The sequence below is a fragment of the Brachycentrus maculatus genome, unplaced genomic scaffold (genome assembly GCF_059751285.1).
Source record: "Brachycentrus maculatus isolate JH-2025_06_01 unplaced genomic scaffold, ASM5975128v1 h1tg000081l, whole genome shotgun sequence".
NCBI classification, from domain to species: Eukaryota; Metazoa; Arthropoda; class Insecta; order Trichoptera; family Brachycentridae; genus Brachycentrus; species Brachycentrus maculatus.
In genome coordinates, this window is record NW_028280835.1 from 579,212 (window position 1) to 651,300 (window position 72,089).

Consider the following 72,089-nt stretch of genomic DNA (forward strand, 5'->3'; position numbering starts at 1 on the left):
AGACAAATATCTTGAGGGAATTTGGAGACACTTATCCACATACTCCGAGTTCATCAAATAATTCATGGCTGGTTTGTTTGTTAAAAATTGTGATAGTATTATCGATGTAAATGCTACACAGAAGATTCCTAAATGTCCGACAATTTCGGTAAATATAAAACTAACCCTTTGGTTGGTCGTTGTGTAAAAATGAATTCGTTTAATATAACCGTGGATAAAGAATCCTGTCAAAGTAGTTATGAAAATGACAGAGTAAACATTACAATACTTTGATCTTATTTGTACTTGTTTATTAGAAAACGTATATTTTTGAATTCCAAATAAAAAATATATAAAACTGAGCGGATAAAGACCATAATTTAAATTAACGTTTTCCATTTTGGTACTACGTGGAGTAATGAAATGATTGATGTTTTTTTGATCCAGGAAAACAAGCTTAACGTCGAAATAGCAAAATTAAAATAAATGATCAAGAATCAAACGATAATTCTTTGATACACATTTCATCGCATTCATGCATAAATTATTATATCTAACCTTTTATCACATTAGCAGTCAATCAAATATACTTTGGAAATTATGAAATAAATTTGGATGTCATCTTTACTCATTAATCATTTAAATTTAATTTTCTTACTTGACAAATGAATTATTTAAGTGAACAAAATAAACAAAATCCGGTTAATTTGTATTCCCAAACATATTATTCAATAAATATTATTAAATAATAATAAATAACTGTTTTCTTACGAAAAACGAAAATATATCGTTATCTTTGCTTTTAATATTGATCATAAAACGGAACTTTTTTATTTGTTTTTATTTATTTTAGAATATTTCATTTCCTGGTATATTGCTAAGAAGCAATATCATTCAACTAACCAAAAACAGACGAGTAAACTGGTCAAAGTTTGAACCTTTTACAGTCGTTTATTAAGTAACTATTTTTGACAATCGAGGACTAAAAGTTCTTGTACCTCAGTATGTATGAAAAAAAACATAAATTACAATTTATCACTGATTGGATATACAAATGATAAATAAAAAAAATCAGAAATTCAACTGTAAATTGATGAAGCAAGGAAGACAAAGGATGAAAAGCCAAGTGAAGAGTTGAGGGAAAGAGGTAGAGGAAACTAAGGAAGAATAAGGTAGAATAAGAATAAGGAAGAAGAATTAGAATAGAAGAATAAGGTAGAAGAATTAGGATTCCAAGGATGGATAATAATGTTTCATGCCTTTCGTAAAAGTAATCAGAGATGGTGATTCGTCATCAAAAAGATTCTGTCCTAAGAAGAACCATTTAGTAAATGAATATGAATACTTGGATTTTGCAAAGCTTTCCTGTCATGGGCTGTTAAAATGATTTTATGAACTGTTTAAAATTGACCATCTTTGTAAATACTGAAATTGACCCCGAAAGAATTCACAGTGGATGCCAAGTTCCAACCCTGATGTATGGAAGTGAAGCACGGAGTTGACAAAAGAAGGTTGAAAGTCTTCCTTTAACCGCCCTACGCATACGAACGTACGTGATACGCGCGGGTTTTCTTCACCATTCGGCGATAACCCGTATGGCCTACGCTCACGAGAAAAGATATCTGTTCCAAAAATATTTAATGCGTACCGGATACCCTGAATTTTTTTTGTCAGGTTTCATAACTGACAATAGTTTGTGACAACAAACGTTGTGATTTTTTTGGATTTTTTTTAAAATACCCCTGAAAAAAACCCGAAGGAAGGGTAGTTAAACCTCTACAGACTTTCTAAACGTTTTCGAATATACTTATTTAATCTTTGAATTCTTAAAATTTCTAACCTTTCCCTTAGTATATATCATAATTTTGTAATAATTTCCTCAATCACATTTTTTACAACCATTCAACCAATTTCATTAATTGATTAATAAACATTAAACGAAGTATGACAGTTTGATCTAATTTATTAGAATATGTAAATGATAAATGTGAAGTAAAACATTTTATAATTAAAAATATTTTATACTATGTAGTATGTTATTCAAGAGAATGTAAATATAATGACACGTGTATGACATATGAGAAATATATTTACGTTATACCATCGATGATATGCATTCGATTACAATATTAGATAAGGTCCAAATGAAAAATCTAAAAAGCCAAAATCAAAAATGCACTGTAAAATGCAATATTATCTACTCGCTCATACCAATTTACACCGCGTGTATGGCTTTCGGACTGAATAAATTTTCGTGGAAAAATTACGAAGTTGTGACATTAGCCAATACGACAAAATGTTACAGCCTTTTGATCATGTTTTGTGTAGTAGTTGCGTCAATATACGGTGAAATTTGTGGAAATTTTAGAGAGTTTACTTTAAATAAAACGTCCGTTCTTACAACCTCACAATTGATTCTTTCACTGTTGTTATCAAATTACATATCATTTGTTTTGTTATCCTCGTTCAAAAATAATGAGAACAACTTGATTTTTATAACTAACTTACAATTTGTTGATGACAATTTAGATATACCGATGACTTGGTACAAAACAACTAGGTCATTTGCAATAAAAATAACTTCGGTAGCATGTATGATTTTCGCAGCTCTGGGGCTTGGTGATATTAGTATGTGGAACGATTCTAACAATTTTTTGCGGATAAACACATATATTCTTTTCGTTGTAATTATTCTAATCGTTATTGAATATTCCCTTGAAACGTGGACCATCATTTACCGAATGCAAACCATTTCGGCACAGACGATCATCTTGGTGACGTCGTCGTCACTAAACCATGATTATGCCAAGCAAATTGATTTTCTGTTCCCAAGTCTATTACTCGATGCCAACTGGAAAAAAATATTTGAAGATACAAAAAATAAAAATATCGAAGATTTTGAAGTTGAAATCATCAAATTGATTTTAGTGTATGATAAACTCGCCGATTGCAGCCGGATTATTAATTGTTCTTATGGTATTCAGGTAAATTATTTATTTATTTAAACTTCATGTACAGAAAATAAATAAGTACATTGGCGGGCTTATAGCTAAAAAGCAATATCTTCCAACCAACCAAAAACAGACTAGTGGTATTGATCAAAATGTATTGATACCATATATGTTTAGCTGTTTGCAATCAGATGGTAGATAGTACTTGAAAAAAAACATAAATTACAAGTTAACATTAAAAAACATAAATTACAAATGATGATAATAAGGAGGGCAAAGGAAAAAGGGAGTTTAAGGAAGGGGGTAGAGGGAAAAAACTAAGGGAGGAGGTTTGATGGACAGTTAGGATTCTAATGATAAATAGTAATGTCTCAGACGTTTCTTAAAAGTTATTAGAGAAGGTGCATTTTTTACAAGGAGAGGTAATTCATTCCAGTCTGGCCGTTTGGACAGAGAAGGATAATTAAAATCTTTTCATTTATTAATTGAGTACTAATGTCACTTTTTGGTAATATGTATCCATTTTTAATTTGTATTTTACTTAGTAAATTCCCGGTAGTAATTTTTTTAAGGCATAATTTATAGGAATTAAATGACCAAATACAGATTTGTGAATTTTGACTTAGCTTCACATACTTCTAACCCTTATCCGCACCCAATGGTGCATAGGGCATTGCATCCTATTGGCGCAGTGTAATCTTGATCGTTACTTACACGAAGGCAAGGTGCTCACTCTTGCGCTTCAGAGACCAGTACAGGGTGTAAAAACACTTATATTTATTTTCACCCCCCTGGGAATCGAAGGTGGAACCTTTAACACGGTAGTTAAACACGCTAACCATTACTCCACGGTAGCGGAAGCTTCACATATAGCTTTGAAAATGATACGGAATGCATCGAAATACGCGTCACAATAGATTTGAAGAAATAGTGGTATACACCAAGTGAAACTTATAACATTTTGAGTGTATTCAAATACTTAAGTATGTATAAATCTGGATTATCTCCAATTACAGGATTTATTTATCATGTTATGGGTAGAATCGGTGAATGTAACACGTGTGTAAAGTGATCTCTTAAACCAGCCTATGACGGTCGTAAGCCCCGTAAATGTCCAGACTTCCATCTTCTTCTTCATCTATGTTGAAATGTCAACAAATAATTACAAAATATAAAAAATAAATTCGTAAGTAAATACTTATGCCTAGTAGGATTTTATATATTTTTTTTTCAGATATTATTGATAACTGCGTGTATTGTGGTGACCTCGTTAGGTTCAGTTAATTTGGTAATCCTTTCCGATGTAATAAATGCCGTAAGTTCTTAAAACTAACGTTACATTTCTTTGGCACATTTTTCATTTTCAAATTTGTCTATTAATTTTCTTCTTATTTCAGAATTTATTATTCTCGATACTTTTTCTTGGATGGTTTGTGTACTGGTCCTTAGTTTTAATAATCTATTCGCTTATTGGAGATCTCCTCGCATTTGAAAATGAGAGGCTGAAGGTCGTTATAAATAAATTGAAAATACATTCCTTGAAAGGTGAGATTTTTGCAATGTTATCTAAAATAGAGCACAATTCTTCTTCTCCGTCTTAATCCTCATTGCTGAGGGTTGTGACCCTTGCAGAAGCAATGACTCTTCTCCAGTTATCCCTTGACTGCGCTGCACGTAGCGCTCCAACCACTGAGGTGCCTGCTGCTGCCTTAATTTGATCGGTCCATCGTGTGGGGATACAGCACAATACACTCTTTAAAGGGTTTATTTGATCCCCTTGGGAATCGAACTCTAGACGTCTTGGGACGTCTAGAACAGAAGCCAAACGTATTGAATATTACACCACCTAGACAAGCAAGATTTTTACTGTAGTACGTTAATAAATGTGACTCTGGGGTAATTTTTTGTATGTAATCATTCAAAAATAAAACTTTTATGGTAAAATACAAAGTAGCGAAGTCCTGTAAGTTAGAAGATTTTTATCTTGTTTTTATCGCAATAAAATGGCTACTTGATATAGACATAGCGCTTTTAATGTGTCTCTTGAAAAATCTCGAATTTCGATTTTACATGCATACTTAACATTCAGGATAGATAGGTAACGAAATTTCATCAAACTTTATAGTATGTTACAAGCATCGTTTTTAAACGAATGCTAGATTTATAGATTTAAGAGGACATTTTTAGAATGATCTTAACATTTGTATAAAAGTTAAATGCATCTAAAAAAGTTCGATTGCTTGATTTTGAAAAGATATTTCTGCACTGTTATCTAAATCATATTTTAATGCAATCTTTTAAAGGCGAGATTTCTTCACATTTATCAAAAATGTATTACGATACATTATTTCAAAGTACGATTTTTGCACAGTAATCTAAAATACATCACAATACATTCTTTAAAGGTGAGAATTCTGCAGTGTTATTTAAAATATATTACAATACATTATTTTAAAGTGCGATTTTCGCAGAGTAATCTAAAATACATTCCTCAAATGTGAGATTTCTGCACTGTTATTACAATCATGTACTATAATCAAAATCCAGATTTGAGGTAGAAATGAATATGAAAATAACGTGATATTTGGAAAAATACATTTTTATCCCCAAATACAAAGTTTTTTTAAATGTCATAATACCAGCTTATGCATTTCGAAAGTACACTTTATATTTGTTTACAAGTCGAGTTATGATTCTGAAATTGTTCGAAAAAATCTAAACGCCTTATAATATTTGTTAAACCCATAATATATATTTGAATTTTTTTATTATTTTCAGACGAAGTAAAGCGTTCTCGACTTTGTGCCTTTGAAGATGTGGTGAAGTCCGGGGATATGAAACTAACAGCTTGTGGGTTGTTCCCAATAGATGCGTCCCTAATATTCAGCTTTATCGGTACAATAGCCACATACACCATCATTTTGTACCAGTTTAAAGGCTGATTGATTCAAAACTTTCATTATTTTTCTCCTTTATTTACGGCTGTAGCCAAAATAATATATGTACATAATATGTGGTATGACATGTTGTATACTTAATGATAAAACAATAAGTTTTTTTTCTGTTTAAGTATAATATTGGTTCAAAAAGTACTCATCTAAGCAAGGAAAAATATGCAAAACAAGAAATTATTCATAACTTCTTGAATGTTTTTTGACGAGAACCTTGTCATCCTCAGGGTTTATGTACTAATTCTAAAACATTGAAATACTCGTAGTTAGGTTATAGTTAATTGCCCTTCCCTTACGATACCAATACCAAAAACTTCCACGCACTCCGTACACCATATGAAAATGTGATTTAAAAAGACGGGAAATTATAATGTCAAGAATTAGTACATAAACCACGATGATGACAAGGTTCTTGTCGAAACCAGTTGGATAAAGTGTTCCAATAAAAAGTGGTTAAAACAAAGTTGTTTTATTTTGTAAAGTTTATAAAGAGTACCACAAAGTATCTGCGCAAAACATTCAAGAAATATTAATGTTCAATTTATTGAACAATTGATAAATATATGTGTAAAAATCAGATTTATGTGCATGACTTGATATATTCAAAACACTCTGGGCACAATGAATAATCATTCGTTACATCGATTGCAAACGATGTAACGAAAAAAGTTTTTCTCCTACAGCCACTATCGTGGTATAATGATCTCAAAGTGTTAAAGTATTTATTTTATAGTGTATTACACAAAGTAAACGATGAATGATATGGAGAGTGTTTAATTACCAAACCACAAAGTTATAAACAAAATATTTCAAAATTGTGTTCAATAATACAAATTTGTCAATCTTTATCGAAATTTCAATTTATCAATGCTTTTTGATTGGCTCTCTGAGAGAGACAACACTCATTAAAAAAACAATTATTAAAAATTGTTTTCAGTGTCGATCTTTATCGTTTTTGTTGACATTTCAACAAAGATGACGAAAAATATGTAAGTCTGGGCATTTACGGGGCTTACGACCGTCATAGACCGTCTTAGTTCTAGCCTATAAATGCCCAGACTTCTATATTCTTCTTCATTTATGTTGAGATGTCAAAAAAAATTATAAAAATAATTCATAAAATTAAAGATAATCCAGATTTGTGAACAAGTATTTGGACACACTCATAATGTTGCGAATCTTTGTCGCAATTTTAATTCATCAATGCTTTTTGATTGGCTCTTTGATAGAGTATAACTGCATAAGAAGCCGTGGAAGCGATAATGGACTGGACCAAAGAGAAGTCTACAACAAATAGTCCGCAAGCAGATATGGTGCAAGGTCGGGTCTTTAAGTGGTTCTCCAGCTGGACCAACCGCGAGAGCTGAACATCATCTGGAATCACACCAAGAATACAAATTGACATCAATTGTCGACCAAGAGTATTTATTTATTTCATTAAACACTTATTAACAAATAACAATGATGTGCCCTCATTGAGATTTCACTACAATATTTCGTAGGTATACTGGCAAAAAACGTTAACTTGAAAATATGCAAATTTGACTTATTGATGGATATTACAAATTTTTGCGTTTGAAATGTTATATACAAAGTAGTTTGAAATACCATATATATGTGGTTTTTAAAGTAAATTCAACTTAAAGCTTAAAAACTGGTATTTTATTCAGGCTAAGAACTTTAAATAACAGGGATTATTCAAACAGGGATTTTAGAGTTAAAGTTTATTGCCAGTTTACCCACGATTTAATTATAAAATAATATATATAAATATAAATATAAATATATACATATATATATATATATATATGTATATATATATATATATATATATATATATATATATATATATATATATATATATATATATATATATATATATATATATATATATATATATATATATATATATATATATATATATATATATATATATATATATATATATATATATATATATATATATATATATATATATATATATATATAAATATATATATATATATATATATATATATATATATATATATATATATATATATATATATATATATATATATATATATATATATATATATATATATATATATATATATATATATATATATATATATATATATATATATATATATATATATATATATATATATATATATATGTATGTATATAAATTATTAATAAAATAAGAGCTAATCATAATTGCAAAACGGACATACGAAATATCATTTGGCAGTCATCCATGATTGCTCATGATGTTATAAATTATAAAATCATAAAAATTACTAGTCAAATAATTAAATTGTGTTCGGAACGGGAAAACTCAGAAAGTATAAATTTTTGTACGATAACAAATAAAATATGAACATATAATTTACCTACTTTGTATGTGAGGGAATTTTTAATAAAGTCAATTTAAATAAATACACTCACTCAATTTTCGATCCAGCATCAGCTTATTAATGATTGTTATTATTGAATGGAAGTTCCGGGTTTAGATTCCCAAGGGGGGTAAAATAAATATTAGTGATTTTTTCACTATAATATTTATTCAAAATTATCATGGACTGGTACCTGCAGCGGAGGGCTGATCACCTTTCCTTCATGTATAAACGATCAAGATAATACTGCGTTTATATGACAGTGCCCTATGCACCATTTGGGTGCGGATAAGGATTCTATATCTATAATTTCCCAAGTATTTTTAATAAAGTCAATTAAAAACAAATACGCTCACTCAATTTTCGATCCAGCATCAGCTTATTTATGGTTGTTATCCCTCTTTGATTTTCGTACATTAAGGCTTCGCCGAAAAAAGGAAATATTATCATGAGGAATAAGTAGTTGCTATTCCAATTTATATGTGTAAGTGTAGCTAGTCCAGCCTGAAAACGTTGTTTGAATTTAAAAAAATAGTTTCCATATTTGCATAGAATATATGGAGTTATAATTCCCAATGAGTTCAGAATATTGTATTGGATTCTTGTATTGGAATCTTGTATTGGATTGCTAGACATTTTTTTATAATATTTATAAATTACGTAGGAAAACTATCCTTTCCTTTTACGTACAATCTGTATGCCCGTTATGTTCTATTACCTCAACAATTTTTGTCAACTGTATACCTTCTTTCGCACATTTCTTTAAGAACGAAAAAATTATTTTTTTTTAAATTTTAACATATTTACACTAAATGAGGGACATCTTGTGATGACGTCACATCACATTGACAAAAAGAGTTTTGTCTAATTTTAAAATGGATGAGAGGTATTCTCCAAATACTTCATGACCCGTAAAAAAAATATTCGCACGACTGGACGCAAGACACCTTGCCTTCGCGTAATTAATGATCTTAATAACTCCACGTCGATAGAATACAGTGCCCTATGCACCATTGGGTGCATAAGGGTCATACGAAGGTGTAGAATATAATCTAGTATAAATTATGAAAACGGTACTCGTTGTAATACATTACATGATTCAACCAACTTCCGATTTCATCTATAAATATAAATGAATTGATTCCTGTTAAGATTAATCCAAAGCAGCACGTAATTATTGATAAAATCTGCAACAATGAAACAATGAATCTTTAGGAAAAACCTTAAAACATTATAAAATAGGGTCAATCACACGAATACATTGAATACTTACTTGAAGTCCATAACAAGTATTGATAATGTCAATATTGTCAGCAAGTTTGTCGTAAACTTCTATGAGTCTTATAATCCTCTCTTCATATTTTTCGTGAATATTAGTTATTAAAATGAAGTCATCCACTCGCGGCCAGATTTTAGAGAATATGATGTGTCGCTCGTTGAATTCAACACGTGACCCTATAGAGAAAGATGTCGAACTGTTCGGCCATGTTAGTTGTGCGATGAGAACTCGTAGTCTAAACAACACCATCCAAATATCTACGCAGCATTTAAAAGTGGCCATCACCGTGACGAATGCAAGTGAGTAACTAATAACAAAGGTTGATTCAATAAAATCGTACCAAATTATAATGTCGGTTACGTTAATGTATAATATATATGCAATTAAAATCAAAAGTAAAAAAGTGATTTGCCGGCGCATTTTAACAAAGACTTTAGAAGGGATGCTCAGGAGTCTGTCAACATGTTCTAAATTGAACAAAAATCTGAGTATGAAGTCAGATCTTATAATTTGTGAGCGTAAAATGCAAATGATTCCTGCAGAAAATGACAAAGTATTTCCTATTTCATCCGTGAAACCATAAGATCCATAAAAATTGATCAACGCGAAAATTCTTTTCATCGACGAATATATAAATATTAAAATAACAATCACTACAACTAAGACAACAAAAATTCGATACCGTTTAGAGCGAGTTATAGGATTTATTTTGCTGTAGCAGTATGTTTGAATACCTAAGACGTTATATACACAATTCACTGGATATAGGGCAAAGTGTACGTTTTTCGAATTCGCCGTTTCACACATTGATTTAGACATATCTTATGTCTAAAGTAAACTCATAAAGTAAGTGTTTTCACTGTCTCTGAACTATCTAAAAATTACACGTTTAATAAAGTTGATTAATGGTGATGACAATTATTTATTTAATATTTAGTAGAACCTCGGGTTATGAACACCCCAAGTTGCGAACAAAATCCCGGTAAAACATGCGTTCGTCTCAGAACAAAATTTCCACTCATGAACGAAAAAAGACGGTTACGTTTACAAAGAATCTTTACCTACATTTATTAATTAATTATTAATATCTTCCTTCCAACTAAAAACACACTAGCAATATTGATCAAAACGTTTTCTCCTATAGCTGTTTGCAATCAAATGGTAGATAGTACTTAAAAACAAGCAACTCCTTTTTATTTTATTAAATATTTGTGAAAATTGCAAATTGATGATAATAAGGAAGGCAGAGGAAAAAAAGGGTTTAGGGAAGGAGGTAGAGGAAAAAGCTAAGGGATGAGGTTTGATGGACAGTAAGGATTCTAATGATAGATAGTGATGTCTCAGACGTTCCTTAAATGTTATCAGATTTACTACATAAATGAAAAAAGGTCTGGTAGTATTTTCTTTTATTAAAACCATATGTTGATTTTCTTGTAGTTTTCGTCAAATCGCATAAAAAATGAATGCGGAAAGTATTACAGATCAATCAATTCTCCATTGATTCTTATGCGAAAATTGCTACAGATTGTGGTCGGGTTGTGGTCCCGTGGTTAGTGTCGCGGACTCTTAAGAGTCAGAGACTTAAGTCATAGTTTCTCCGTTTGAGCCCACTCTAGCACAAGTTGATACCTATTTCTAATAATGAGCCGCTTAGGCTCAGAGAAATAGTATGAAAATAAAAAATTTGTGTAAATAATAAAAACACAAATATTTCTTTTTTTTAAATAACGAACAATATAACGTAACAAAATCCATTCAAATCTCGAGTGTTATTTTATTCACGAAATTGTATTTATTTATTCTACGTCATCGTTGTATGAATGCAATAAGGGTTAATTGACAACCTACGTGATAGAAGATCTTTATCAAATATCAATTAATCAATTTCTATCATACCTTGATGAAAAAGTTCCTGGAATAATTACCGTGTGGCACTCTCAGCCGCCTGATTTGAGTATTCTTTTATTTTTTTAGGTTGCCACATTTATCATTCACATTCTGTAAAAATTTCAGCTTAATAGCTTGACATTTATAGAAGTGACGCCGTATTGAGTACATCTAAGATTTTGCTTGTTTTCGATTTTCACTATTTTAAAAATGGAATGGAATTTACAACAACGAATTTGTATTAAATTTTGCGTTAAAAATGGTTTAAGTGGTGCGACTTTGGAAATGCCAGAAAAGTGTTTCGGCAAAGATATTCTGAAGAAAACAAACGTTTACCAGTGGCACGAACGTTTCAGAAGTGGCCACGAGTTCATCAACGATGATAAACGCAGTGGCGGGCCATCGACATCGAAAACTGACCAAAACATTAATATAATCAAGGAATGGATGACCGCAAACCACAAACAAACGATTAAAGAGAGATGGCGATACTCAACTGCTTTGACGTTGGGGCGAATGATTCGCCAAAAAAGATCGGATTTGTGGGCAAACAACTCGTGGATCTTGCACTTGATAACGCACCGTCGCAAAATGCCCAGATATCTAAATTCTTCTTCATATCGCTCACTCCTTTCAACAACGTCATATATCAAAAATCATCAATTTTCAGTTGTGCATATTTTCGGAATGTCCAGAAAATGTACTATATCTCAGCAAATTCGGCATATTTTTAACTTAATATTTACCCACTACAGGGCAGAAAGTGTTGCATTAGCATTTTGAAGAAAGGATATTGTTTAATTATTTTTTTGAATATACTAAACTTTTCAAATGCAGAAAAATCTTCGGGTTTTACCAAAAAAAATCTGTTACACAATAAAAAGTTCAATAAGTGGCATGATATTTATTTTTAATACAGTGTATTATATTTTTTTACTTTAAAAACGATATCCTGAAAATCAGATTTTTTTATATATGATATTGTTGAAAGGAGTGAGCGATATGTTGAGATGTCAAATAAATAATGCAAAAAAAAATCACTCTTATAATTGGAGATAATCAAGATTTGTGAACAAATTTTTCCACACACTCAAAGTGTTGTGAAACTTTATCGTAATTTTAATTTATCGATGCTTTTTTATTGGCTCTCTGATAGAGTATAATCGCATAAGAAGCCACGGAAGCGAAAATGGACTGAACTAAGGAGAAGTCTACAGTGAATAGTCCGCAAGCAGATATGGTGCAAGGTCTGATCTTTAATTGGTTCTCCAGCTGGACCAATCGCGAGAGCTGAACATCATCTGGAATCACACATAAAATACGAAATGACATCAATTATCGACCAAGAGTATTTATTTATTTCATCAAACACATAATAACAATAATGTGCCTTCCCTCGAGCATAAATTATTGTTCAATGACAAATAAATAAATAAATATGTACATATAATTTAATAAGTATTTTGTCCGCCTCCGTAGTGTAATGGTCAGCACGCTCGGCTACCGTTCTGGAAGTTCCAGGTTAGATTCCCAAGGGGGGTAAAATAAATATTAGTGATTTTTTCACTATAATATTTATTCAAAATTATCATGGACTGGTACCTGCAGCGGACGGCTGATCACCTTTCCTTCATGTATAAACGATCAAGATAATACTGCGTTTATATGACAGTGCCCTATGCACCATTTGGGTGCGGATAAGGATTCTATATCTATAATTTCCCAAGTATTTTTAATAAAGTCAATTAAAAACAAATACGCTCACTCAATTTTCGATCCAGCATCAGCTTATTTATGGTTGTTATCCCTCTTTGATTTTCGTACATTAAGGCTTCACCGAAAAAAGGAAATATTATCATTAGGAATAAGTAGTTGCTATTCCAATTTATATGTGTAAGTGTAGCTAGTCCAACCTGAAAACATTTAAAAAATAGTTTTCATATTTACATAAAATATAAAAAGAGTTTTGATTCGTAATGAGTTCAAAATATATCACTCACTGAATCGCTGGACTTTTTTATAATATTTATTAGTTGCCTTCAAAAATATCCTTGCCTTTTACGTACAAGGATTTAAAGCAGTTTATAACCATATATTACAAATTAAATTGTATGTAAATAATAAATTTATAAAGTTGATCCCTCAAAGCAACAATAGATAAAATTCAATACAACAAATACAATGGATTTAATATTTTATAAATATTAAAAGTTGTCACAGAGTTCATTTACTTAACTTACTTGTCTTTATTTATTATTTACCCTTAATCTGATAGATCGTTATACCCTATTGCCTTATGAATTTTTATTAAGTATAAACCTTTTTTCCAACATTTCGTTAATGGTTAAAATCTTTATTTTTCAAAAACTTAACATATCCACACTATCCACACTAAATGAGGGACATCTTGCGATGACGTCTCATCATATTGACAAAAAGAGTTTTGTCTAATTTTAAATTGGAAGGGATATTATCAAAATGCTCCATGACCCGTAAAAATTAGAATCGCAGGACTGGACGCAGGACACCTCTCCTTCGCGTAATTAACCATCCTAATGGATGCAGTGCCCTATGCACCATTGGGTGCGGATAAGGGTCATATGAAGGTGTGGAATATTATCTAATATTAATTTTGAAAACGGTTCTCGTTGTAATACATTACATTATTCAACCAACTTCCGATTTCATCTATAAATATAAATGAATTGATTCCTGCCAAGATTAACCCAAAGCAGCACGTAAGTATAACTAATATCTGCAACAAAACAACAATGAATCTTTAGAAAGAAGCTTAAAATATTATAAAATAAAGTCAATCACACGAATACATTGAAAACTTACTTGAAATCCATAACAAGTATTGATAATGTCAATATTGTCAGCAAGTTTGTCGTAAACTTCTGTGAGTCTTAAAATCCTCTCTTCATATTCGTCGTGAATATTGGTTATCATGATGAAATCATCCACTCTCTGCCAGATTTTAGAGAATATGATGTGTCGCTCTTTAAATTCATAACGCGACCGGATAGAGAAAGATGTCGAACTGTTCGGCCACGTTAGTTGTGCGATGAGAACTCGTAGTCTAAACAATACCATCCAAATATCCATGCAACATTTAAAAGTGACCATCTCCATGACGAATGTAAACGAGTAACTAATAACAAAGGTTGATTCAATAAAATCGTACCAAATTATAATGTCGGTTACGCAAATGTATAGTATATACGCAATTGATATCACAAGTGAAGAAGTGATTTGCCGGCGCAATTTTACAAAAACTTTAGAAGGGATGCCCAGGAGTCTGTCAACATGTTCTAAATTAAATAAAAACCTCAGAGTGAATTCAGAATTTATAATCTGTGAGCGTAAAATGCAAATGGCTCCTGCAAAAAATGACAAAGTATATCCTATTTCATCCGTAAAACCGTAAGTTCCATAAAAGTTGATTGACGCGAAAATTATTTTCATGGACAAATATATAAACAGTAAAATAACAATCACTACAAACAAAATTACAAAAATTCGATACCCCTTAGAGCGAGTTACGGGATTTATTTTGCTGTAGCCGTATGTTTGAATACCTAAGACATAATATACACAATTCACAGGATATAGGGCAAAGTGTACGTTTTTTGAATTCACCGTTTCACACATTATTTTAGACATATTTTATGTCTAAAGTAAACTCATAAAGTAAGTGCTCTCACTGTCTCTGAACTATATAAAAACCGAGTAATCGAGTTAATTAATGATAATGACATTTTTGATCGAATATTTACTAAAACCTCGGGTTATGAACACTCCAAGTTACGAACAAACATGTGTTCGTCTGAGAACAAATTTTTGACCCATGACGAAAAAATACGGTTACGTATTAAAATAATATTTATCTATATTTTTTACCTCACGTACAGTTTATAATTGTGTACATTTGCGGGCTTATTGCTAAAAAGTAATATATTCCAACCAACCAAAAACAGACTAGTGATATTGGTCAAAACGTTTGATATCTTACATACCTGTTTGCAATCAGAGAGTAGATAGTCCTTGAACATTATAAAAAACGTAAATTACAAATACTGTTGTATTAATTAAGCAACTACTTTAAATTAAATTTAATATTTACATAATTACAATTGAATGATAATAAGGAATTAAAGGCAAAGGAAAAAGGGAATTTAGGGAAGGAGATAGAGGAAAAAGCTTATAGATGAGGTTTGATGGACAGTTAGGATTCTAATGATAAATAGTAATATCTCAGACGATTCTAAAAAGTTATCAGATTAACTTCATAAACGATAAAAGGGCTGGTAGTTTTTTTTTTATACCATATGTTGATGTTTTTTTGTAACTTTCATAAAATTGCACAAGAAATCAATGAGGAAAGTATTAGGGATCATCAAAACTTCCATTGATTCTTATGGAAAAATTGCTACGGATTACGAGCAATTTTACGGAACAAAATTCATTCAACCCCGGGGGTGCTTTTATTTAGGAAATTATATATATTTATTCTACGTCATTGTTGTACGAGTTTTAATATAAAAAAATGTAATTATATTTAATTGAAAACCTATAGGATAGAAGATATTTATCAAATATCAATTAATCACTTTCTATCATATGATACACTTATACATGCATAATGTTTTTATGTATACACACATTTATACAACCCTTATGTTTGGATGTGAAACATAGGGTTTGCAAAAGAAGGATGAAAGTAGACTAAATGCAGTCGAAATGCGTTTTCTCAGACGAATGTGCGACAAAACGTTCTAAATATGATAAATGTTTGAATGGTGATGTAAGGAATGAATGCAAGGCTGAGATTAAATTATCGCAAGCACTATCCATAAAATTAAGAAACGTGTGTTGAGATGGTTTGGGCTTGTGAATCTAATGAGTGAAGTAAGAATAGTAAAACAAATTTATGAGGCGAATGTGGTCGGTAATAGAAGCAAAGAAAGACCGAGGAAAATTTCACATGATCAAGTATTTCAAATACTTGAATCGGCGAGTATGTATGAGAAGATTTATAAGTATCGAAGAGGGGAAGATTGTGTCCAAAGACAGATTGGTGTAGTGTTCTATTCTCTTTGCATACCCCTGAGAATAAATGATGTGACGGTAAGTTAGTTAGTTAGTCAGTACCTTAATTTCCCTTCGTTTATTTTCTAAAATTGTACGAGTTTTTATAAACTGTTTAATCAATTTAATGGGGAGCATTAAAATAATTATGTTGATCTTATCCAATTGGTAGATATACGAGTATACAGTCTAATGCAAAGTTTATTTTCAAATTAGTTACGTTTATACAAGAATATTGATGGATTAGAGTGAAGGTAGGTTTGAATAATCCAGACCCTTTAGCAAACAGACTGTATTTTACAATGATTAAAGAAAACACTTATTTTTTACCACTTGAGTTTTATTATAGACTACATGTTTCAGAAGTTAAACTTCCATCATTCAGGTCTGTATAATAACTAAAATATAAAATATAAAATTGTTCTACAAATAAGGAGAGGGGAAAGTAAGGAGAAGGGGTTAGTCAAGGGGCGGAGTTTGAAAACAAAGGAAAATTGGAAAGCAAAGGTGAAGAATGTTGAAACAATATATTATTTAATAAATTATTATTAGAATTTAGGTTTTTTTGGATTTCTAAATTTTCAAGATAATTCATAATTTGGCCCTTATATGGAACAAGGTGTAATAATTTTAATTTATGAGAGTGAAATGAGTGATTAGTATCTATTATGTGATTTGCAAATTCCGAAAAAAAAATACTAACAAGACCGCTATGATGTTCTTTGATTCTAATCTTTAAATTTCTCGCAGTTTGGCCAGTATATTTTTTATCACAATCTCCACACGAAATTTCATAAACACCACATTTTTGTAAGTATTTTATCTTGACTGTATTTTAAGTTGGGGTGGTTTTTAAAAAGTGATAAGATGTGGTTTTCGCCTCGACGATTTGTCTTGAGCTAAAGAACGTCTAAGGCAGGAGAAAGTCAAACCTCGAAGATACAGTGCCAACACTTAATGAAAGGAATCGACCTATCTCAAGTTGCAGCCGCTCACAGAAGTACTGCTACTCTCATACGATGACAATCTTACAAGGCGGCTCGTAGAGATTACGTTTCTTCTGGTTGCGTTTAGTTCTTCGAGAACTAACACATGACCCTAGACCACTTCAGACGTATCTTCTTCCTCGTGGTTCCATCCATCCCAACTTATCTTCTTTGTAGTCTGTCCGCCTTATCCACTTTGTATTGTCCTCCTGCGTGGTGTAATAATCAGCGTGTTTAGCTGCCGTGCTGGAAGTCGCGGGCTCGATTCCCAGGGGGGGGGGGTGAAAATAAATATTAGTGATTTTACATTGTAATATCTATTTAATATTACCCTGGACTGGTTCCTGATGCGCAAGAGTGATCACCTTGCCTTCATGTAAGTAATGATCAAGATAACACTACGTCAATTCGATGCAGTGCCCTATGCACCATTGGTTGTGGATAAGGGTTATAAGTAATAAGTAAGTAAGTCTGTTGTAGTCAGCTTTCTTCGTAAATAATTCTCTAAAAGTCTATCTTCAAAATAATGTAAATACGCATAAGTAAAATACTAAAAAAGTGAATACGATAAATTAGTATCGGTCCACAAAATAGCATACGTAACAATTTTTCGCTGTTGCTTTTGTTGATATGGAATTTCAAATAATTTGGAGATATGATCAAATATAGCAACAAGAACTATTATGTATTACGTAAATTGTTTTCAAAAGACACGTTAATTACATGTATATAGATTAAATAAAATGCTGCATTTTATAAATTTACATATTTTCAACAGCAAATAATTAGGTTTTTAATAATAATATATTAAGCAGTTTCTGAAATACTACTAAATGTCAAGTTTAATCATTTAAAAACCAAATTGTAAGGTTTCTATATGCTGTATCAGACAATTAGCACAGTAGTTTAATAGTTTACTGTTGACAGAATTGATAATTGATTAAAAAAAGAATTGAATCGATGTTATCCTAACCCATTCCGGTAATTAAAAACATTCATATGAGTAAAGGTATGTTGATACATTCTCATTAAGGAGGGTAGTACGCTATGTCATTCACACTTTTAAGTATCAAGTATCACTTTAAAGTAAATGCTCATTCCTTTTAAATCATTCAATAAAATGTCTGTTATTGAAAAAACAAATCAACTTTACAACCCTAAATTTGAAGTCAAATATGATATAGTATATGCTCTGATGCCAATTTATAAGATAGCGATACCATTGGGTTTACAAAAAATTTCATTGAGAAATAATGGAGTAGTAAAACTGACCAACATAGCAAAATTGTATTCTGTTTTCTGTGTATTAATTTTGATAGCTACGTTAATGTACGGTGAAATAAGCGGAAATCTTACAGAATTTTCAAAAAATAAAACAACCGTTTCAGCCATGGCACAAATAATCACTGCTTTTTTAATGTCAAACATTGTTTCTTGTGTTTTTTTAAACCTTTTGAAAAATAACGAAATGTACTTGATATTTATAAGAAACGTAAAATTTGTCGATGACAACTTAGATACACCAAAAGCTTGTCATAAAGCAACAAGATCTTTAGGAATAAAAATTCTAACGGTAGGAATCATTATTTTTGGGTCATTGGGCGTTGGAGATTTTTTCGTATGGAATGAGAGCAACAATTTTTTCCGAGTAAATATATATATTTTGTTTGTTGTGATATTTGTTATTATTGTTGAATATTCATTTGAAACCTGGGTCATTATTAGCCGACTGCAAACCATTTCTGCACAAACCATCGCCTTGGTGATATCATCTCTGAACCAAGATGACCCAAAACAAGTGGACTTTCTCTTTCCAAATTTGTTTCTCGACGCCAACTGGGCAAAAATAGTTAAAAATATAAAAAATCAAAGTGTCAAAGAAAATTTCGACGATGGTATGCTGAGATTGATTATAATTTATGATAAACTTTCTGATTGCTGTCGAATAATCAATTCTTGCTATGGTTTTCAGGTAATCAAAAACAAATAATTTGCATTTTATAATATTTTTTAATATCTCATCAAAGATGAAGAAGAATATGTAAGTCTGGGTATTTACGGGGCTGACGACCGGCATAGGCTGATTTAAGAGATCACTCTACACACGTGTAACATTAGCCAATTCTACCCTTTATTGACAACCATACTACTTAAATTCTTAGAAGATCTATAAATATATGAACCAATTAAGAAGCCTTGTTCTTGAATTACTAGAACTTCACTAGAGACATCTATTAGAGTGATGAAAAGAAGCTTTTTATTGAGCTGAAACTCTTATATTATTCATATTTGTGAACAAGTATTTGGACACACTCAAAATGTTGTAAATAATTTGCGTTTATAATCTTTACATTTTATCCTATGAATGCAGTCTAGAGCAATGTTAATATTATTTCAGATATTACAAATCACTGGGTGCATTATGGTGACATTTCTGTCTGCAGCTAATTTGATAATCCTTTCAGATATCATGGATGTTGTAAGTATAGTATGTACAACCTTAATATTTAGAGTATGCGTAAAAGGCGATTGCATAAGTTTGAAACAACATTTTTTTCACAAAAGTGGTCTTATGACCAAATTTGAGTTTATTAATTAAAACACGACCAGTTTCGAGAACTAATGATTTTCTCATAAACAGGTGAAAATTTTTTTTTTTCAAATTGAAAATTATATTTTTGTAAATTTTATCTTATATACATAAATATATATATATATATATATATATATATATATATATATATATATATATATATATATATATATATATATATATATATATATATATATATATATATATATATATATATATATATATATATATATATATATATATATATATATATATATATATACATGTTTTTATTAATTATGATTCTAGAATGCGTTTTTCTCATCAGTATTATTTGGATGGATGACATATTGGTCCTTAATTTTTATGATGTATTCAATTATCGGCGACATTTTGGTATTTGAAAATGACAGACTTAAAGTGGTTTTAAATAAATTGAAAATACTTTTTTACAAAGGTAAGACATTTAACAATTTTTTATTTTTGTTTTTGTTCTACATTATTTTGTATGTCTACAATTATTCGTCTGCTTTTCATGGTATGATTACTTACTTGAATCATGAGTATTTGTAAGAGAGAATTAAAGATTTTAAAAATTATTATTATTGACATCTCAAACGTATTTGAAAAATGATTATGGCAGTCTGGGCATCTACAAGGTTTACAAACTGTCATCGGCTGATTTTAGAGATCGACTATGATCCATGATTAACGACCTATGATTAACGACTACTTTTCTCAAAATTTCAGATATTATGTTTATGCTTTAATTTAAAATAATGAAATTATGCATGAAATCATATTATAGTAATCTTGCTTATCCAACCATAGATGTCAGCAAAAAAGTAGCAGTTATTATTTAATATATTTTTATAAACAAAATGCGTATATATTATTACCTGCCTCCATGGTGGAACAGGGTCAGCACGCTCAACTACCGCACTAGAGGTCTCGGGTTCGATTCCTAGGAAAAAGGTCACATAAATAAAAGTGATTTTTCTCCTCAATATTTATTCAATATTACCCTGGACTGATACCTGAAGCTTAGGGCTTATCACCTTTTCTTCATGCGTTAGCGATCTAGATAACTCTGCATTTATACGATGCAGTGCGCTATACAACATACGGTGTGGAAAAGGGTTTGAATAAATGAATAAATAATTATTTACATTTAATTCACTTTGTTATTTTCTAGTCTTGTCTAGACTTTGTTAGTCCGCCTCCGTAGTGTAATGGTCAGCACGCTCGGCTACCGTTCTGGAGGACCCGGGTTCGATTCCCAGGGAGGGTAAAAATAAATATGAGTAATTTTTTCACTGTAATATTTATTCAATATTACCCTGGACTGGTACTTGAAGCGGAGGGCTGATCACCTTTCATTCATGTATAAACGATCAAGATAACACTGCGTTTATATGACGCAGTGCCCTATGCACCATTGGGGTGCGGATAAGGGTTTATTGTTATTATTATTTTTGTTTTTTTAGATGATGTAAAATGCTCTCGGCTATGTGGATTCGATGACTTGGTAAAATCTGCAGATATGAAACTGACAGCTTGCGGGTTATTCCCGATAAATGTGTCGCTAATATTTACGTTTATTGGTACAATAGCCACATACACTATCATTTTGTACCAGTTCAAAGGCCTAACATAAGTACTAGCATCGCGCCACAAAAAATAAATATCGTGACTGTAATATTGCGATAAAAAGCATGTTTTTAACCTGCGAAAGGCTTTTTTCTTCGATCAAACAAAAACATTTTGTACTGTGTATATTAAAAGCATTTATTTTTATACAAACAATAATATAAGTGATCTGTTGTTAAATTGTAAAGATAAAGAAGATAAATTGAATCATTTTGGTATTTAAAAATTAAATAGTTCCAATTGTCCAGCCTTTTACATTGGAAAAACATCGTGGAAAATCATTCTCAAAATTAAATAACATCTAAAGTGCCTTAATAATTTTTTTTTTCTGAATTTGCTAATCACCTCATATCTGAAGATCATAATTTTAATAAATCAACGGGCATAGAAATTTTACATGTAAACAAAAGTGGTCTTTGTTTAGATACTCTAGAAATTTTTAAAATTAATTAAGCAAGTAATAATGAGCTACCCATAATTAATATCTAATTCAATTTAACTACCCTGGTGAGGTAGATACATTTATTTAGTTATTTATTATGGGTAAGTCATTATTAAGTCCACTTTTAAAAATATTCCCATTGTGATTCATTTATTTTCTCTCTCTGTCTGTATATAAATGTCAGACCGTAACAATTTCACTGTAGTCTACATTTGACCTGATGATGGAATGATTATCCGGTTGTCACGAAGTAGTATTTTTTAAAGTGGTATTATACCATTGTCCATGTCATAGTATTATACCATACCATGTCCGCCTCCGTAGTGTAATGGTCAGCATGCTCGGCTACCGTTCTGGAGGTCCCGGGTTCGATTCTCAGGGTGGGTAAAATAAATGTAAGTGATTTTTTCACTCCAATATTTATTCAATATTACCCTGGACTGGTACCTGAGGCGGAAGGCTGATCACCTTTCCTTCATGTGTAAACGATCGAGATAACACTGGGTTTATATGACGCAGTGCCCTATGCACCATTGGGGTGCGGATAAGGGTTTTATTATTATTATTATACCATTTGAACAATGAATGATAAAGAGAGTGTTAGTAATATGTTGCTTTATATTGTTAAATAAAAACACACGTATTCGAATGCACAATCAAACAAAAATCTTTAATAAATGGTTGAACTTTCTTAGGTGGAAATACAATTTGTATTAATTTTATTCACATTTTTATTTCATGTTATTTTTTGACATATCATCAAAGATGAAAAAGAATATGGAAGTCTGGGCATTTACGGGGCTGACGGCCGTCATAGGCTGGTTTAAGTGATCACTTTACACAAGTGTAACATTCACCAATTCTACCCATTATTGACAACCACACTACTCAAATTCTTGGAAGTTCTATATATATATGAACCAATTTTGAAACGTTATTCATGAATCAGTAGGACTTCACTAGAGACATCTATTGGTGCGATGGAAAGAAGCTTTTTATTGAGCAGAAACTTTTTTATTAGTATGTGAGGTCCGAATCCTGGATTATAATCACACAACATGAGAAACGCCAGAAAATATCATTTTCACTATCTTATTTTATTTTATTTCATCGTTCATATCATCCTAACTGCTTCTCATTTGGTATAGTATAATTGAGTAAGATGCTATTGTAGCAATAAAGCTCTGGACCAAGGAGCAGTCTACAGTGAATAGTCCACATGCAGATATGGTACAAGGTATGTTCTTCATATGGTTCTTCAGCTGTACCAGACGTGAGTACTGAACATCATCTACAACCAAAATAAATACATTTTTGTTATTAGGATGTCGATAATAGAGTACTTTTCAACGGTAAGCAAGCAACCAAAAATAGACTAATGATATCGATCAAAACGTTTGATACCATATATAGCTGTTTGCAATCAGAGGGCAGATAGTACTTGAACATTAAAAAAAAACATAAATTACAAATTAACATAAAAAAACAATAATTACAAAAGATGATAATAAGGAGGGCAAAGGAAAGGGGGAGTTTAGTGAAAAAGGTAGAAAGAAAAACTAAGGGAGGAGGTTCGATGGACAGTTAGGATTATAATGATAAATAGTAATGTCTTAGTCACACATTAATAAGCGAAGTAAAATGTAAATATAAAATAATAAGTAAAACCTTTCCAAAGATTAGCATTTTGTGTCCTTTTTTGTAATTATAATCAAACAAAAAACATGTTATCAAGGTCGTTTATTAGAACTCACTTAATTTTCGATCTTGCATCAGTTTATTAATGGTAACTATTCCTCTTTGATTTTCGTACATCAAGGCTTCACCGAAAAAAGGAAATATTATCATTATCAATACAGAGTTGATATTCCAATTTACATTTGAAAGTGAAGCTAGCCCAATCTGAAAACATTACATTTGAAAAATGAAACACTTATAAAACAGAGAAATTCTAATGTACAACATTTTGAGTGTGTCCAAATACTTGTTCACAAAATCTGGATTATCTCCAATTACAGGAGTTATTTTCATATTATTTTTTGACATCTCATCAAAGATGAAGAAGAATGAGGAAGTCTGGGCATTTACGGGGTTGACAATAATATGAAAATAACTCCTGTAATTGGAGATAATCCAGATTTTGTGAACAAGTATTTGGACACACTCAAAATGTTGTAAATAAATTATCTGGTCAAATTATAAGCTTAATAATAAAAATGAAAATTGTATTTTCTGGCGTTTCTCATGTGTGTGATTATAATCCAGGATTCGGACCTCATATACTAATATAAGAGTTTCTGCTTAGTAAAAATCTTCTTTACATCTCACCAATAGATGTCTCTAGTGAAGTTCTAGTGATTCAAGAACAAGGTTTCTAAATTGGTTCATATATATAGAACTTCCAAGAATTTGAGTAGTGTGGTTGTCAATAATGGGTAGAATTGATTAATGTTACACGTGTGTAAAGTGATCACTTAAACCAAGCTCTAATGTATTAAATATTAGATAATTGTATTAGGTAACCCAAAACGATTTACCCAAAACGAAGAATTATAAATAAATATGAGAAGAGAACACTTTAATATATCGTTCTAAGCATTTTTAACTTGTTGCCGACGGAGGTAAGAGGTCGAAATAAAATATGGAACAAAGGCAAAATAAAGGAATGGGCATTTAAACAAATGTATAGGCACAGTTTATGTTAAAAAAAAGGTTATACATTACATCTTTTAACCAGGTTCCTATCACGTCGATAAATAATAACGAATTTATTCCTGTTAAAAATGTTACAAAGTTGGATGCTATAATAATTAAAATCTGCAACAACAACAAAAAACAATCTGTTTAAAAAATATATATAAGTATACAGTGTGGCACAAAATTATTCACCCTTTCGGAAAATGATATTTGATAATTTTTACAAATGGCGTCGTACATCAATCATATTTGACATTTTGCTCACTCCTTTCAAGAACGTCATAAATGAAAAATCATCAATTTTCAGTTGTGCATGTTTTCGGAATGCCCAGAAAATGTACTATAATGTACTTCCAGCAAAAGAGGCATATTTTTAACTTAATATTTACCCGCTACAGGGCAGAAAGTGTGGTTTTTGCATTTTGAATAAAAGGTATTGCTAATATTTTTTTTAAATAAACGAAATATTTTTCAAATGGTGAAAAAACTTCAGGTTTTACTTAAAAAGATCTGTTGCACAGTAAAAAGTTCAGTAAGTGGCTTGATATTTATTTTTAAAACATTGTATTATATCTTCAAACTTTAAAAACGTTCTATTGAAAAATCAAGTTTTTTGATTTATGACGTTCTTGAAAGGAGTGAGCGATTTGTAAACAAGACAGATGCAGTATACAAAAAATAATTAAACGGTTACAAATGTGTATCAACACTGGCGGTGGCCACTTGGCGCATATCAACTTTTCCACATAACAGAAAAAATTGTAAAAATCCACATAATGATTTCTTTTACTCATTTTTTTATTAAATTAAAAGTTTTAAAAAAACAATTAAAAAAAAAATATTATTAATTTTACGCCACCCTAAATATTTTTGAACGCTACAGCTGTCTAGTTGACAAATATCAACTATTATTGACGTACGACGCCGTTTGCAAAAATTATAACATCAATTAATTTTGTGCTACTGTATTAGAAAATACGAGCAATCATGCACAAACATGTAATACCTACTTGAAATCCATAAAAATTATTGATAATTTGAATATTATCAGCGAGTTTGTCGTAAACTTCAGTGAGTCTTAGAATCCTTTCCTCATATTCATCATGAATATTAGTTTTCATAATGAAATCATCCACTCGCGGCCAGATTTTAGAGAATATGATGTGCCGCTCGTTGAATTCAACACGCGACCGTATAGAGAAAGGTGTTGAACTGTTTGGCCACGTTAGTTGTGCGATGAGAACGCGTAGTCGAAATATTACCATCCAAATATCCACGCACCATTTGAAAATGAATATCTCCACGATAAATGAAAATACATAACCTAAGACGAAGGTTATTCCAATAAAATCGTACCAAATAACAAGGTCGGCTACGCAAATGTAAAATATATACAACAATGATATCAAAATTGAAGAAACTAATTGCCGGCGCATTTTTACAAAGACTTCGGAAGGTATACTCAGAAGTTTGTCAACATCTTCTAAATTGTGTAAGAAATTTAATGTTAAATCGGGGCTTATAATCTGGCAACACGAAATGCAAATGACTCCTGTTGAGGCTGACAGAGCACATCCTATTTCCTCTGTGTAACTGTAATGCTGATAAAGATTGTTAATAACAGCATAGATCCGTTTTATCAATGCGTAATTACAAAGTGTTAAAAGAGACATTGTTATGATAAGTGTTACTGCTCGACACCATTTAGAACAAGGTACAAGTTTCATTTTGTTGTAGGAATATGTTTGAACCCCACACATGTAATATACATAATTCACCGGATTTAGCGCAATATGTATGTTATTGGAAATCTTCGATTTCAATATGCTTTTAGATTTCTTTTCTTTCATGGTTATAGCATAAATACACCATTGATTCCTTATCTTTTATTTTCTCTATCTTCTCTTTATTTCGGTTGGTGTGCTTGGAGGTCCCAGGTTCGATTCACAAGGGGGTCAAAATGATTCTTCACTCTAATATGTATTTGATGTCACCCTTAACTGGAACCTGGTCACCTGGTCTTCATACCATGAACGGCAAGAAAACACTATGATGAATCTAAAAAACAAATGTTCGGTTTGATATTTGGAAATCTTACTGACCGAATTCGACCAAAGCCCAGACCTTTTGATACTATTGTTAATTATAATACAGGGTGGAACAAAATTATGCAGTGTACAAAGAGATTGAGAAAATGGAAAAATTATGTATCAGTACTGGCGGTAGCCACTTGATGGATATCATCTTTTTTACTTTACAATAAAAAATTAAGGTCCAACTAAAGATTTTCTTTACGAAAAACATATTTTTTTTATTCAGTAAAAAAGTTATTTAAAAACGAAATTGGATGATTTATTGTGCACCCACCTTGAATCTGTTTGTATATTACAGCTATCTTGTTCACAAATATCAAATATGATCGACTTACGAAGCCATTTACAAAAATGATAACACTTTTCGATAGGATGATTAAGTTTGTGCCACCCAGTATGATAACTTTTTTTTTATAAATGAATATACAAATATCATGATATGGAAAAATATACTTAATCAAATATTTTCAAACCTCAGGACGTCGATTTAAAATGGAAGTTAACGTGTTAACAACGTACTGAAGATAACATCTATGTACTTTTACTTTTAATCTCACTTATAAAAAGATACTTTTAAAAAACCCCGAAAACGCATAACGCATCAAAGAATTAACGATCAATTTCATAATTCTTTTGAAACGAAATTCCAGAAGTATGTTATCTACACTAGCGAAATAACGCGTTTTCTTTGCACTGAAATCGACTGCCAGGCCACAAATAAACTATGAACGGTGTTTATTATTAAATGTGTCGCCTACTTTCAAAATCCGCCAAATCCCTGTAAGTCGATTTTTTTCAAAAAATGCAAAATTCTCCATTTATGTTTTAAAAATTTTCTATCTTTAGAAAAAATATTTTGAAACGGAGAACATTCCCAGTTTTTGGAATTTTTTCAGTAGGTATTTAAAAAAAACATGAAACACAAACCGATAATAACGTTATCTTAATTTTTGACCTATCCCCGCCCTCTGATTGGCCGATATGGGTCAGAAGTTTCATGAATATAACGGAATATGAAATACTAAGCTGTTCTTAAGTATTTAGCAGGGTTTTCAGGTGTATAAACATTTTGAACAATAAAACCCACAATTGGCATTCCGATAGAGTATTTATTTTTAAATCTTATAAAATTGGATCTGGCGGATTTTGAAAGTAGGCGACACAAATATCGAATACTACTTTTCAATCTAATGAATACCACTCCCGATCTCATTTCACAACATATATCATACATTACTCAAATAAACTCGCATAAAAAATTCCATATAAGTATGAACTATTACGTCATAGAAAATACTGCTTATTCAAACAGACAGTGGATTTTTAATATATATTGATGTCTATCAAAACATGGTACATTTTATGTGTCCCAATAGAGACACCCATAATAAGTAAATATAAATATATTGATTTTTTTTTATTTGTTTCTTCACTTCACGTATTAATATCGGGTGCGTATGAGGGTTTAAAGAAGAAAAAAATATTTTTCATCATACACATAATTCTTCTTCTAACACTTATCCGCACTCATTGGTGCATAAGGCACTGCATCGTAATGACGCAGTGTTATCTTGGTCGTTTCTTACGTGAAGGCACTGAGCTTTGTAGACCCGTCCAGGGAAATATTAAGTAAATATAGAGTGTTAAATCACTAATATTTATTTTTTTAGAAAAACGCTTAATTACAAATTGCAAATAACAATAATATCCCCTTTATAAAACTTAATTTTTTTATGATTCGGAATCAAATAGGACATGACCAAATGATACGATTTATTTCGGATCTACCCACTTCCATGATCCATTTATGTATAGATTTTTTATGCTTAATTTCTTTTTTTGACTTTATTTTTTTAGATGTATTGCATAATTATCTTAATTTATTATAAGTTCTTATAACCAAAAGAGGTATGTCAACAATTGAGTACAATTTCTAAATACTTAAAAAAATGAATTGCTTAATTGATTATACGGGTCACTTTAAAGCGTTCTTGATTAAATTAATTATTAACGCTGATGTTTCAATTTTTTTATTACCTCGAAATGTAGGAACTTGGTCACTAATGTAATTTTTTCTCTATATTACAAAGAAAGGTTAATTCTTCGAACGTGTCTTTGGTGTGGTTGAAATATTCAAATATCAAAATGAATCATTCAAATAAATCCGATTCAGTTGAAAAATACAATATCGTTTACGCACTCATGCCAATTTACAAGATGGCGATTCCTTTCGGCTTGCAAAAATTTTCGTGGACTAACTTTTCAGCAAGAAAAATGACAAACGCGACAAAAATGTATTCTCTTTTATTCGTGTCGACTTTCATTTTGATGGTATCCTACAATGAATTCGAGGGAACAATTAGGGGTTTATCAAAAACTCAAGCATCCGTTACGATCATAACGCGAATTATCGTATTTTTACTGTTATCAATTCTCATATCATCTGTCGGCTTATCAGTGTTCAAAAACGGTAAAAATAACTTGAATTTCATACGCAACCTGAGGTTCGTTGACCAGAAATTAAACATACCCGATATTTGGTATAAAAATACTAGATATTTTGTTGTGAAAGTTATCTCGACAGGACTTTTTGCTTTTATAACATTATTGATTGGAGATTTTTGTTTGTGGAAGGCTATAAATCATTTATTTCGGTGTATTGTTTATATTTTGACCTTCGTAGTATACATTATTTTACTTCAATATTCATTTGAATCTTGGATCATTATAAACCGACTGCAAATGGTTTCTGCACAGGCGATCAAGTACTCGAAAAGATGATGATCAATCGGATTAACTGGCATTTTCATCGTAACGGTAAGTTAAGTCCGAAACAATATGGATTCACACCCCAAAAATCGACAGAGGATGCTCTCAATGCCTCAGTTAAGGTAATCAGGACGGCACTGCAAGACAAGAAAATGATCGTCGCGATTTCGCTTGACATACGGGGAGCTTTCGATAATGCCTGGTGGCCATTTTTAATGTGCCAACTTAGCAGTAAAAAGTGTCCTAGGAACTTGTTCTTGCTGGTGAAAAGTTATCATCAACAGAGGAAAGTCGTGTTGTCACATTTTGATGCAACTCTCGAGAAGGTCACGACCAAAGGATGCGTTCAGGGATCTTCCTGCGGACCGAGCTTCTGGAACTACATCTTGGATGATGTACTCCAGAAAGACTTGGGCCAGGGGGTAGAACTGAGGGCATTCGCGGACGACCTTCTCTTGACGGCTGTGGCCGACAGCACGACGGATCTCGAGATAATGACGGATAACGCCCTGAAAACCATCACTACATGGGGAATTAAGGCCAAACTCCATTTTGCAGAAGATAAAACGAACGCGATGTTTATTACCAGACGAAAGGACCGCCAGCCGGAAATATACATGAACGGAATCCGGTTGCAATTCGTAGACCATTTCAAGGTTTTGGGCCTCACCATAGACCGCAACCTAAATTGGTCTAAACACGTTGACAACGTTTGCAAAAAAGCAGCTGGCATCACGAACAAACTCTTGAGAGCCGCCAAACCGACATGGGGAGCGTCACCGGAAGTTATGCAGCAAATATATATAGGCGCTGTAGAACCTCTGATAACATATGCCTCAAGCGTGTGGGTGGAAGCGGTTCGCAAGAAAGTCATCAGAAAGAAACTGGACTCCATGCAAAGACATATTGCTATCAGGTCATGCAAAGGATACAGGACAATCTCCCTTGTTTCAGCTCAGGTTTTAAGTGGATTTATGCCACTCGATCTGAGGATTAGGGAGCTTGCTGAGGCATACGCAGTCAAGAAAAGCCTTATCTTGCAGGACCTGCCGGAAGACAGATTCTACCAGGGAGTCGGAGACTACTTCTCCCTCCCTCATCCAGCTGAACGACTTTCCATAGATCACGGGTACGATGACCAGACTCTACCTGGGACATTGCAGGAAGAGTTGAGGATCTTCACCGATGGTAGTCTCTTGAACGGCAAAGTAGGTGCAGCTTTTGTACCCTTCGATGGCGTGAGAGAGCTGCCTTCGAGGAAGTTGAAACTCGACGACTTCTGTTCTGTGTTCCAGGCGGAACTTTATGCGATCAAAGAAGCCTTGTTTTATGTTTTGAAAAAACCCCCCAACAGATGGAAGCAGATAACGATCCTGACAGACTGTAAATCTGGCGTCCACGCAATAGCGGACCGAAATTCGATCAACCCTATTGTCATGGACATCAGAACAGATATTCAAAAGTTAAGATGCAGACACCAGAATGTGTATATCGGCTGGATAAGGGGTCACTGCGGTATCCTAGGGAACGAAAAGGCGGATGAAAAGGCCCGGGAGGCAACACTCAAGAAGACTGCCCCTGACTATGCCAACTTCCCGCTAAGTTTTGCCAAAAGGAAAATTAGAAGCAGGACCCTCCAACTCTGGAACGATCGTTATTTGAACGAAACCACCGGAAAGGTAACCAAAATGTTCTTACCAACCATTTTCCATGCCTTTGATTTCAGGAGACTGCAGAAACCTGGCTTTGAGCTCACTCAAATCCTTACGGGTCACGGTGGGTTCATGAGCTACCTACATCGTTTCAAGATCTCCGAGATCGACAGCTGTACGTGTGATGATGAGACACCTCAAGATGTCCCTCACCTGTTGATGCTTTGCCCCCTTTTCAGCTTTGAAAGACAACAGCTGGAGGCGCGTTGCAGGAGCCTGGGTGAGGATCTATCCAACATCGAATCCGTGATAGTTCATAAGGAATTGTCACAAGAGGTAGTATCATACATGATAAAAATAGTGAAGGACATTGGTAACATAAACCAAAGTAGGACACAAAATGCCGAACCCTCTTCTAGTGGAATGGAAGGTCTGCTGATGACAGTCAACAGTCCGCCTTCTCCTGAGGAGTTTTACGTGGTTTCCTCCCAGCAATGAGCAAATGCAGAGAAGTTCCTATTTGACCCACACTAGATGATCCCTCCTGTTCCCAACACAGATTCAAATAAAAACATATTTAATTAGCTAGAAGAAACAAAAATCCACTAAATGATCTATAAACCTTGTACATAATAAGCAAGGTAAATAATAAATGCAATTCCCATCTAAAAAAAAAAAAAAAAAAAAGGCGATCACGTTATTGCTATCACCGCTAAATCGAAATATAGTGGGTGAATTAGATTTTCATTGTCCGAATATATTGCTTGATAACAACTGGAAGAAAATGTATGAAAACATAAACCAGGAAATTACAGGAGAAAGTTTTGAAGAAGACATACTCAGATTAATTTTAGTTTTTGATAAGCTTACTGATTGTATTAGAATCATCAATTCTTCCTATGGGATTCAGGTAATAAAATGATCGACACACATTATTCTGGTCCAATGTAATTTTTTTAGTAAATTATGTTATTTATTTAAACTGCTTATTTCAGACGTTTAAAGTTACTTATGTTATAATAATAATAAAACCCTTATCCGCACCCCAATGGTGCATAGGGCACTGTGTCTTATAAACGCAGTGTTATCATGATCGTTTTACTTATGAAGGAAAGGTGATCAGCCCTCCGCTTCAGGTACCAGTCCATGGTAATATTGAATAAATATTACAGTGAAAAAATCACTTTTATTTATTTTACCCCCCTTGGGAATCGAACCCGGGACCTCCAGAACGGTAGCCGAGCGTGCTGACCATTACGCTACGGAGGCGGACAAATACTTATGTTACTTATTTAAATTACTTATTTTATGGCTGCTACAGAAGGAGCCGGAATGCATATGGCAGCGGAATTTTTTTCTGTATTGTCTTTGGTCCATCACGTTCACGTATAAATATTTAACATAGATTTTGTGTTGACGTTCGTCTCACAAATGTGAAAGAGGGGTGTATTATTAACCAATCAGTAGTTCTCGTCATCCCAAAATTCATACGTAAACGTTGTGGACCAGAGACAATACAGAAAAAAATTACTGCCACCATACGCATTCAGGCTCCGCCTGTAGGAGCCATCAGATGTTATAAGTAACTTATGGTATTTATTTAAACTGCCTATTTCAGATGTTATAAGGAACTTATGTTAATTGCTTAAACTGCTTATTTCAGATGTTATTAGTAACCGGATATATTTTGGTGAATTCTCTTTCTTGCACAAATTTTATGATCGTTTACGATACAATGGACGCATCAAATTCAATGATCGCGGTAAGGATTCATTTATTAATTTGTACTGTGACAATTCATTTAAAGAAAATTAATCCTTTGCCCGTACCACATACGGCCAACAAAAAGAACCCTGTAGAAGAATTAGCTCAATGTGAATTTACACAGAAGTCGATTATAATGAAGCTATACAGACTATACAATAGAACTTATTTATTTTTTTACAAAAATGTTAATAATATTAGTATATAACCACTCACCGAGATTTTTATGTCTACCGGTTACTAGACGTACCCGTCTCATCGCCAGGTCAATCACTACCACAGTATGCTTATTGTATGCATATATATATATATATATATATATATATATATATATATATATATATATATATATATATATATATATATATATATATATATATATGTATATATATATATATATATATATATATATATATATATATATATATATATATATATATATATATATATATATATATATATATATATATATATATATATATATATATATATATATATATATATATATACTTCTACTTATTTATATATATATATATACTTCTACTCATATATATATATATATATATATATATATATATATATATATATATATATATATATATATATATATATATATATATATATATATATATATATATATATATATATATATATATATATATATATATATATATATATATATATATATATATACTTCTACTTACTATTAATACTAATTTGACAATTTTAAAATTGTCAGATTAGTAGTAATAGTAAGTAGAAATGTATAGAATTTAAGTTGTATAAAAAATGTAATCTATTTTAAATATTTAAAGAATACGTAAGTTTAGAAATACGGGATGGAAAACCTTCGTTTATCTAAGATTACTTTTAAATGTAGTTTAACATTGTCTTAGATTAAACGTTTAATATAAACATGAAAAATCTTTTTTTAATAAAAATAAAAAGAGAAAAATTAAATACAACATGGTCAAAAAATAAATTTAGATTCATACTCTAAATATCCGTCCATCTGCATATCGGCTGTCCAAATTTAAAACACATTAAGGGACATTTTTTTGTAGTGGTTTTTTTTGCATTTATGGACTAAGTAGACTCTACTTAGTCCAAAAATGCAAAAACGCAACTACAAAAAAATGTCCCTTACTGTGTTTTAAATTTGGACAGCCGATATCTTTCAGCGAAATATCCAGCCATGGAGTAGGTACCTGAGTACGATGAAAATAAATCCGTTAAATATTCTCAATATTATTTATATTTAAAGCATTTACTATGTGGTTAGTCATTTTAACTTATTTATTTTTTTACAAAAATGTTAATAATATTGGTATATAACCACTCACCGTTTTTTTTGAGGTTTGGTTTTAATTTTATTATTAAATTAAAAGTAATTTATGTTTAAACAAATGTTGAAAAGACGACTTAAATCATTAGAAATGTTTTCAGGTAATTCTGAAGTATTCAGATTATCTTTTATAATTGCTTTAATTCTATCGGTGAGTGGTTATATACTAATATTATTAACATTTTTGTAAAAAAAAAAAAGTAAATCCGTTTAAATTTAGTTTTTAAATATATTTTTATAATTTTATAATTATTTCTCATTTCAGAATGTTCAGTATTTCTATTTGGCTTTATTATTTGAATTTTTCGCACATTGGGCAATGATCTTAGTAATATATTCGATCATCGGAGATGTCCTCACATTTGAAAACGACCGGCTGAACGTAATCATAAACAAATTGAAGATATCTTATTTTAGAGGTAGGATTATTCTTCGTTATTCTGAAAAAAAAGTTAAAATTCTACTCATTCTTGCACAACGTTTCGAAATTGGACCATATATATAGATCTTCCAAGAATTTGAGTAGTGTAGTTTTCATCATGGGTAGAATTGGTGAATGTTACACGTGTGTAAAGTGATAACTTAAACCAGTTTATGACGGTCGTCAGCACCGTAATAGCTCAGACTTCCGTATTCTTCTTCATCTTTGATGAGATATCAAAAAATAATATGGTAAAATATATATTATGAGTTATTTGAAGCAAAAAAATATTTTTTTACAAAAAAGGACTTTTATACAGTAACCCTGAAATAATATATATATATATATATATATATATATATATATATATATATATATATATATATATATATATATATATATATATATATATATATATATATATATATATATATATATATAAGTAATTGTAAGAAATAATATATATAGTAGTAATAGTAAGTGTCGAGTTGTGGTCCCGTGGTTAGTGTCGCGGTCTCTTAAGTCTCTCGAGTTTCTCGGTTCGAACCCACTCTACCACAATTTGATGCCTATTTCTAATAATGAGCCGCTTAGGCTCACAGAAATAGTATGAAATTCAAATATTTGTGTAAATAATAAAAACATTATTTTTTTTTGTTTTTAATAAAACTCCATTATTTCTCTTTTTAATTAGTAATACAAACAGTAAGCCCTGTAAATGCCTAGAATTCCGTATTCTTCTTCATCTTTGTTGAGATATCAAAAATAACTGTATTATTGTTATATAACAATTTTTTCATCTCAAAATGTTTATTACATGCGCTGTGGCGTAGTTGGGTAGACGCTGGACTGTGAAATTGGCGTCGCGGGCTCAATTCCCGCCAATTGCAAAATAAATTAAGAAAAAATATTTACAATCAATCTGGGGGTTTGCGATAAATTTTACATATTTGCTTCCCTATCCTTACTATCCTACCTGAAGACAAGCGTCTCAAAATAGAGGAGTTCAGGGTTATTCCTAAAAAAATATTATGTCAAAAGTATATTTTCTGACCTTAACCACATATTCAAATGTTTGCCCAATAAACCCCCACTCATTCTCCTCCCTACAAAAATATTCATATCATCCTAGCGGGCAGGAATCCAATTATTAACAATATTTTATTTACTTATTTATTTATAATTAAATGGAATCAATTTGTAGTAAAATAAAGTTCAACGTAATTTATAATTAAATAATTTTATCTAACTTAACTTAAGCAAAAGTATTAAATTATAAATGCAACGCCATTTTATATTTAAAAAAGTTAATTTTCTGCTGGGTGTTATCTTTACATCACTTTAATATTTTATTACAGATGAAATGAAACGCTCCCAGCTGTGTGCATTCGAAGATGTTGTAAAATCTGGAGATATGAAGCTTACTGCTTGTGGACTGTTCTCAATTGATGTGTCGCTAATATATAGTTTTATTGGTACAATCGCAACATACACCATCATTCTGTTTCAACTTAAAGCCTAACAATAACCATTATGAAATTTTTCTAAGTAAATGTCTTTTGTAAATTTGATATTTCTAAAAAAAACTTCCAAGTTAAAATCACTCGTTAACGAGTAAACAAGCTTTGCTCATTTGCCTTGAAATATTTTTTTTCCCTACATAAGGTAAAACAATTACATATGTTGATGTCTTGAAACTTTGAGATTTGCCATATCTGTCGCATATTTTAATAACCATTTTAATAAAATGTTCGTTTAAAATTTTCTTGCATTTTTAATTTGTATTTTTTTCAATTCCATATCCAGGTAATCAAAATAATAAATCGCCTTGAAATTAATATAAATAACCATCCCTGATTTCTCCGCCTGTTACTGTTTATGAACACAAAGCAAAGTTACTAAAGGTATACCATTTATTTAGATACCCAAACCTTACTAACCGCCAAATACTTCATTTTTTATATAGTAGCTTTTATGTATTATATTTTGTGTATTCATTAGTCATGAAGAAGTTATTTTCCTTTAAAACCGGTCGACATTATAACTGACTTATAACAATTTACAAATAAAGTTTTGTTTGAATAAAGTTATATTATATATATATATATAATAACAAAGCATTATATAACATACATTGCTATGAATACTAATTTTAATTAATATATTTCTGATACAAATAATTACTTACTAAATCAATATTTACTAGCTTTCAACTGCCTTATACCCATTTATCAATAAAAAATGTCTGTATTTGTATAAAAATTACTTGTCACTCATATAACATTGAAACGTTGAATTAATCGTTCGCCAGCGTTAAATAATAAAATATGTACATTTTTAAACGTAAATTGTCTCGTATAATTAAAAAATGAGAATTTTTTACGATAACCCTACATCTATTTCTAAATACGATATAATTTACACTCTTAAACCCATTTATAAGATGGCGATTCCTTTAGGTTTACTGAAAATTTCGTGGAAAAATAGTAAAGTTATGAAATTAAACAATACGATGAAAGTTTATGGTGTTTCATTCACGCTGATTTTTACTATTGTGTATTTATACTGTGAAATTACATCGATTAAGGCAGATTTTCATGATAAACCATCAGTATCAATTATTGCAAAAATGGTGTTGTTTCTTTTACTATCAATTCATATGTCATCTGTTTTTTTAGCGGTGTTCAAATACAATAAAATAAACTTGAATTTCATAAAAAATATTCAGTTTATTGATGAGAAATTAGGTATACCAACTAGTTGGTATAAAAATACAAGATCATTGATTGTTAAAACCATCTTAATAGGATTTTTAATTATTTTATCTTTGGGTTTTGGAGATTTTTGTATGTGGATGGATGCAACTAATTTATATCGAGTCAGCCTGTATATTCTATTCATTGTTATGTATACAATTGTACTTGAATATTCATTTGAAACCTGCGCCGTTATTCATCGACTGCAAATTATTTCTGCACAAATGATAACCTTGGTGTTATCACCGCAAAGCCAAGATTATGAAATAGATTTTCACTGCCCGAATTTGCTGCGGGATAAAAATTGGAAGAAAAACTTTGAAAATGTTAAAATGAAACACATCATAGAGGATTTTGAAAATGGTATCAGGAGGTTAAGTTTGGTTTATGACAAACTTGCTGATTGTACCAGGATTATCAACTCTTCTTATGGCGTTCAGGTATTTAACACATCGCTCACTCCTTTTAACAACGTCATATATCAAAAATCGTCAATATTCAGTTGTGCATGCATTCGGAATGCCCAAAAAATGTACTAAGTATATCCCAGCAAGAGCGGCGTATCTTTAACTTAAAATTTACCAGCTACATGGTCGAAAGTGTTATTTTTGCATTTTGAAGAAAAGGTATTTTTTAAATTTTTTTTAATATACTAAATATTTTTCAAATGGAGAAAAAACCTTCAGGTTTTACTTTGAAAGATCTGTTGCACAGTAAAAATTCAATAAGTGGCTTCATATTTATTTGTAATATATTTCATTATATTCTTAAACATTAAAAACGATCTCCTGAAAAATCAAGTTTTTTATATATATCATGACGTTGTTAAAAGGAGTGAGTGACATATTAAAAATATTTTTTTAATACTTACTTTATCCGATTCTTTTCTCCACTTAGTAATATAAAGAGCACCGCATTTTATTCTCTTCGAACCTATTTCCACGCTAAATGGTGCATAGGGTCCTGCATCGTTTTGAAGCAGTGTTAACTCAGTCGTTCCTTTCATGAAGGTAATTAGTTACGTAGTTTGAAGTACCAGTCCAAAGTAATATGAAATTAATTGTTAGTGTTAAAATCACTGATATATGTTCTGACACCCTCCCCTGGGAATCAAACACGAGGCCCATTTGCACGATAGATAAATATGATAAACATTATGATTCTAAGAAAGCAATGAAGTTGTTTGAGTAAATGATCATACTTGTGTGATTTTACTTACTTAGTTTTTTTTTCCAAGTTTACAGAAGATATGAAGAGGAATATAATAATTTGATGATTTACGGATATAAAATAGCTTAGGAGTTCAGAGTGAAGGAAGTTTGGGGAGGGAGATAGAAGGAAAACTGTTGGGTAATACCATTAATCCAAAATTAAACAAGGTTTATTGGATTTGAATTCTTTCCTTAATGATTAATTATTCTTTATAAGAGGAAATTTTATTTATACATAAATAAATGTAGAATTCAAATCCAATACACCTTGTTTAATTTTGGATATATTACCCAACAATTCAATATGGAATTCTACCAACTCTCTGCAGTTACAATAAAGAAGGGAAACTGTTTGTACTACTAATTAAAAGGAGGAATAACGGAAAATTACTTCAATATTTCAACATAAGGTTACTGTATAAGAATTTGTGTAGAGTCCTTTTTTGTGGATTATTGCTTCAAAGGACTAATATTTGTTTAATTATTTATTCCAGATGTTATTAGTGACCGGATTTATTTTAGTAAATTCTCTTTCTGCAGCGAATTTGATTATCGTTCATAATTTAATGGATACGGTAAGTTCTACATTTTCGTATTTACGAATTTACAAAATCATATTTATTATATTTATTTAAAACATGTTTATTTTATTTCAGAATTATCTTTTCACAGCTATATTGAGTGAATGGCTTGCACATTGGCTATTCATTTTAATAACATATTCAGTTATAGGAGAGACTCTTGTATTTGAAAATAACAGGCTTAAAATGGTTTTAAGTAAATTGAAGATATATTATTTTAAAGGTAACATCAATTTTTACCTTCTAATATAATTTAAGTATGAAATAATGGCTAAAGTAATCCTTAAAACATAAGTGTCTCATAGCCACACAAACCGCGATAAAATTTTCTCTCATAAACTACAAGAAATTATAGTAAATTTATATTATTTTTTGACATCTCATCAAAGATGAAGAAAAATATGGAAGTCTGGGCATTTACGGGGCTGACAACCGTCATAGGCTGGATAATCCAGATTTTGTGAACAAGTATTTGGACACACTCAAAATATAGTAAATTTAAACACAATGTTCTCAATATTATTAATATTTACACGTAAAGCATTTACTTTGTGGTTAGTCATCTTTACTTATTTATTTTTTTACAAAAATGTTAATAATATAAGTGTTTAACCATTCACCGAGATTTTTATGTCTACTGGTTTCGAGACGTACCTGTCTCTTCGTCAGGACAATCAATACCACAGCTTGCAAATAATACCACCCTTCACCACCATAGCACCATTTACATACTTAAAACTATACATAATGTTAAACACATGCGATTTTTGGCCGACCCGAAGACCAACATGCACTAAAGGTTTCAGCACAAACATGCGTTACGAGCCGAGGTGTTTAAACTCGTTTTAAGTGTGTAAATAGTGCTATGGTGGTGAAGGGTGGTAATGTTTGCATGCTGTGGTAGTGATTGTCCTGACGAAGAGACGGGTACGCCTCGAAACCGGTAGACATAAAAATCTCGGTGAGTGGTTATACACTAATACTATTAACATTTTTGTAAAAAAAAAGTTGAACACAATGACTAAATCCACTCACGAGTAGGTATAGGCTATAAAACTTATAATGCTGAAGCTTAAGTAGGTCCATGATAAGCGGTGTCGCATAAGCCGTAGCTAGATTTCAGAGTCATTTGGACGTTAGGTAATTCAAGAAAGGTGACAAGCCGTGTTGACTTCATTCAATATGATTAGTACCGAGTTCTGAGTAACATTTTATTGGAAGAGGAAGGTTCTGCCAGTAAATGGTTAATAAGTACAAAATCAGTAAAAGTTATTTAAGATACAATTAGAGCAAATGTTGATCTATTCTATTTTTCATAAGCCATAGCTAGATTTCAGAGTTATTTGGACGTTAGGTAATTCAAAAAAGGTGACAAGCCGTGTTGAATTCATTCAATATGATTAGTACCTAGTTCTGAGTAACATTCTATTGAATGAGGAAGATTCTGTCAGTATATGGTTAATAAGTACAAAATCAGTCAAAGTTATTCAAGATAGAGCAAATATTTGTTCTACTCTATTTTTCATAAGCCATAGCTAGATTTCAGAGTCATTTGGACGTTAGGTAATTCAAAAAAGGTGACAAGCCGTGTTGAATTCATTCAATATGATAAGAACCGAGTTCTGAGTAACACTTTATTGGATGAGGAAGGTTCTGCCAGTAAATGGTTAATAAGTACAAAATTAGTAAAAGTCATTTAAGATACAATTAGAGCAAATGTTGATCTATTCTGTTTTTCATTACAGATGCTGTAAAACGCTCTCGATTGTGTGCATTTGAAGATCTAACGAAGTCTAAAGATATGAAACTCACAGCGTGCGGACTTTTTTCAATAGACGTTACGCTAATTTTTAACTTCTTTGGTACTATAGCCACATACACTATTATATTGTTTCAACTTAAACATTAAATATCACGATTCATGTTGCTATTACAACTTTTACTGTTCATAGTTCCAATATATACAACTAACAAACAAATAAAAAACATTCGTTCAAATATACCTTACCCCCAATTTAAAAACAAACAAATATCCATGAAACATGATAGTTAAATAATGGGCAGAAAGATAAATCATTGACAAGCATATAAATTCAATCTTAAGCCAAGCAGTGATAAGTCGTAAGCCCTGCAAATGTCAAGAGAAATAAGTAAGTAAAGTTAAACCCTTATTCGCACCCTAATGGTGCATAGGGCACTGCGTCATATAAACGCATTATTATCTTGATCGTTTTTACACATGAAGGAAAGGTGATCAACCCTCCGCTTCAGGTACACCAGTCCAGAGTATTATTGAATAAATATTACATTGAAAAAATCACTTATATTTATTTATTTATTTTAACTGCAGACAGTTGGTAGAATTCCATATTGAATTGTTGGGTTATATATCCAAAATTAAACAAGGTTTATTTGGTTGAATTCTACATTTATTTATGTATATCTTAATAAGTGACGCGTTTCGTCTTCTTAGGACATTATCAAACACGTGTTTGGTAATGTCCTAAGAAGACGAAACGCGTCACGTATTAAGACATACATAAATAATGTAGAATTCAATCCAACAAAAACCTTGTTTTATTTTGGATATATTACCCAACAATTCACGTATATTTATTTGACCCCCCCCCCCTGGGAATCGAACCCGGGACCTCCAGAACGGTAGCCGAGCGTGCTGACCATTACACTACGGAGGCGGACCAGAGAAATAAGAGATATGTACATAATTGTGATTAGACATATAAACTTTATTTTGATGTATTTGTTTTAAACAATTTAATTAACTTTTTTTAGAATATGTACTCATCATTGTAAATAAGGCGCAGAATTTTATAATAAACCCTTTTAATTGTTTACCATGCGAATGGCATACTTGGTTAAAAAAATATATTAGTTGATTACAAAATTTAATACAATATCAAACAGTTTTTATTGATTAAAAGCTAGTATCTCTGCTTAAAATTGATTGTCAATTACTGTCTATTGAAAAACTGGAGTAATCGCTTCTCTGTGGCTAATACAACAAAAGTAATCGTTTAAATATCGTAAAATGAATAATTATTTAGAAAAACCTGTACCTATTGTAAAATACGATATTATTTTCGCTCTTATGCCTATCTACAGGTTAGCGAATATTATCGGCCTTCAAAAATTTTCACTGAAAAATCACTCGGCTATTAAACTAACGAAAACGTCAAAATGTTATTCTATTTTCTTCTTGTTATTGGTCACATTTATTCACGCCTATCGTGCATTAATAGGAGAAGTTAAAGAGTATCATGATAGATCTTCGGTGACCATCATAGCAGAAATAGTGATGTTACTAATGATAACGATCTTTGCATCGTCTGTTTTCTTGGCAGTTTTTAAAAACGCGGAAATAAATTTGAATTTTGTTAAAAATATACTTTACGTCGACGTGAAATTGGATATACCGAGTACTTGGTATAAACGAGTAAGGTGTTCGACTATCAAAATCATAGCTATTGAAATTTTATTTTTTTTGTTCCTGAGCGCTGGAGATTTTTTTATGTGGGATGACACTGGTAATGTTTTTCAATTAAATGTGTATGTTTTATTTCTTGAAATGTCTTTCATAACTACTGAATATTCATTTGAAACGTGGACCATAACTAATCGACTTAAAACGGTATCTGCGCAATTAATCGAGTCAACATCTTCTTGCATCCGAAACGAATCAATTGAGATAGATTTTGATCTGCCGAGATTGTTGCTTTATTCAAATCGAGGGGAAGTTATTCGAACGGTGGGAAACAAAGATATGAAAGAAGATTTTGATGACGGTATATTCAGATTGATGGTGGTGTATGATAAACTGGCTGACTGCATTAGGATCATAAACTCTTCCTATGGTGTTCAGGTAATACAATAATATCGATAAACTGGATCACAGACATCGTTCACTTCTTTCAAGAACGTCATAAATCAAAAATCTTCAATTTTCATTTGTGCATGTTTTCGGAATGCTCAGAAAATGTACTATATCCTAGCAAAAGAGGCATATTTTTAACGTAATATTTACCCGCTACAGGGCAGAAAATGTTGTTTTTGCATTTTGAAGAAAAGGTATTGCTTAATCATTTTTTTAAATATGCTAAATATTTTTTAAATGGAGAAAAAACCTTCAGGGTTTACCTAAAAAGATCTGTTGCATAGTAAAAAGTTCAATAAGTGGCTTGATATTTATTTTCAATGCATTGTGTTATATTTTTAAACTTTAAAAACGTTCTCCTGAAAAATCAAGTTTTTTGATTTATGACGTTTTTGAAAGGAGGGAGCGATATTTGATTGATTTGACAGAATTTGACAGAATAAATTAACGAAACTACAACATTTTGAGTGTGTCCAAATACCAGATTTTTGTAAAAGTATTTGCACACCCTCAATTTTTCGTAATTTAAATTAAATTAAGTGGTCAAAGAATAAGCTTAAATAAAAAATATTTAATGATATTTTTTAGCGTTTTTCAAGTATGTGAATATAATCCAGGATTCAGACTTCACAAACAAATGAAAGAGTTTCTGCTTAATAAAAAGCTTGCCTCGTCCCACCATAGATGTCACCGTGAAGTCTATTGAATTAGGACCGTGTTTAGAGTTTAATCGATATATATAGAAGTTCTAAAAAATCTTATAGTGTGGTCAATCAGGGGTGAATTTTACATGTGTGTAAAGTGATCACTTAAACCAGCCTATGACGGTCGTTAGCCCTGTAAATTCCTTGTCTTACATAATTTTCTTCATCTTTGTTGAGATGTAAAAAATATAATTTTTTTCATTCACATTTTGTTAATCTCCTTAACTCCAGAGTTTCTGCTTAGTAAAAAGCTTCTTTTAATCTCATCAATAGATGTCTCTTGTGAAGTTCTAGTGATTCAAGAATAGTGTTTTAAAATTGGTTCATATGTATAGAACTTCCAAGAATTTGAGTAGTGTGATTGTCAATAATGGGTAGAATTGGTGAATGTTACACGTGTGTAAAGTGATCACTTAAACCAGCCAATGACGGCCGTCAGCCCCGTAAATGCCCAGACTTCCATATTCTTCTTCAACTTTGATGAGATGTCAAAAAATAATATAAAAGTATTCATTCGGTCAAATGTCTTTTGTATTATTTCGAGAAATAAAAATACTTTCTGTTTTGATCCACTCACATTTTTATTAACCAACTAGTTTCGGCAACAACCTGTTGCCCTCTTCAGGATTTAATTTATAAATTATTTATTTATAAATTATAAATTAAACCCTGAGGAAGGCAACAGGTTGTTGCCGAAACTAGTTGGTTAATAAAAATGTGTGTGGATCAAAACACAAAGTATTTTTATTTCTCGAAATAATATATCAATATGATCCACAAAGTTAATGCTTTCAATATTCAAAACATATGTCTTTTGTGCTACATGTTTTTTATTCTTAAGACACAATGATTCCATTCATTTATATATTTTTTATTATAATTTCAGATTACTTTAATTACTGGGTGTATCATGGTTAACTGCCTATCAGCCATAAACTTGATAATACTTTCCACTTCAGAAAATGTAGTAAGTTTTCGCAATACAATTTAAATTAGTAATTTGATTTTTTTACACACTAAAAAAAAATTACATTCATTTATTTATTTTAAACTATTTTCGCATTTTGGTATCTTCCCTGGTCTAAAATTTTTCGTTAATAAGTAAAACTTTTTAGATTATTTGAGAAAATAAAAGCTTTAAACTTTGTATTAATATGTACTACTTTCATATTTATTGTTCAATCTTGGGACCATCAACCCTTTGTTATGGGTGAAGCGGATATTTTTAAATTAAAGTTTTTGGATATATTCCAAGCACCGGGTAGAATTTATTGTAATTTGGAAAGTAAAATAAAGTTTTTATAGAAATTGCACAATTGTTTGTTGAGAACATTTGCAGGTCTTAAACAAATGATTATTTTTTGTAAATAAATTAATAATAATATATAATAAATCCCTTATCCGCACCTCAATGGTGCATGGAGTACTGCGTCATATAAACGCAGTGTTATCTTGATCGTTTACACATGAAGGAAAGGTGATCAGCACTCCGCTTCAGGTACCAGTCCAGGGTATATTGAATAAATATTAGAGTGAAATATTCTCTTATATTTATTTGACCCCCCTGGAAATCGAACTCGGGACCTCCAGAACGGTAGTCGAGTGTGCTGACCATTACACTATGGAGGCGGACAAAAATAAATTAAAAAATTATAATCAAAATGTTACTTTGTTTTAAAATCACTATAAATATTTTATTTTAACTTACTTTTACCGGTTTTGAAGATATCTTTATCAAGACTGATTGACAAAGAAGCGGTTAGCTTTAAAACCGGTAGACATTATAATTAAGTTATAAAAAAGTATTTACATGTATAGTGATTTTAAAACAAAGTTACATTTTAATTATAAAACGGAGAATCACAAAGGTAGAACTTCAAATATAAATTATTTTTAAAAATACCGTTGCTAGTCTGGATTGTCGATATAAATAAACATTTTAATTTATAAACCAAATGTATTTTAATATGGTTGTTTATGCTTTGGATTCATTGATCATTGTTTTTTTTTCAGAATTATATATTTTTGCCAATAATAAGTGGTTGGGTTACATATCTGTTGATTATCATAATAACCTACACAATTATAGGAGACATCCTTGTTTTTGAAAATGACCGGCTAAAAGTGGTTATAAGCAAACTGAAAATGTATTTTTTCAAAGGTGAGTATTTCTTCGTAAAAACTAACTAACCAACTAACCATCACGCCACCTCTCCACAGGCGTAGGTAGAGATAAGAGAACGCCACACCACTCTGTCTTTCTTCTCCTGTTGCAAACAATGAATCTTCTCGCACATACCCGCCGATTATTTCGACTCCTGGCCTGACCGCTTTCAAGTATTTGACCATACGTTCGCGTCATAAATTTTGTCTCACCGCTCTTTCCTCGCTCATTCGTTTCACATGTCCAAACCATTTCAACACACCTTTCCTAATTTTAGCAATAATGCTTTTCTCAGCTTTGCATTCTTTCCTTATTTCAACATTCGAACATCTATCGTACATCGTTTAGCCACGCATTTGTCTGAGGGGTCGTATTTCGACTGCATTCAGTCTACTTTAATCCTTGTTTCGTTACCCCCATACTTCGCTTCCATTGATGTCGCACGTTTGTAAAGTAATCACTTCACCAGCCTATGACGGGACAAAAGCCCTGTAAATGCTTAGACTTCCATATTCTTATTCATCTTTGTTGAGACTTAAAAAATAATTTTAAAATCTCTTCCGGGGTCAAATGCCTTGATTTGTGAATATTGATTTAAAAATAATCCGAATATATTTATTATGTATTATTTTGTAAACACTCTCCTTATCATTCATCGTTCACTTTGTGTAATACCACTTTAAAATAATTAATGATAAAGAGAGTGGCATAGACTGTGTTATATTACCATACCATAAAGATAACACCGTAGAAAGGGGTTACTTGAATTTCGATGTGTTACTTGAGCCCAGTACAAAAAAAAATTTAACCGTGGTATCGATCGAAGTATCGTGACGATAAGTGTCACCTACCAGGGAAACAATGAATCATGTCGATACGTTTATTATTGTAGACCAAATACAATTTTTTTGTTGTACTGGGCTCAAGTAACACATCAAAGTTCAAGTAGACCTACGTTCTACGGTAATGCTTTTAATATACAAAATATATTATTTTGCTGTTTTAGATGAAGTAAAGCGCTCTCGGCTGTGCGCATTCGAAGATCTGATAAACGGCGGAGATATGAAGCTCACAGCTTGTGGGCTCTTCTCAATAGATATCTCACTGATGTTTAGCTTTTTCGGTACATTAGCTACATATACTATTGTCCTGTATCAACTTAAAGGCTAACAAACATACTATTGCAATTATTTTTTATTTATTCACACAAACGCCCAGAGGGCTTTTACAAGAAAAAACTCAAGGTACAAAAGAATATAGAGTTGTTATAAGTACAAGACAATAACATTCAGATACATTTAACGTGAAAGTACGATCTACATTACGAAAATTACACAAATAGTCTTTTTATACATTTTTTGAGTATACTCTAAATTGTATTAAGTTTAAAGGGTCAGTAGAGTCGTATTTATAATGAATTATTTTGTAAAGGATTATAAGGTTATTGTGCCTATTGTAAGTGTGAGTGTGTGCGTGTGTGTTTTTTTTAATAAATGTATTCAATTATACTCAAATGAATTTCAATTAAGCTCCCATGTACTACCTTTATATTTTCATTTTATCGTGATATAAAAATCAAGTTATGTTTTCTCATTTATTTCTTTTAAATATGCTTCTTATGCCTATTTATTATACCTGTCAATTGTTTTTATATTTTGCACCGTACTTATTAGTTTTGGTTATTTTTTAAAAATCTTTTTTGTAACTTTATTATTTGTGCTCCAGTCTTGTTAACCTTAATCCCATGTCCCAAAATGAGAAATAGAAATTACTCATCGGGAATGTTATACAATATATATTATGTTTTGAAAAATAAATAAATAAATAAGTATCACGATCTTGTGAGGTAACAATATAAAATGAGTATAGTATTATAGAAAGTAAAGGTAAGATAGTAAGCACAGGGAAATTAAATATAAAAACACATAGACTAATTAAAAATACATACTTATTTGAGTTGAGTGGTATGTGCGATAACTGAAAATTTTCTGCAAATGACATTGCTCCGTGTCTGTCTGCTGTGCTAGTGGGGGCTGTGGAGGCGTCTATGTACCAGCCACGGTCGGGATTGGATCTAGCTGACTACTATTGATCCAAGAGTGCATAGGGTACTGCATCAAATTGATGTTAATTTGATCGTTTTTAACATAAAGGCAAGGACTTATCATCTTGCTACTAAAGTCCTTCCCTCCAAACATGGAAGCACTTCAAAAAACTCGGTGGTAGTTTTCCAAATTTGAGTTTATTTAGACTGGCACATTGAAAGCTATTTAATGTGAATTCACAGTACAATACGGATAGAATTTTCTTTTAATATTTTCTTTTATATTCGTTTCTTAATCCATAAAAAATGCTTTGTAAGAGTGGTTTGTCAGGAAGCCTAGATGCTTCTGTATCAGATCCAGAAATGCGGTTGGTCATTTAATATTTTGGTTTATGTTTTTTTTTAGATATTAATTCTAAATCAAACACAGATTTTTTGAGTTTATTTAGTTGTATTTTATTAACAAAAACTTAAAAAAATTATATTATTATCAAACGAATTTGTTTGATAATGCCGTAACTAGGCGAAACAATTGTCACAATATTAATTTTTTATGTGTTTTTTTTAATAAAATACAACTTAGTAGACACAAAAAATCTGTGTTTGATTTAAAATTAACACATTAATTAAAATGGAGTTCTACAAATTAAACGGCAAATCAATAAATAAATAATATTTTTGTACTTATATTTAAAGAAGAAGCTTGTGTTATGGTCCAAGAGTATTTTTTTGGGCAGGTCTTTTACGAATTATAATACGGCATAGTTATTCACATAAGTATGACATATTATGTATCATAAGTGGTCATCAGGAAGCCTAGATGCTTCAGTATTAGATCCGAAAATGTGGTTGGGAGCTTTTTATGCAGAATACTGTAATGGCGCAGTGGTGTATCCCACAGGATTAGACGAAAATGAAATAATATTATAAACAAACAAAAGAGGGGTATTTTTACATTCTTACTTTATTTGTTCAAAATAATAAATAAAATATAACAGATTTTTTTTGAGGTACGTATATAATCACCATCGCAATTTATCAATATAAAAAATATATTTTCGTAACACCGTTAGGATTTGTTTCCTGTATAAAAACAACCATTTTAAATGTTCACAAAACAGATGAAATAAATAAAAAGCGTTAATTATTTTTTTCGAAGAATGTAACTAATACTACAATACAATATTTTCATTTTTTATTTATGTTTTAAGAATCGTGTAATAAATACATTGTCGATATTTTTACCATTTTTCATATATTTTTCTTGAAACTGCATGTGGGTTTTTATTTATGAAATCACATGAGTACGCAGTATAAAACTTACTTAACTTACTTACTCAATCTACCTTGTAAGATCCTTTCATTTGGTAAAGAATAACAGTATAAGAACCCACGCTCGAAATAAAACTATGGATTAAGGTGTAATCCACTGCGAATAAGCCACAAGCCGACAATGCACAAGGTCTACTCTTCACATGGTCTTCGAGTAGAACTAGACGAGAGTATTGACCGCCAGCTGAAATAAAATATTAATATTTATGCATATTAATTTTAAGAATTAATCTGAGAACGTAACAAACAACAAAACTGCAGGGCAAAGAATTGGTGTCAAAAGTAAAAAAAATTAAACAAATCGTCGCTATGGTGGTTGTGTTGATGTACCATTAATATATATATATATATATATATATATATATATATATATATATATATATATATATATATATATATATATATATATATATATATATATATATATATATATATATATATATATATATATATATATATATATATATATATATATATATATATATATATATAAATAAATATTTATATATATATATGTATATATATATATATATATATATATATATATATATGTATATATATATATATATATATATATATATATATATATATATATATATATATATATATATATATATATATATATATATATATATATATATATCTAATTGGGTGATTCATTAAGGCATTTTTCAATCCTTAAAAAAAGTCCAAAAGTTCAAATTAGACGTGGTATCTTAATGAACATCGTAAAAAACAGTTTTTTTTTATTAAATGTAACATTAAGGATTTTTACGGAGTCTGTGGAAGTTTTTGCCAAGGGAATGTAATTAATTATGACTATTTTAATGTTAAACATGTTTTAGAATTTAATAAACCCTGATGATGACAAGATTTTTGTCGAAACCAGTAGGTTAAAGTGTACTTATAATAAAAAAGTGGTTAAAATAAATTTGTTTAATTTTATAAAGTTAAACAAAATTACCATGACAGTTCAACATGACTCACGCGTGATCTGTCAATAAAAGTCTATTGAAAGAAGGTTACAATGAGTCACCCTGTATAATATGACACATGGATGGTATATTTGAGAATTGAGAATTATTTACGAATATGTCGTGCATACTCAATGGATATATACTTAATTTCCGATCCAGCATCAGCTTATTAATAATGATAATTCCTCTTTCGTGTTCGTACTTCATAACCTCAGCACAGGATGTAATAGCAACAATTATAATGAAAAAGTACAAGCTCCAATTTACACAGGATACTGTTGTCATGAGAGACTGGAAAAAAATCATATTTTTAAAAATCATATAAATAACTCATCGAAAATCTTAATAAAAAATTAATATCTAATTGAGACACCTATAATATAGAATTAAAGAGAAATATTTGTGTTTTTATTATTAACACAAATATTTTAATTTCATACTATTTCTGTGAGAATTATTAGAAATAGGGATCAAATTGTGGTAGAGTGGGTTCGAACAGAGGAACTCTGACTTAAGAGTCCGCGACACTAACCACGGGACCACAACCCGAATGAATTCATCTTCACTGCCTAGTTAAAGTGTTTGTAGTACCACCCGTGCGACAGTAAGATATTGTATTTTGTAACTACTGCTACTACTCCTTCTACCATTGCGCCTTTTCTCTGCAGGGAGGATGGAACCCCACACTCTTCTGTCCTGACATACACTCCTAGCTTCCTTCACATCCATACATCTAGTCATATATGCCTTCCGATTACGAAGACTTTTAATAACACCAGATTTTAATATCCGATTGTTCTGATAGTCTTCTTCGCCCGTCCTCGTTCTGTTCTTCCACTCACAATCGTCATTTATACTTTCTTTGTCATTCTCTCGTTTACCATTCGCTCCACATATCCATTCCACCTTAAAGAAACCTTCTTAATCTTTTAAAGTATCCCTAGTTCAGTCTTCTCCTCCACACTCCTTTCTACTTAATATCTTCGTTTTTAATTCTGTCATACAATAATTTTCTACACATTCATGTGGGAAAGCACATTTCAACATATATTTTCTTCTTCTTCTTCTTGGTGTAGGCCTTGTGGCCTGTTTTTAAGAGGGTTAGCCTCCTGCGAGGTCGATTCCCAGCTGTCGATCTATCTCTTTGGTGGTCTGCCCGGGAGTCGTCTACCTTGGGGCTGGCCGTACAGTGCGTTGTGGGGGAGTCGGGATGATTCCATTCTATTTTTTAAATATTTATTTTTTAATATAACGAAATAATACAAATGATGTTATTGCCTCGTGAACATTGCAATGCATAAATTTGAAGAAAAAAATTTTTTTTTCGTGATTGGTTTCTTTATAAAAAATATAAATATATACTTTACATCTTTTTCCAAAAGTGCTCCTGTAACTTCAGTAAACACGACGTAATTTATTCCTAATAACATCGAAGTCAAACAGCAAGCAGATGATAGTGCTACCTAAAATGATATATGATATATGAAATAGTTTTTCGAAGCAAGGCAAGTACGTAGTAACTGCATGTTCAATATACCAGCGGTTCCCAAACCCCGGGACCGATCCGTGGATCATATGGTACAGGCCTGCCAATATCACGATAAGAACTCTTAAGATCTAGGAAGTTAAGATGTTACGTCACATTAAATTCATCTTATGGTTTAACTGTATTTTATTTTGTAGGCATGTTTAAATACAATTCAATTAAAATTATTTAATGAAAATAATTAAAAAATATAATTATATACAAAGTTTTATGTTTCAGTAATTACTGGACTGGTACCTGAAGCGAAGGGCTGATCACCTTTCCTTCATGTATTTACTATCTAGATAACACTGCCTTTATATATTACAGTGCCCTATGCACCACTGAGGCGCGGATAAGGGTTTGTAGAAGAAGAATTACTACTTACTACTACTTATTGTAGATAAACACCTAAAAGATAATATATTTGATAATTGGAGGAAAAATCTATTAAAATATTTTCATCCGTGACCTGTGTGCGTGTGCGTGTGTGTTTACGTGTGCGTGTGTGCCCTTAAAACCTGCCTTAGTAAAGTTTAAATAAATAAATATACAGCACATTAAAATATTGTTTTTGTTTTTAAATCATGATATTATATATACCTGTATTCCGAAGCAAGAGTTGATAATATCGACATTATCGGTAAGTTTATCATACGCTTCCGTGAGTCTTGAAATCCTTTCTTCGAATTCATCATTTTCATTATATTTAATAATCAAATAATCAACGTCCTCGCACTTCGCGGAGAAAAATAAATGATTGATGTCGAAATCGACCCGCGACCCTTCTATGAACCTCGCACAAGTGCTAGACCAAGCGAGTTGCTGAAAAAGGATTCGTATGCGCTTTGTTATAGTCCAAATATCAACTAAATATTCGAAGATTACCAAATTCATAATGATCAAGCAGGAATAGCAGGACAAAAACAGTAGGTCCCCGATCAAATCATACCAGATAAAAGCGTCACCGGCTGTCACCAAAAACATGTACAATATCAATAATGACTGAATGATCGTAACTCGGCGACGCATTGTAACGAAATATTCCTCGGGTATATTTAAAAGCCTGTCGACGTGCTGCGTATTCGTCAAATACTTTACCGTCATTTTGGCGCTGACGAACTGGGAAATTATAAGTGAAATGGTTGTGTTACAATATATCACAATATTACCGACATATTCCGTGATCCCGAAATATTTCATATTAACATTGGTGACAAAATCTTGAAACTCAATTCTCTGAATAAAGCCGTAAATAAAAGTCTCAGTTAAAATTAAAGTTAGAATAATTGAGAAACATTTGCACCATTTGGAACTAGGGGCTAATTTCTTTTTACGATACGTGTACTTTTGGATTCCGAAACACAAATGAAGGCAGTTCAAAGGCGACAAAGCATAGATTATATTTTTTAAGTCGTCCGAATTGTTTTTGCTTTCTCCTTTCGCGATTTTAGTGTCCACCATATTTTGGCTTTCCTTTATCTAACATTTTATCCAATAAACTAACTCCCAACGATTAAAGTCTATGATTAAAGCCCCTTTATTGTTTTCTCACTTTATAAGCACATCAATTATTTTTAATGTTTTATACAAATAGAGAGATAATCAAAAAATAATTAATTACATTACTTATATCTAAGCATTTCAACTATTTGACGGAATAATAAATTAACGCTTAATGGGAAAGATTAAATCATTAAATATGTTTATTTTAAAAATAACCATAAAAAATGGATACAAGCCTAAACACCGTACTTAAAAATACTAAAGATGAAAAATAAAATAAATGTGAGGTTATTTACACTGTACACGATCTGTCATAGTTAGGTTTAAGTGGTTACTTTATATATATATATATATATATATATATATATATATATATATATATATATATATATATATATATATATATATATATATATATATATATATATATATATATATATATATATATATATATATATATATATATATATATATATATATATATATATATATATATATATATATATATATATATATATATATATATATATATATATATATATATATATATATATATATATATATATATATATATATATATATATATAACGTGGTAATTTTTTCCTTTTGAAAATTAAGTGTAAATAATATGTAAAGTGGGTGTATAATAATAAAATAAACAATGTGTTGCTTTGTAATTAAAGAAACGACAATAAAAGTTTAATCTTTACAATAATTTTTATATCTATCTATCTATCTATCTGATTCTTATTCTGAGCGACGCATGCGGCATCTGGTGGTAGAACTGTTTTATTTAGGTACTTTTTGTAAGTACTTAATAAAATGTATAGGTAGGTACCTAGTTATTTTATTACATCTCCCCCCTTGGGGATGAAAATTCATAGTAAAATTTTCACTCGTCCTCCGGATCATCTTCTTGTAGTGAAGGGACTGGTATAAGTTTAGTGATATGATAAAGTTTTTTTTTTTTTTTTCTTTCTTTCTTTTTTTTCCTTCTTTTTTTTCTTTTTTTTTTTTCTTTCTTGTTTTTTTTTTCTTTCTTTCTTTTTTTTCCGTTCTTTTTTCTTTCTTTCTTTTTTTGTATTTTTTTTCTTGACCCTTTTAAAGTAGACACAGTTTTTTTCAATCCATTTGTTTTTTTCTTTTGAATTCCTTCATTTTTATTCAGATCTCTTAAAGTATCTTCTAATATAACCAAATGTACAACTTTTAATTGTTCATCTGCATTTTTATTCGATTCTAAAACTGGATTCCGGCTTAGACAATCTACTTCTAAATTCTTCTTTCCTGGAGTATATTTTATTTCATCTTTCGTAGAAGTTTTTTCTACTTTATTTTTATTTTCATTTTTCAAGCACTGTTTCTGTGTTATTTGTATGTCTTCATTTTTATTCTGATCTTTTAAAATATCTTCTAATTTAACCAAATTTACAACTTTTAATTGTTCATTTGCATTTTCCTTCGATTCTAATACTGGATTCCTGCTCATACAATCTGCTTCGAAATTCTTCTTTTCTGGAGTATATTTTATTTTATATTTTGTAGAAATTTTTTCCACATTATTTTTATTTTCATTCTTCAAGCACTGTTTCTGTGTAATTTGTAAATCTTCATTTTTATTATTAATCTTATCATCCTCCTTTGTTTTAAACCAGCACGTTGCTTCAGAGTGATATCGAGTTCCCTTATTTAAATTTTCACAAATCTTACATGGACTTTTATCTTTAATTTTATCACTAGTTCTTAGATTTCCACGTCTTCTTTGATTATCTTCTAATCGTTTTCTTTGATCATCTTCTAATTTTTCTCTCTCACTCCGAACATATTGTAGTAATTGTTTTAATACATCTAATGTTTCATAATCCATTTCCAATTAACAAAATTGTCGTTTTATAACGTGGTAATATTTTCCTTTTGAAAATTAAGTGTAAATAATATGTAAAGTGGGTGTATAATAATAAAATAAACAATGTGTTGCTTTGTAATTAAAGAAACGACAATAAAAGTTTAATCTTTACAATAATTTTTATATCTATCTATCTATCTATCTGATTCTTATTCTGAGCGACGCATGCGGCATCTGGTGGTAGAACTGTTTTATGTAGGTACTTTTTGTAAGTACTTAATAAAATGTATAGGTAGGTACCTAGTTAATTTATTACATATATATATATATATATATAAATATATATATTTATATATATATATATATATATATATATAAATATATATATATATATATATATATATATATATATATATATATATATATATATATATATATATATATATGTATATACATATTTAATAATAAATAATAAAACCCTTATTCGCACCCCAATGGTGCATAGGGCACTGCTTCATATGAACACAGTGTTATCTTGATCGTTTACACACGAAGGAAAGGTGATCAGCCCTCCGCTTCAGGTACCAGTCCAGGGTAATATTGAATAAATATTACAGTGAAAAAATCACTTATATTTATTTGACCCCCCTGGGAATCGAACTCGGGACCTCCAGAACGGTAGCCGAGCGTGCTGACCATTACACTACATAGGCGGACATTTAAATTGGAAAAAATGGAGATTTAAATATAAAAATAAAAACTTGTTTAATACCACTTAACAGTTTATAAATAAACACGCCTAGTCTCAAGAAATACAGGTGAAAATACAATACACACTATTGATGTTATATTTTTTACACTAAAAGCCCTCCCAACCGCATTCCCAGATCTAATACGGAAATATCTAGGTTTTCTGACAGACTTCTTTTGCAAAGCAATGTCATTGTATAAACCAAGTTGCGAAAAATATTACAAAGTGTGAAACAAAATAATATCCCGATTTTACTGTGAGATTACATTTTATATCTATCAATGTGCAAGTCATTGCCTATCTAAATAAATACAAGTTTCCAAACCCACCATGAAGTGTCTAGAAGTACCCCTGTGTAGGCAGTGAAAGGGGTTAGTAGTTAGTTTAGTTAGTCAGCTAGATCCGATTCCAACCCGACGTTGGCCGGTACACAGATCCCTCCACAACCCCGACCAGTACTGCAGACAGATACGAAACAGTGCCAAGCCTTTTGCAGAAAATGTTCAGCTATCACATTTAACACTCAACCATTATTCATCGACATATGGATCCCTTTCACAAGTTGCGAATTTTGTTCGTGCTACAAACCTCTCACAATCCTATCAAACGATGGAGAAAAACAACCCTAACTCACAACCTAGCACAAAATCCCAACCACGACATAGAAAGACAACAACGCAATGCAGCACATTACATAAAGAAATAAAACACCAGTATGATTCATAAATTTTAATCAAACATAGAAATCACAATATATGTATATGTTATATAAAGTATAATTACTGTTTAAACGTGTCTCAACATGAAATGAAACATCTATCTTTCCTATTTATAATAAAGAAGATGGAAGTCTGAGCATCCCAGAGCTTACGACCTGGCATTTGACTGGCTTAAGTGATCACTTTATATACTTGTGCATATAGTAATTAATAAAAAATAAAAATAATTATTTTTACTACGTGTATTGGAAATGTGTATTGGAATTTGTCCGCCTACGTAGTGTAATAATCAGCACGCTCGGCTACCGTTCTGGAGGTCCCGGGTTCGATTCCCAAGGAGGGTAAAATAAATATAAGTGATTTTTTCACTGTCATATTTATTCAATATTACCCTGGACTGGTACTTGAAGCGGAGGGCTGATCACCTTTCCTTCATTTGTAAACAATCAAGATAACACTGCGTTTATATGACGCAGTGCCCTATGCACCATTGGGGCGCGGATAAGGGTTTTATGATTAATTATTTTTTATGTATTGGAAATTCCTAAGGGTATGTTACCTAAAAAATACAAACTTCGAATTTTCAGCACTTTCACAATGAACTCTTCAATTATTTTTCTAATTAATGATTTCCAACAACGAATCGATTTAAACAGAACAAAAGATAATGAAAATTTTCAAAAGTGGAATGATTAAACCGTAAATGTTTTCACTAGATAGTTTTGTAATTTCCTTTCATTTGATAAAGTATAATGGAGTAAGAAGCCACGCTTGCAATGAAACTGTAGACCAAGGCAAAGTCTATGGTGAATAATCCAAAAGCAGATAAAGTACAAGGTCTACTCTTCAGATGGTTCTCTAATACAAGTAGACGACAGCGCTGTGCGTTACCTGAAATTCATAAATGTATTAAACGCTAACTAGAAATATAGGAAACTTGTCACTAGGCCACTATAAATGTTTAGGAATCAATTTTTTAACTACTTCCCAACAATTATCAAGAAGGATATTAAAATACTTTTTTTCTTATATATAATTATTCATTTATTTATTTATTTATGGTTCACAAACAATGAAAAACTCATTACATGAAATGAACACCAGTCCAATACAAATCGTTTAAATGTTTTTCATCAATTAGATGATAACACAACTAACTTAAATAAAACAGTAAAAATACAGGTTAACTACATATATAAAGAAAGAATAGAAGTTTGGTCGTAAAAAAGTGTATTAATAATTTTAAAAAAAAATTAATAAGTAAAAATTGAAATCAAAGCTAAGCATGAAAAATTGGGAAAAAATCACAAAAAATAATACAACAAAAAATACTGAGAAAAATACATGCTTAATAAAGTAGAATCAATAAACGTTGAGTGTAAGTACCTCTTCAAGCACAAGCTAAAGGCTCACCAAAAATGAAAATATGACGTCAGTAAAAGTGCCTTACTTTTCTAGATATTTCCACTTTTATGAATTTCCCAAAAATCTACCCCTTAAGTCTAAGTGGTAGATTTTCGGGAAATTCATAAAAGTTGAAATATCTCGAAAACTAAGGCACTTTTACGGAGGTCATATTTTAATTTTTTGGTGAGTCACAAGCTGGCCTAATACCCCTTAAAAGGGAAACGTTGGATCATGGGATATCCTGTTTATTTCATATCAAGTTGTAAATATGTGTTATTTATTGTATTGGAATTAATTTTTCAGAATGAAATGATCTTAGTATAAAAGTAAAGCACTTATGTAAGACCACCTTTGAATTTTTTTAAATGTAAACATGACTAGTTTCGAGAACTAGAGATGTTCTCATTTACAGGTGAAAATACAAACTTACAAGCAATAAATAATTTTGGTATTGATCTTAGCATTGTTTTAAAAAGTACGTACTTAATTTCCTGTCTATAAACAGCTTGTTTATAATAATAATTCCTTTTTCGTGTTCATAATTTAGGGATTCTCCGAAATACGCCACGATCATTATAATGCAGAAACTTCGCATACTCCAATTTACGCAGGATACAATAGTTTTTATGTACTGAAACATAAAGTACATAATCGTTTAATTTTAAATTTTTATTCGACGGAATGATATTTAACTTTTTTGTTTAAAAAACTGTTTACATATATATCCCACAACAGGCCGGTATCTTCAATAAATATGGTACAATTTAACCCAAGTAAGAACGAAACTAGGCAAGTGGTAATGGACGTCGCAATCTAAAATTTAAAAAAACATATTCATATGGTATTTTTTTTACACATCTTAAAGTAAACAAGGCTGCAGCCTCAGGAAAGTCCTGAGATGAAGATCAGCAGTAAAATCATGGATCGAAAGTTGAGCGGACAAAAAACGCGCTTAGAGTGTCAGAAATGAAGACTCTCAGAAGCATATTTTGCAAGACGATTAAAGACAGAATAAAGAATGCCAGGATAAGGGAAATATGCGAGATCGAAGATGTCGTTAGGTGGGGAAGGCAACGAAGGAGACAATGGTATGCGCATGTGAGGAGAATGGAACCAACCAGACTCCTCCACATAGCACTGTACGGTCAACCCCGAGGAAGACGACTCCTGGGCAGACCACCAAAGCGATGGATCGACAGCTTGGAATCAGCATCACAAGGGGCTTATCCCTCTTAAAAACCGGCCACAAGACGAAGAAGAAGAAGATATTTTCAAAATAAAATAATAACTAAAAATATATGCATATACATTCTGACATAGTTTACCTGAATTCCAAAAGACGAGTTAATAAAATCGACGTTATCAGTGAGTTTGTCGTAAACTTCTGTAAGCCTCAAAATCCGTTCTTCAAACTCATCTTCAATGTTTAATCTCATAATCAAATAGTCAACTCGTTCGCAATTTAAAGAAAATAATAAGTTCTTTACATCGAAATCGACAAGCGAATCGTCTGCAAAATTGGAAGTAGTGCCTGACCAGACGAGCTGGGCAAAGAGTATACGCAATCGTTTTACAACCATCCAAACATCCACTAAATATTGGAAGATGACGAAATTCAGTATGTTCATGGTCACATAACACGTCGCGAAAAGAAAGTCTAAAAGTATATCAGCCCAAGTAATAAAATCTCCCACTGTCGTTGAAATTGTATATGCTGTCATAATTAATATCGTGGTAAAAATTTGACGACGCATTTTGATGTAACATTCCTCAGGCAGATTCAGAAGTTTGTCAACGTATTGCATATTGGATAAATACTTAACTGTAATGTGAGGGCTTACAAATTGTGAATATAAAATACAAATTGATGTAGTTAAAAACATGGAGAAATTTGCAATATTTTCGGTAGCTATCATCGATTCGTTATAATGAGATTTAAAATTGTTTCCTTTCCTCTGATGAAATCCGTATGTACACATGAAAGCGAGAAATAGGACAAGAAGGACTGAATATATTCTACAAAAATAGGATGGAGGTCCCAATTTCATTTGACAATACTTGTACTTTTGAAGTCCTAGAAAAAAGTACAAATAGTTTATTGGTAAAAGGGCGTGAAATATAGATTTTGATTGTTGGATTTCTGGTAAATTTTCAATATTTTCATCCGCCATATTTTGTTTTTAATACTATTTTAACAACACCTCTGCAGCGGTTCAATTAGTAAAATATATTATTGTAACATTCGAACAGACATGTTTGTGAAATATTTTCCTTGTATGATTATTTTAAATGATAAAATAATATTGTTTCAAATGGTTTTTAATTTATTTCCAGTTCTCTTATAAAAATACATGTCACTAATACAATAAAGCAAACTAAACGTACATTTTCCTTTGTTTCACGATAATTGTTATTTTTATTTATTTTTCATATTTTCAATATTAATAGCATTATTTATTGATTAGGCGTTTGATTTGTAGAACTCCATTTTAATTTATGTATGAATTTTAAATCAAACACAGATTTTTTGAGTCTACTAAGTTGTACTTTATTAACAAAAACACATATAAATTATATTGTGACGATTGTTTCGCCTTGTTAGGGCATTATCAAACGTTCGTTTGATAATGCCCTAACAAGGCGTATGCTTTGAAACTTAAAACGTTTAAGCCTGATTAGGGTCATGATAAGCGGTGTTTCATAAGCCGTAGCTAGATTTCAGAGTCACTTGGACGTAAATAAATATAAATAAAAAATACTACTTTTTAAAAAATGCTTAAGGTACAAAGTTGTATTTAGTGATTTTTTTATCTTAAATCCAGTCTATGACAGATAACCAATCAAGTTTGTTCTCGTAAAAATCCAAAAGAAAACGTTTTCTCATTAAATTATTTCATTTTCGTTTCATCTCATTTCATTTGGAAAAGGATGACGGTGTAAGACGCGATGGTAGCTATAAAGCTGTGGACTAATGAGGAGTCTATAGTAAACATTCCGCAGGCAGACAGGGTGCAAGGCCTACTCTTCATGTGGCTCTCCAGCAGGGTCAGGCGGGAACGGTCCTCATCACCTGTACAAACAATTAACCGAGTCAATTAAAACGTATGTCCACCTAATACAACATTTTGAGTGTGTCCAAATACTTGCATATTTATTTATTTAAAAATATTTCATCTCAACAATAGATGTCTCTAGTGAAGTTCTAATGATTCAACAACGTTTCGAAATTGGTTCATATATGTAGAACTTCCAAGAATTTTAATAGTGTGGTTGTCAATAATGGGTAGAATTGGTGAACGTTACACGTGTGTAAAATGATCACTTAAACCGGCCTATGACGGTCGTCAGCCCCGTAAATGCCCAGACTTCCATATCCACCTAATACATGACACATTTATATCTAAGCACACTTTTACAATTTGAAGTACAGTAAAACCTAGATATAACGGACCTCTATTTTACGAATTCGGATGTAATGGAAAAAATCCGGTCAAATGTAAAAAAAATCGAAATGTCATGTTAATATTATATTATACATGCTTAAATTCAAGCGTCATCGCATGTATTTTTTTCCGTCTTCTAACCCTCAACCGCACCCAATGGTGCATAGGGTACTGCATCGTATGGAAGTAGTGTTATCTTTGTCGTTAAATACACGATGGAAAGTTGATCAGCCTTTTAATAAATAAAAAAATAATAATTATTTAATTATTTTATACCTACATTTTTATAACGGACCCTCCCCCCAATTAATCCGTTATATCAAGGTTTTACTGTGCATTGAAAATAATATTGGAAACTTACTCAGGTTATTTTCCAGCAGTAGTTTGTTAATTACCACTATTCCTCTATTATGTTCATACTTTAAAGATTCAGCGAAAAATGATATAATGAGAAGCATAATGAAAAAATGCAAACAACAGCTGCATGACGACAACACTACTCCTGCAAACTGAAATATAGATTATTAATTTATTTGAATAAATAAATAAATTTAATGTATTGTTTAATCTGTAATGTATACGAAGGTTCTTCAATTATTACGTAGACTGACGTCACAAAACAAAATGTAAGCGTTCTTGTTCCATCAGCTTCAGCCTATTCAGGTTTCAGAATTCTTGAGTTTTTGACCAAATGCCTACTCGATCACTTCGATACTTCTTCCCCATTTACCCTACTCCCGTGATCTCGCCGCTTCTAACTTATTCTTGTTCCCCAAACTCAAAAGACCTTTGAAAGGAAGAAGATGAAGGTTATCACAAAAGAAGCGTTCCAAAAGTGGAAACACCTAAAAGGGATCACCTATACTTTGAAGCGAGCTAGACCTTTTAAATAACGTACATTTTGTTTTATGACGTCAGTCTACGTCTTAATTGAACAGGCTAATATTTACAACATTTTGAGTCCAAATACTTGTTCACAAAATCTGGATTATCTCCAATTACAGGAGTTATTTTCATATTATTTTTTGACATCTCATCAAAAATGAAAAAGAATATGCAAGTCTGGGCATTTACGGGACTGACGAAGTGTGTTAAGTGATCACTTAAACCAGCCTATGATGGTCGTCAGCCCCGCAAATGCCCAGACTTCCATATTCTTTTTCATTTTTGATGAGATGCCAAAAATGAATATGAAGGCTAATATTTATTTCAATTTCATTATTTTTTTACTCACATTTTCTCCAGAAAAGAAAAGTTCAAAATGAAACACTGAGTTTACTCCCATCAGAAATGACATGAAAAAGTTTGTTAAAAACAGTACTACCTAGAAAAAAATATGTTTTTTTTATATCTGTATGCTTATATTTATATTATATGATATTATTAAACTACTTTCACGCCATATTTGCAGAGGTAGGCAGAGGGGATGGAAAGCCACCCTCGTCTGTCTGACGTCCACTCCTAGCTTCCTTCACATCCATACATCTAATCATACCTGCCCCCCGGTTACGTAAACTTTTGATACGACCAATTTTTTTGCTTGATTAGATATTATTCGAAAGACTTTGTAAGAATCTGATGACTAACTGCTTTAAAGTGCAGTGGCGTGCACAGAGTTTTTAATCAGGGTAAGCAGTATGGTTGGTTAAGGATAAGGAATGGTAGGCACTGGCCGTGTTTCTATTTGGAAAGCAAGTAATCCAGGGTAGGCACTGCTTTTCTGCCTATAAAGAATGCACGCCTCTGATAAAGTGCAGTTTGTCGGGTGTTTTCATTTTTTTTAAAGAAACATTTGTGTTTTTATTAATTACACAAATATTTCAATTTCATACTATTTCTGTGAGCCTAAACGGCTCATTATTAGAAAAAGGTATCAAATTGTGGTAGAGTGGATTCGAACCGAGAAACTCCGACTTAAGAGTCCGCGACACTAACCACGGGACCACAATCCGACACCTTAACTCTTACTCTTTTTACTTACGTTTTACTCTTAACAATTTTAGTTATTATTTTACTAATGAAAAATAAAAAGTAATAAAATAATTACCGGAACGCCATAAAATGAGTTGATAATTTCCACAACATCTGCCAGCTTATCGTAAACCCTCGTTAATCTGTTTAATCTATTTTCAAAGCTATCACAAATATTGCTCTTTTTTACAATATCATACATGTACTCCCAACTAGAGGCATATGTGAAATTTTGCGGTTTGAATTTAATGAAAGGTGATTCCATGTCTGTGTCCGTATTGTCATCTATACCTGGCCAGATCAGTTGAACAGTGAGACCTCTCAATTGAAACGTTACAATCCAAATTTCAAACACGTATTGGAATATCATAAAGTCCGTTATAACCATGGATAAGTAAATTACTGTTAAAAGCACACCTAAAACTTCGCGCCAAACGAAAATTTCTATCCCTAAAAAAGATACTAAGTACAAAATCAAAGTAGAATACAATAGTATTGTATTATGACGGATTTTAAGATAGCACTCGGGAGAAAGGTGCAAGTTTCTATCAGCATACTCAATATTCATTATTTGATTCATAATCAGATCTGATCTCATGAATTGTGATAGAATTAAGACGACGCACACAGTAATGAATATCATGAAAGTACTCAGATTCTCAGTTAACGTAATGGTACTAGTTGAATTCTCCGACAGTAAATTCATTTTTTTGAAAAATGTATAAATAAATAAAACGCTCAAACATAACAATAAAAATGCTGAATAAATTTGGGATTTTAATGATCTTTCGGCTGGTGTAAAACCGTTGTACTTGTATTTCTGAATTCCTAAGAAAAATGAAATTTTATTAATCGGCAATAAAGCGAAGTGAATATTTGAAGGTAACGTTTTTTTTGCGCATTTATTGGACTTAAGATGATTATTTTTATTAATATCCTCAATTATGCTTTGCATATTATTTTTTAAAAAATACTAGAACTTCCGCTACTTTTAGACACCAGAGAAGTTCGAAATGAGTTTCAACTTTTTGTATTACTCGAAACACCATTCGTTAACAATGCGTTTCTTTTGTATTATATGTTATATTGTACAAAAAGCTCACCTTGAAAGATAAAACCATTTTTCCACATGAATTTATTGATTTTTTTAATTATGTATCAAGAAATAAGTTATTAAAATGACTCGTTAATGAATGACGTGTCATTTTAATGTATGTTTACATTAAGGAATAATAAAAAACATATCATGTTATTAAATGAGTATCAAAATTGTCACACTTCTACTTAGTTTACTAAAAAAATATTTATAAAAGTAAACATGACTAATTAAAGAAATATACATAGTAAAAAGAACAATTTTATATTTTATATTTTAGTCATTATACAGACCTGAATGATGGAAGTTTAACTTCTGAAGCATGTAGTCTATAATAAAACTCAAGTGGTAAAAAACGAAGTGTTTTCTTTAATCAATGTTTTTTTTTACTATTATTTTTACTTTAGCTCTAAATTAAATCTGCCCATTATAATCTTCTTAACTTTTGCTTTATTTTATTCTTGCTGTTTACTTTTAACTCATTTAACATTTGTATAATTTTGTAATTGGGATGTTACAATAACCTGTTTTATTTGTTATTAAGTACTGAAAATGTATTTATGTTAAGGATCTGTTAAAATTTTAAATAAATAAAATTACAAATATTATTCCGATTAATTTATCATATTATGGTTTTTTGGTCCTCTTCTCCTTTCATTTGGAAAAGGATGATGGTGTAAGACGCGATGGTAGCTATAAAGCTGTGGACCAATGAGGAGTCTATAGTAAACATTCCGCAGGCAGACAGGGTGCAAGGCCTACTCTTCATGTGGCTCTCCAGCAGGGTTAGGCGAGAACGGTCCTCATCACCTGCACAAACAATTAACCGAGTCAATTAAATCGAGCGTCCACCAAATATATTACAATTATACAATTTGAAATATTTATAGATTTGGTGTTTAATTTGTAGAAATCCATTTTAAGTTATGCTTTAAATGTTTAATCAAACACTGATTTTTTGAGTCTACTAAGTATTTTTTTAGTCAGTAATATTTGAACCATTTTTTAAACATTGTTCTTGAATCATTAGAACTTTACTAGAAACATCTATTGGTGAGATGAAAAGAAGCTTTTTATTGAGCAGAAACTCTTTTATTACTATGTGAGGTCCGAATCCTGGATTATAATCACACACGTAAGGAACGCCAGAAAATATCATTTTCATTTTTATTATTTAAGCTTATAATTTGACCAGATAATTTATTTACAACATTTTGGGTGTGTCCAAATACTTGTTCACAAAATCTGGATTATCTCCAATAATAGGAGTTTGCTTTTTTTTTGTTTTTTGACATCTCACCATATTATTTTAAATTTTTTTTTACTAATTTTTTTTACTATCATCTCATATACAAAAAAATTTAAATGTTATATTAGTATAAATATAAGTAGTAACATATCTCTAGTCTGACACGCACTAGACCTTGGGTCTTAATGCATGGTTGTTCTGAAACCCCTAGTGAATGTTGGTCTTCGGGTCGACCAAAATCGTATTTGATAAAGATTTTGGGTGGTTTTAAGTATGTGAATAGTGCTATGGCAGTAACGAGTACTATTGTTTACATGCTGTGGTAGTGATTGTCCTGACGAAGAGACGGGTACGTCTCGAAACCGGTAGTCATAAAAATCTCGGTGAGTAGTTATATACTAATATTACTAACATTTTCGTAAAAAAATGTAAAAGTAATAATGACTAAGCACAAAGTAAATGCTTTAAAAATTAATAATATTAAGAATATGCATTTATTGTAAAAAAACATTTAAAAAAATTGTGACAATTGTTTGACATAGTTATGTTGAAAATGCCATAACTAGGCGAAACAATTGTCACAAAATTGATTTTTATGTGTTAAAAAAAATTAAATACAACTTAGCGGGCTCAAAAAAATCATTTTGATTTGACATTTAATACATCAATTTGAAATATTTTTAAATTTACAACATTTTGAGTGTGTCCAAATACTTGTTCACAAAATCTGTATTGTTTCCAATTACATGAGTTATTTTCTTTTTTTGACATCTTATCAAATCTTTGATGAGATGTCAAAAAATAATATGAAAATAACTCCTGTAATTGGAGATAATCCAGATTTTGTGAACAAGTATTTGGACACACTCAAAATGTTGTAAATAAATTATCTGGTCAAATTATAAGCTTAAATAATAAAAATGAAAATGGTATTTTCTTGCGTTTCTCATGTGTGTGATTATAATCCAGGATTAGGATCTCACATACTAATATAAGAGTTTCTGCTTAGTAAAAAGCTTCTTTACATCTCACTAATATATGTCTCTAGTGAAGTTCTAGTGATTCAAGAACAAGGTTTCTAAATTGGTTCATATATATAGAACTTCCAAGAATTTGAGTAGTGTGGTTGTCAATAATGGGTAGAATTGGTTAATGTTACACGTGTGTAAAGTGATCGCTTAAACCAGCATATGACGGTCGTCAGCCCCGTAAATGCCCAGACTACCATATTCTTCTTCATCTTTGATGAGATGTCAAAAAATAATATTTTTGAATTCTTACTCAGGTTATGGTCCAGAAGCAGTTTGTTGATAACCACTATTCCTCTCTTATTTTCGTACTTCAGGTTTTCAGCAAAAAACGATATGATTGCGATCATAATGAAGAAATGGAGACAACAGTTTAATCCTGACATTGCAATATACTCGAACTGAAAACAGTATTGAAATTTGAACTGTATTATATATTTTCCTAGACTATGTAAATAATCCTAATACAATATCGTAAAACTAGAATATCCCACATAAAACCCTAAGGCTCCAGGCTTCAGACTCTGTTCATGACGTATTCTTCGGTTCTCTGGACACGTTGCGCGTGGGAATGAGGATAGCCTGGATATTTTTTCAACAAAAGATGTTTGTGTTCTTTCTTATTATTTACAGATTTCATACTATTTCCGTGAGCCTTAGCTGTTAATTACTAGAAATAGGTATCAAATTGTGCTAGAGTGGACTCGAACTGAGAAACTCATGAGTCCGTGACACATACCACGGGACCACAAGCCGACACATCATTACCGAATGACTGGTTGTTATTGGTAACCTGGAGGGAAAGAGAGGGAGAGAAAGATAGACCAAACGAGTTGAGACAGCAACAGGCACCTCGGTGGTTGGAGCGCTACGTGCAGCGCAGTCAAGGGATAACTGGAGAAGAGTCATTGCTTCCACAAGAGTCATAAAGGTCACAACAGGTATAAGACAGAGAAGAAACACTATTTTATACATTATATATTATAAATATACATAATACGAATGAATTAAGCACGGTATTAGGTATTTTTTAAGAAAATGTCATTTGAATATTTTTTACTCACACTTCCTCCATCTGTAAATACGTGATAGTTAAAAACGGGGTTAATTCCCATAAGAAACGAAATAAAACAGTTGGCTATTGAAAGTAGTACCTGGAAAATAAAAGTATTTATATTATGGTAGTGAGAAAGTTTAGTGATTTCTTAAAAAGTACTTGTAAGTATGGTAGACCATAAAACTATAGATTTTTTACTTGTATGAATGGTTACTTATACCTCTACATTTGAGTTATAACACGATAGCGTATAATTGAAACATGAAATTCCATAATTGTAGATATTATGAAAAAATGTTTAATAATACGTATGAACAATACAACATAAAAAAATCTTTTTATTGTCTTCAGACACTTGTGATGAGACGTTGCTATTAAATATCGACGCGCTTGCTTTCGGTTATCCTGCTTAGAAAAGGGAATGAAGTTTGTTAGGACTTTTGAAGTTTTGAGACATAATTTGTGATTATCATAGCCACCAAAAATTGTTGACAGGCGGCTCACACTTGAATTTAAGCATGTATAAAATTAACAGGATGTTTTTTTTATTTTTTTTTACATATCGGTCACTCCTTTCAACAACGTCATATCGCTCACTCCTTTCAAGAACGTCATAAATAATAAAAAATCGTCAATTTTCAGTTTGTGTATGTTTTCGGAATGCCTACAAAATGTACTATATCCCAGCAAAAGAGGCATATTTTTAACTTAATATTTACTCGCTTTAGAGCAGAAAGTGATGTTTTTCCTTTTTTCTAGAAAAGGTATTGTTTAATTATTTTTTAAACGTACTAAATATTTTTTAAATGGAGAAAAACCTTCAGGTTTTACCTAAAAAGATCTGTTGCACAATAAAAAGTTCAATAAGTGGCTTGATGTTTATTTTTAATACATTGTGTTATATTTTTAAACTTTAAAAACGATCTCTTGAAAGAAGTGAGCGATATATAAAAAATCTTGATTTTTCAGGAGATCGCCTTTAAAGTTTAAGAATATTATTAAAAATTAACATCAAGCCACATAATGATATTTTTATTGTGCAACAGATATTTTTAGGTAAAACCTGAAGGTTTTTTCTCCATTTGAAAAATATATACTTTATTAAAAAAAAAAACAATACCTTTTCTTCAAAATGCAAAAACAACACTTTCTGCCTTGTAGCAGGTAAATATTAAGTTAAAAATATGCCACTTTTGCTGGAATATAGTATATTTTCTGGGCATTCCGAAAACATGCACGACTGAATTTTGACGATTTTTTATTTATGACGTTGTTGAAAGGAGTGAGTGATATGTCCGATCTTTTCGTCCATTATATCTGAAGTTCGTTAAATAGAAGTCCGTTATATCAGTCAAGGTTTTGCTGTATTTTGATTATGAAAATATAGTCTTCAATTACCGGAATCCCATAAAATGAATTGATGCCTTCCACAACATCTGCCAACTTTTCGTAAACCGTAGTCAACCGAATCAATCGGTGTTTGAAACTATCACATATGTAACCCTTCACTACAAGTGCGTGCATTTGTTCCCACCTACTAATGGACATGAAATTTTGAGGTTTAAATTCTACAGCCGAGAAATCCGTATCAATGATTGGAATGATATACGTATCAGCCCCAACTAACTGAACACAAAGAGCTCTCAGTTGAAATGTCACTATCCAAACATCAAATAAGTATTGGAACATCATATAATCCACGAATATGATCGATAAGTACATTTGTGTAATAAAGGAATCAAAAGATTGACACCAAATCCAAATTTCTATCGCCATGAAAGTTGACAAGTATAGAACCATAAGAGAAAATGATAAAATTGTATTAGATAGCATTTTCGAATAGCATTCTGGCGAAAGATGTAAAGTTTTACCCGCGAATTCGATATTAAATACTTGACTCATTACGGTATCTGATTTCTTCAACTGCGATAAAAGAATTGACGCGCAGACGGTGCAATATAATGTGATATCACTTAAGTATGCAGTTAAAGCTAATGATATAATCATTTTATTTTCCGGGTTAGAAATAGAATTCGTAAACCCGTGAACGAATGCAAGAGTGAAATACAAAAGTACACAAACGGAATAAACTAGAGATTTTGTGGATCTTTCAGTTGGTTTAAATCCATTGTAAGTATATTTCTGAATTCCAAAGAAGAACGATACTTTATTTATATGTGACAAAACTATATGAATATTTGATTCAACCTCTATTTTAGGTTTTGTTGATTTCATTATAAAATTTCTGATTTTATTGTGTTTTGCGTTGTACATATTTATTTTATTTATATTCTTTCGATGACTAGGTTTGAAGCGAGCTTTAAAGCGACTATCGTAGAATTACCTGTGCTCAATTTAATTAATATGAGGTACATTATTATATAATAAACTCGACTTGTATCATTTTAAATGTGAGTCATTTATTTAAAGTAATAGAATACCAGCATAATTAATCAAATACACCATACAAATTACATGTCAAATTACTAAATTAGACATGTTATTTTCCTTTACGTATTGAATAAATATTTAAAGTAAACAAGTAGGTATGCACAAAAATATACGCAAAAAAATATGTGTGTACGCAGGAAAATAAAAAAAAAATGAAGCATTTTTTGACTAATAAGACCTTTCCAATGTTCAAAAATTTTCGCGATTTTGATCCTTATTTCGTATTTTAATCAATCTGAAATTACGTTTGCTATTGAGTGGAAAGTTATTTTGAAAATAAAATTGTTAAAGTCCATGGAAAAAGCTCGACTCAAAAATTCTATACAAAAACATAAAATCGCGGGGTCACCATCGTAAACATATTTTCGCCCTTCAAATATTTGACATTTTTTATTGATTGTTTCGGCATTTACTGGTAAGACATGTTGAAATTATTAAAGAAAACACTTGTTTTTTTACCACTTGAGTTTATTTTATGACGACTAGTTTCGGAAGCTAAACTTTAATCTTTAGGTCTAAATGTAAACTACATTTACATTTACATGTACATTTAAACCTGAAGATGGAAGCTTCGCTTCCGAAACGAGTTGTCATGAAATTAACTCAAGTGGTAAAAAAACAAGTGTTTTCTTTAATAATATCGTAAACATACCTTCGCCATTCAAATATTTGACAATTAAATATTTGGTTAGCATTGTATTGTATGTATCGTTGAATATTGATTTTTTTTAAAACAGATATGTTGTACATAATACACCTAATAAATAAGCTATATTTTAAAGGCTAACAATTTGATCATTCATCAAAAAAAATAATGGAAAAAATTAATAAAAAGACTTTAATGAAGTAATTTATAAACAAAACCAAAACGGGGAAAAGTAATGGAAATTTTTTTAAGGAATGAAACAATTGTGAAAATAAATTGAAAACAACGCAAATAACTAGATAAAGGAATCTTTTGTCTTTTTATTTATTTATATGATTTATTTTTCAAATAAAAGTTAAAACAACACATTAAATTATGAATTACTTATAGATATTTAAATACAACGGAATAAATTATTAATTTTTCAAGGTGTCTGATTCTTCCCTTTTTATGTAAGAAGACGGAAGTCTGAGTATCCCAGCGATTTCGAACCGGCATTTGGCTGGTTTAAGCGATCAAATTATACACTTGTGTAACGTCAAAGCCAGGCGGTGTTCAGACCTCTATCTTCTTTCATAAAAAAGGGAAAAATTATACATATTTCATATCAAGTTGCAACGCCTTTAAAAACTGACATCTCATCCGTAGGGTGAATAATCCAGTGTCCGGTATAATAAATAAAAGTAATATTATTAATAAATTATTGTTATTTTTTGCATTATTTTTTGACATTTTAACATAGATGAAGAAGAATATGGAAGTCTGGGCATTCACAGGGCTTACGACCGTCACAGGCTTGTTTAAGTGATCACTTTACACACGTGTA